Source organism: Oryzias latipes, chromosome 1 (genome assembly GCF_053564925.1).
Source record: "Oryzias latipes strain Hd-rR chromosome 1, Olatipes_Hd-rR_3.1".
Taxonomy (NCBI): Eukaryota; Metazoa; Chordata; class Actinopteri; order Beloniformes; family Adrianichthyidae; genus Oryzias; species Oryzias latipes.
In genome coordinates this window covers 25,724,070-25,796,158 of record NC_136237.1, presented here as the reverse complement: position 1 = coordinate 25,796,158, position 72,089 = coordinate 25,724,070, and the positions used below count along the sequence as shown (strand labels likewise).

At 41.7% G+C, this 72,089-nt stretch overlaps 1 protein-coding gene across 1 annotated transcript; it reads right to left on the bottom strand.

The window, feature by feature from the left end:
* Positions 1-36,725: 36,725 nt before the first annotated feature.
* Positions 36,726-41,085, bottom strand: LOC144992820 (ATP-dependent RNA helicase DHX15-like). The gene is made up of 5 exons (XM_078949450.1): positions 40,571-41,085; positions 39,572-39,620; positions 39,299-39,490; positions 38,256-38,378; positions 36,726-36,748 (listed from the first exon to the last, which is right to left on the bottom strand). The coding sequence occupies exons 1-5, from the start codon at positions 40,697-40,699 to the stop codon at positions 36,726-36,728; spliced, it is 516 nt and encodes a 171-aa protein (XP_078805576.1). The 5' UTR covers positions 40,700-41,085.
* Between the last annotated feature and the right edge of the window lie 31,004 nt (positions 41,086-72,089).

Here is a 72,089-nt window from a genome sequence, read left to right as displayed (position 1 = left end):
TTGGAATTTTCATCAATCGTCTCGTAACTTTTCGGGCATCAACGGCCAGCTACTCTGGACAAAATGTTGGAATTACAAGTTGTAGAATTTAAACGGCGTGCGCGTGGCGAGCTCGCAACCGTTGCCATCTTAGCTAGCTCGCACATTTTTCATCGGAATGTCGTGAAGAGGAAATATGCAATTCCCTGGCCCGCGTTGAACAAAACAATGTCACGCACGACAAGATGGATAAAGGAATGTGGGCGTGGTAAGCAAAAAACCGTCGCAAAAAAATGTGCCGACTCGGCTAAAACGAAAAAATTCGGAACTTTTTTTTTGAGAATCGCCAAACGAAACCAATCTACCCTTGTTCGCGATATCCAAAGGAAGTTTTGAAATCATTACGGGATGGTGACACGACCTACGGTTTGGCGGCCATTTTGTGCCAAAATCTGCAATTTCCCCATTTTCGCGTTTTTACACAATATGAAAAAATGAACTTTTTTTCCAGGGATTTTCACGAAATTTCACTCACATGTTGCTAGAGCAAGTCCACAATTACCTCTGGAGTTTCGTCGACCTTTGACCTCGGGAAAAGGCCGCCATCTTGAATTTTCTATAAAAAACACCTTTACCGCTGGATTCAATCGTAAACTTGTCGTCGGAATTTTCAGCGATCGTCTCGAAACTTTTTCCGGCATCAACGGCAAGCTACTCTGGAAGAAATGTTGCAATCAGAAGTGGTAGATTTTGAACGGCGTCCGCGTGGCGAGCTCGCAAAGTCGCGCACTGCTATTCCTCATTCCTTATTATGGCCCGCAGCAGCAGTCACTGACTGCAAGGACCATATTGTTTTCGCAGTTGGAACGACGACTTCGCCGCCTTTCAGCGAGAATGTGACCCCCGCCGCATGCTCGAAAAGTCACCAAAACGTGCACACACCTGGGATAAATTGCAAATGAATTTTCCACAAAGTCAACGTCACCCCCCCGAAGACGATGACATCACGGCCAGCGATCCCGTCAAAAAAATGAATGGGCCGAAAATCGCGTATGGGGCCCGACAAAATGTACTTCAAAATACAGTCGCGAAACCAAAACACACGTGTCGGGGATATCCCAAAGAAGTTTTGAAATCATTACGGCGCGGCCACACGACCTACGGCTTGGCGGCCATTTTGTGGCGAACTCTGAGAATTGGCGATTTTCGTGTTTTCCCACGATATGGGGAAACGACACTTTTGTTTGAGCGATTTTCACGCAATTGCACACACTTGCTGCCAGCTCCAGCCTACAAACACCACAGAAGTGTCGTTGACCTGTGACCTTGGGAAAAGGCCGCCATCTGTAATTTTCTCAAAAAAGCACCTTTAGCACCAGATACAAACGAAAACTCGTCGTTGGAATTTTCATCAATCGTCTCGTAACTTTTCGGGCATCAACGGCCAGCTACTCTGGACAAAATGTTGGAATTATAAGTTGTAGAATTTGAACGGCGTGCGCGTGGCGAGCTCGCAACCGTTGCCATCTTAGCTAGCTCGCACACTTTTCATCGGAATTTCGTGAAGAGGAAATATGCAATTCCCTGGCCCGCGTTGAACAAAACGATGTCACGCACGACAAGATGGATAAAGGAATGTGGGCGTGGTAAGCAAAAAACCATCGCAAAAAAATCTGCCGACTCGGCTAAAACGAAAAAATTCGGAACTTTTTTTTTGAGAATCGCCAAACGAAACCAATCTACCCTCGTTCGCGATATCCAAAGGAAGTTTTGAAATCATTACGGGATGGTGACACGACCTACGGTTTGGCGGCCATTTTGTGCCAAAATCTGCAATTTCCCCATTTTCGCGTTTTTACACAATATGAAAAAATGAACTTTTTTTCCAGGGATTTTCACGAAATTTCACTCACATGTTGCTAGAGCAAGTCCACAATTACCTCTGGAGTTTCGTCGACCTTTGACCTCGGGAAAAGGCCGCCATCTTGAATTTTCTATAAAAAACACCTTTACCGCTGGATTCAATCGTAAACTTGTCGTCGGAATTTTCAGCGATCGTCTCGAAACTTTTTCCGGCATCAACGGCAAGCTACTCTGGAAGAAATGTTGCAATCAGAAGTTGTAGATATTGAACGGCGTCCGCGTGGCGAGCTCGCAAAGTCGCGCACTGCTATTCCTCATTCCTTATTATGGCCCGCAGCAGCAGTCACTGACTGCAAGGACCATATTGTTTTCGCAGTTGGAACGACGACTTCGCCGCCTTTCAGCGAGAATGTGACCCCCGCCGCATGCTCGAAGAGTCACCAAAACGTGCACACACCTGGGATAAATTGCAAATGAATTTTCCACAAAGTCAACGTACCCCCCCCAAGAAGATGATGACATCACGGCCAGCGATCCCGTAAAAAAATTGAATGGGCCGAAAATCGCGTATGGGGCCCGACAAAATGTACTTCAAAATACAGTTGCGAAACCAAAACACACGTGTCGGGGATATCCCAAGGAAGTTTTGAAATCATTACGGCGCGGCCACACGACCTACGGCTTGGCGGCCATTTTGTGGCGAACTCTGAGAATTGGCGATTTTCGTGTTTTCCCACGATATGGGGAAACGACACTTTTGTTTGAGCGATTTTCACGCAATTGCACACACTTGCTGCCAGCTCCAGTATACAAACACCACAGAAGTGTCGTTGACCTGTGACCTTGGGAAAAGGCCGCCATCTGTAATTTTCTCAAAAAAGCACCTTTAGCACCAGATACAAACGAAAACTCGTCGTTGGAATTTTCATCAATCGTCTCGTAACTTTTCGGGCATCAACGGCCAGCTACTCTGGACAAAATGTTGGAATTACAAGTTGTAGAATTTAAACGGCGTGCGCGTGGCGAGCTCGCAACCGTTGCCATCTTAGCTAGCTCGCACATTTTTCATCGGAATGTCGTGAAGAGGAAATATGCAATTCCCTGGCCCGCGTTGAACAAAACAATGTCACGCACGACAAGATGGATAAAGGAATGTGGGCGTGGTAAGCAAAAAACCGTCGCAAAAAAATGTGCCGACTCGGCTAAAACGAAAAAATTCGGAACTTTTTTTTTGAGAATCGCCAAACGAAACCAATCTACCCTCGTTCGCGATATCCAAAGGAAGTTTTGAAATCATTACGGGATGGTGACACGACGTACGGTTTGGCGGCCATTTTGTGCCAAAATCTGCAATTTCCCCATTTTCGCGTTTTTACACAATATGAAAAAATGAACTTTTTTTCCAGGTATTTTCACGAAATTTCACTCACATGTTGCTAGAGCAAGTCCACAATTACCTCTGGAGTTTCGTCGACCTTTGACCTCGGGAAAAGGCCGCCATCTTGAATTTTCTATAAAAAACACCTTTACCGCTGGATTCAATCGTAAACTTGTCGTCGGAATTTTCAGCGATCGTCTCGAAACTTTTTCCGGCATCAACGGCAAGCTACTCTGGAAGAAATGTTGCAATCAGAAGTTGTAGATTTTGAACGGCGTCCGCGTGGCGAGCTCGCAAAGTCGCGCACTGCTATTCTTCATTCCTTATTATGGCCCGCAGCAGCAGTCACTGACTGCAAGGACCATATTGTTTTCGCAGTTGGAACGACGACTTCGCCGCCTTTCAGCGAGAATGTGACCCCCGCCGCATGCTCGAAAAGTCACCAAAACGTGCACACACCTGGGATAAATTGCAAATGAATTTTCCACAAAGTCAACGTCCCCCCCCCGAAGACGATGACATCACGGCCAGCGATCCCGTCAAAAAAATGAATGGGCCGAAAATTGCGTATGGGGCCCGACAAAATGTACTTCAAAATACAGTCGCGAAACCAAAACACACGTGTCGGGGATATCCCAAAGAAGTTTTGAAATCATTACGGCGCGGCCACACGACCTACGGCTTGGCGGCCATTTTGTGGCGAACTCTGAGAATGGGCGATTTTCGTGTTTTCCCAAGATATGGGGAAACGACACTTTTGTTTGAGCGATTTTCACGCAATTGCACACACTTGCTGCCAGCTCCAGCCTACAAACACCACAGAAGTGTCGTTGACCTTGGGAAAAGGCCGCCATCTGTAATTTTCTCAAAAAAGCACCTTTAGCACCAGATACAAACGAAAACTCGTCGTTGGAATTTTCATCAATCGTCTCGTAACTTTTCGGGCATCAACGGCCAGCTACTCTGGACAAAATGTTGGAATTACAAGTTGTAGATTTTGAACGGCGTGCGCGTGGCGAGCTCGCAACCGTTGCCATCTTAGCTAGCTCGCACATTTTTCATCGGAATGTCGTGAAGAGGAAATATGCAATTCCCTGGCCCGCGTTGAACAAAACAATGTCACGCACGACAAGATGGATAAAGGAATGTGGGCGTGGTAAGCAAAAAACCGTCGCAAAAAAATGTGCCGACTCGGCTAAAACGAAAAAATTCGGAACTTTTTTTTTGAGAATCGCCAAACGAAACCAATCTACCCTTGTTCGCGATATCCAAAGGAAGTTTTGAAATCATTACGGGATGGTGACACGACCTACGGTTTGGCGGCCATTTTGTGCCAAAATCTGCAATTTCCCCATTTTCGCGTTTTTACACAATATGAAAAAATGAACTTTTTTTCCAGGGATTTTCACGAAATTTCACTCACATGTTGCTAGAGCAAGTCCACAATTACCTCTGGAGTTTCGTCGACCTTTGACCTCGGGAAAAGGCCGCCATCTTGAATTTTCTATAAAAAACACCTTTACCGCTGGATTCAATCGTAAACTTGTCGTCGGAATTTTCAGCGATCGTCTCGAAACTTTTTCCGGCATCAACGGCAAGCTACTCTGGAAGAAATGTTGCAATCAGAAGTTGTAGATTTTGAACGGCGTCCGCGTGGCGAGCTCGCAAAGTCGCGCACTGCTATTCCTCATTCCTTATTATGGCCCGCAGCAGCAGTCACTGACTGCAAGGACCATATTGTTTTCGCAGTTGTAACAACGACTTCGCCGCCTTTCAGCGAGAATGTGACCCCCGCCGCATGCTCGAAAAGTCACCAAAACGTGCACACACCTGGGATAAATTGCAAATGAATTTTCCACAAAGTCAACGTCACCCCCCCGAAGACGATGACATCACGGCCAGCGATCCCGTCAAAAAAATGAATGGGCCGAAAATCGCGTATGGGGCCCGACAAAATGTACTTCAAAATACAGTCGCGAAACCAAAACACACGTGTCGGGGATATCCCAAAGAAGTTTTGAAATCATTACGGCGCGGCCACACGACCTACGGCTTGGCGGCCATTTTGTGGCGAACTCTGAGAATTGGCGATTTTCGTGTTTTCCCACGATATGGGGAAACGACACTTTTGTTTGAGCGATTTTCACGCAATTGCACACACTTGCTGCCAGCTCCAGCCTACAAACACCACAGAAGTGTCGTTGACCTGTGACCTTGGGAAAAGGCCGCCATCTGTAATTTTCTCAAAAAAGCACCTTTAGCACCAGATACAAACGAAAACTCGTCGTTGGAATTTTCATCAATCGTCTCGTAACTTTTCGGGCATCAACGGCCAGCTACTCTGGACAAAATGTTGGAATTATAAGTTGTAGAATTTGAACGGCGTGCGCGTGGCGAGCTCGCAACCGTTGCCATCTTAGCTAGCTCGCACACTTTTCATCGGAATTTCGTGAAGAGGAAATATGCAATTCCCTGGCCCGCGTTGAACAAAACGATGTCACGCACGACAAGATGGATAAAGGAATGTGGGCGTGGTAAGCAAAAAACCATCGCAAAAAAATCTGCCGACTCGGCTAAAACGAAAAAATTCGGAACTTTTTTTTTGAGAATCGCCAAACGAAACCAATCTACCCTCGTTCGCGATATCCAAAGGAAGTTTTGAAATCATTACGGGATGGTGACACGACCTACGGTTTGGCGGCCATTTTGTGCCAAAATCTGCAATTTCCCCATTTTCGCGTTTTTACACAATATGAAAAAATGAACTTTTTTTCCAGGGATTTTCACGAAATTTCACTCACATGTTGCTAGAGCAAGTCCACAATTACCTCTGGAGTTTCGTCGACCTTTGACCTCGGGAAAAGGCCGCCATCTTGAATTTTCTATAAAAAACACCTTTACCGCTGGATTCAATCGTAAACTTGTCGTCGGAATTTTCAGCGATCGTCTCGAAACTTTTTCCGGCATCAACGGCAAGCTACTCTGGAAGAAATGTTGCAATCAGAAGTTGTAGATATTGAACGGCGTCCGCGTGGCGAGCTCGCAAAGTCGCGCACTGCTATTCCTCATTCCTTATTATGGCCCGCAGCAGCAGTCACTGACTGCAAGGACCATATTGTTTTCGCAGTTGGAACGACGACTTCGCCGCCTTTCAGCGAGAATGTGACCCCCGCCGCATGCTCGAAGAGTCACCAAAACGTGCACACACCTGGGATAAATTGCAAATGAATTTTCCACAAAGTCAACGTACCCCCCCCAAGAAGATGATGACATCACGGCCAGCGATCCCGTCAAAAAAATGAATGGGCCGAAAATCGCGTATGGGGCCCGACAAAATGTACTTCAAAATACAGTCGCGAAACCAAAACACACGTGTCGGGGATATCCCAAAGAAGTTTTGAAATCATTACGGCGCGGCCACACGACCTACGGCTTGGCGGCCATTTTGTGGCGAACTCTGAGAATTGGCGATTTTCGTGTTTTCCCACGATATGGGGAAACGACACTTTTGTTTGAGCGATTTTCACGCAATTGCACACACTTGCTGCCAGCTCCAGCCTACAAACACCACAGAAGTGTCGTTGACCTGTGACCTTGGGAAAAGGCCGCCATCTGTAATTTTCTCAAAAAAGCACCTTTAGCACCAGATACAAACGAAAACTCGTCGTTGGAATTTTCATCAATCGTCTCGTAACTTTTCGGGCATCAACGGCCAGCTACTCTGGACAAAATGTTGGAATTATAAGTTGTAGAATTTGAACGGCGTGCGCGTGGCGAGCTCGCAACCGTTGCCATCTTAGCTAGCTCGCACACTTTTCATCGGAATTTCGTGAAGAGGAAATATGCAATTCCCTGGCCCGCGTTGAACAAAACGATGTCACGCACGACAAGATGGATAAAGGAATGTGGGCGTGGTAAGCAAAAAACCATCGCAAAAAAATCTGCCGACTCGGCTAAAACGAAAAAATTCGGAACTTTTTTTTTGAGAATCGCCAAACGAAACCAATCTACCCTCGTTCGCGATATCCAAAGGAAGTTTTGAAATCATTACGGGATGGTGACACGACCTACGGTTTGGCGGCCATTTTGTGCCAAAATCTGCAATTTCCCCATTTTCGCGTTTTTACACAATATGAAAAAATGAACTTTTTTTCCAGGGATTTTCACGAAATTTCACTCACATGTTGCTAGAGCAAGTCCACAATTACCTCTGGAGTTTCGTCGACCTTTGACCTCGGGAAAAGGCCGCCATCTTGAATTTTCTATAAAAAACACCTTTACCGCTGGATTCAATCGTAAACTTGTCGTCGGAATTTTCAGCGATCGTCTCGAAACTTTTTCCGGCATCAACGGCAAGCTACTCTGGAAGAAATGTTGCAATCAGAAGTTGTAGATATTGAACGGCGTCCGCGTGGCGAGCTCGCAAAGTCGCGCACTGCTATTCCTCATTCCTTATTATGGCCCGCAGCAGCAGTCACTGACTGCAAGGACCATATTGTTTTCGCAGTTGGAACGACGACTTCGCCGCCTTTCAGCGAGAATGTGACCCCCGCCGCATGCTCGAAGAGTCACCAAAACGTGCACACACCTGGGATAAATTGCAAATGAATTTTCCACAAAGTCAACGTACCCCCCCCAAGAAGATGATGACATCACGGCCAGCGATCCCGTAAAAAAATTGAATGGGCCGAAAATCGCGTATGGGGCCCGACAAAATGTACTTCAAAATACAGTTGCGAAACCAAAACACACGTGTCGGGGATATCCCAAGGAAGTTTTGAAATCATTACGGCGCGGCCACACGACCTACGGCTTGGCGGCCATTTTGTGGCGAACTCTGAGAATTGGCGATTTTCGTGTTTTCCCACGATATGGGGAAACGACACTTTTGTTTGAGCGATTTTCACGCAATTGCACACACTTGCTGCCAGCTCCAGTATACAAACACCACAGAAGTGTCGTTGACCTGTGACCTTGGGAAAAGGCCGCCATCTGTAATTTTCTCAAAAAAGCACCTTTAGCACCAGATACAAACGAAAACTCGTCGTTGGAATTTTCATCAATCGTCTCGTAACTTTTCGGGCATCAACGGCCAGCTACTCTGGACAAAATGTTGGAATTACAAGTTGTAGAATTTAAACGGCGTGCGCGTGGCGAGCTCGCAACCGTTGCCATCTTAGCTAGCTCGCACATTTTTCATCGGAATGTCGTGAAGAGGAAATATGCAATTCCCTGGCCCGCGTTGAACAAAACAATGTCACGCACGACAAGATGGATAAAGGAATGTGGGCGTGGTAAGCAAAAAACCGTCGCAAAAAAATGTGCCGACTCGGCTAAAACGAAAAAATTCGGAACTTTTTTTTTGAGAATCGCCAAACGAAACCAATCTACCCTCGTTCGCGATATCCAAAGGAAGTTTTGAAATCATTACGGGATGGTGACACGACGTACGGTTTGGCGGCCATTTTGTGCCAAAATCTGCAATTTCCCCATTTTCGCGTTTTTACACAATATGAAAAAATGAACTTTTTTTCCAGGTATTTTCACGAAATTTCACTCACATGTTGCTAGAGCAAGTCCACAATTACCTCTGGAGTTTCGTCGACCTTTGACCTCGGGAAAAGGCCGCCATCTTGAATTTTCTATAAAAAACACCTTTACCGCTGGATTCAATCGTAAACTTGTCGTCGGAATTTTCAGCGATCGTCTCGAAACTTTTTCCGGCATCAACGGCAAGCTACTCTGGAAGAAATGTTGCAATCAGAAGTTGTAGATTTTGAACGGCGTCCGCGTGGCGAGCTCGCAAAGTCGCGCACTGCTATTCTTCATTCCTTATTATGGCCCGCAGCAGCAGTCACTGACTGCAAGGACCATATTGTTTTCGCAGTTGGAACGACGACTTCGCCGCCTTTCAGCGAGAATGTGACCCCCGCCGCATGCTCGAAAAGTCACCAAAACGTGCACACACCTGGGATAAATTGCAAATGAATTTTCCACAAAGTCAACGTCCCCCCCCCGAAGACGATGACATCACGGCCAGCGATCCCGTCAAAAAAATGAATGGGCCGAAAATTGCGTATGGGGCCCGACAAAATGTACTTCAAAATACAGTCGCGAAACCAAAACACACGTGTCGGGGATATCCCAAAGAAGTTTTGAAATCATTACGGCGCGGCCACACGACCTACGGCTTGGCGGCCATTTTGTGGCGAACTCTGAGAATGGGCGATTTTCGTGTTTTCCCAAGATATGGGGAAACGACACTTTTGTTTGAGCGATTTTCACGCAATTGCACACACTTGCTGCCAGCTCCAGCCTACAAACACCACAGAAGTGTCGTTGACCTTGGGAAAAGGCCGCCATCTGTAATTTTCTCAAAAAAGCACCTTTAGCACCAGATACAAACGAAAACTCGTCGTTGGAATTTTCATCAATCGTCTCGTAACTTTTCGGGCATCAACGGCCAGCTACTCTGGACAAAATGTTGGAATTACAAGTTGTAGATTTTGAACGGCGTGCGCGTGGCGAGCTCGCAACCGTTGCCATCTTAGCTAGCTCGCACATTTTTCATCGGAATTTCGTGAAGAGGAAATATGCAATTCCCTGGCCCGCGTTGAACAAAACGATGTCACGCACGACAAGATGGATAAAGGAATGTGGGCGTGGTAAGCAAAAAACCGTCGCAAAAAAATGTGCCGACTCGGCTAAAACGAAAAAATTCGGAACTTTTTTTTTGAGAATCGCCAAACGAAACCAATCTACCCTCGTTCGCGATATCCAAAGGAAGTTTTGAAATCATTACGGGATGGTGACACGACGTACGGTTTGGCGGCCATTTTGTGCCAAAATCTGCAATTTCCCCATTTTCGCGTTTTTACACAATATGAAAAAATGAACTTTTTTTCCAGGGATTTTCACGAAATTTCACTCACATGTTGCTAGAGCAAGTCCACAATTACCTCTGGAGTTTCGTCGACCTTTGACCTCGGGAAAAGGCCGCCATCTTGAATTTTCTATAAAAAACACCTTTACCGCTGGATTCAATCGTAAACTTGTCGTCGGAATTTTCAGCGATCGTCTCGAAACTTTTTCCGGCATCAACGGCAAGCTTCTCTGGAAGAAATGTTGCAACCAGAAGTTGTAGATTTTGAACGGCGTCCGCGTGGCGAGCTCGCAAAGTCGCGCACTGCTATTCCTCATTCCTTATTATGGCCCGCAGCAGCAGTCACTGACTGCAAGGACCATATTGTTTTCGCAGTTGGAACGACGACTTCGCCGCCTTTCAGCGAGAATGTGACCCCCGCCGCATGCTCGAAAAGTCACCAAAACGTGCACACACCTGGGATAAATTGCAAATGAATTTTCCACAAAGTCAACGTCACCCCCCCGAAGACGATGACATCACGGCCAGCGATCCCGTCAAAAAAATGAATGGGCCGAAAATCGCGTATGGGGCCCGACAAAATGTACTTCAAAATACAGTCGCGAAACCAAAACACACGTGTCGGGGATATCCCAAAGAAGTTTTGAAATCATTACGGCGCGGCCACACGACCTACGGCTTGGCGGCCATTTTGTGGCGAACTCTGAGAATGGGCGATTTTCGTGTTTTCCCACGATATGGGGAAACGACACTTTTGTTTGAGCGATTTTCACGCAATTGCACACACTTGCTGCCAGCTCCAGCCTACAAACACCACAGAAGTGTCGTTGACCTGTGACCTTGGGAAAAGGCCGCCATCTGTAATTTTCTCAAAAAAGCACCTTTAGCACCAGATACAAACGAAAACTCGTCGTTGGAATTTTCATCAATCGTCTCGTAACTTTTCGGGCATCAACGGCCAGCTACTCTGGACAAAATGTTGGAATTAGAAGTTGTAGAATTTGAACGGCGTGCGCGTGGCGAGCTCGCAACCGTTGCCATCTTAGCTAGCTCGCACATTTTTCATCGGAATGTCGTGAAGAGGAAATATGCAATTCCCTGGCCCGCGTTGAACAAAACAATGTCACGCACGACAAGATGGATAAAGGAATGTGGGCGTGGTAAGCAAAAAACCGTCGCAAAAAAATGTGCCGACTCGGCTAAAACGAAAAAATTCGGAACTTTTTTTTTGAGAATCGCCAAACGAAACCAATCTACCCTTGTTCGCGATATCCAAAGGAAGTTTTGAAATCATTACGGGATGGTGACACGACCTACGGTTTGGCGGCCATTTTGTGCCAAAATCTGCAATTTCCCCATTTTCGCGTTTTTACACAATATGAAAAAATGAACTTTTTTTCCAGGGATTTTCACGAAATTTCACTCACATGTTGCTAGAGCAAGTCCACAATTACCTCTGGAGTTTCGTCGACCTTTGACCTCGGGAAAAGGCCGCCATCTTGAATTTTCTATAAAAAACACCTTTACCGCTGGATTCAATCGTAAACTTGTCGTCGGAATTTTCAGCGATCGTCTCGAAACTTTTTCCGGCATCAACGGCAAGCTACTCTGGAAGAAATGTTGCAATCAGAAGTTGTAGATTTTGAACGGCGTCCGCGTGGCGAGCTCGCAAAGTCGCGCACTGCTATTCCTCATTCCTTATTATGGCCCGCAGCAGCAGTCACTGACTGCAAGGACCATATTGTTTTCGCAGTTGTAACAACGACTTCGCCGCCTTTCAGCGAGAATGTGACCCCCGCCGCATGCTCGAAAAGTCACCAAAACGTGCACACACCTGGGATAAATTGCAAATGAATTTTCCACAAAGTCAACGTCACCCCCCCGAAGACGATGACATCACGGCCAGCGATCCCGTCAAAAAAATGAATGGGCCGAAAATCGCGTATGGGGCCCGACAAAATGTACTTCAAAATACAGTCGCGAAACCAAAACACACGTGTCGGGGATATCCCAAAGAAGTTTTGAAATCATTACGGCGCGGCCACACGACCTACGGCTTGGCGGCCATTTTGTGGCGAACTCTGAGAATTGGCGATTTTCGTGTTTTCCCACGATATGGGGAAACGACACTTTTGTTTGAGCGATTTTCACGCAATTGCACACACTTGCTGCCAGCTCCAGCCTACAAACACCACAGAAGTGTCGTTGACCTGTGACCTTGGGAAAAGGCCGCCATCTGTAATTTTCTCAAAAAAGCACCTTTAGCACCAGATACAAACGAAAACTCGTCGTTGGAATTTTCATCAATCGTCTCGTAACTTTTCGGGCATCAACGGCCAGCTACTCTGGACAAAATGTTGGAATTATAAGTTGTAGAATTTGAACGGCGTGCGCGTGGCGAGCTCGCAACCGTTGCCATCTTAGCTAGCTCGCACACTTTTCATCGGAATTTCGTGAAGAGGAAATATGCAATTCCCTGGCCCGCGTTGAACAAAACGATGTCACGCACGACAAGATGGATAAAGGAATGTGGGCGTGGTAAGCAAAAAACCATCGCAAAAAAATCTGCCGACTCGGCTAAAACGAAAAAATTCGGAACTTTTTTTTTGAGAATCGCCAAACGAAACCAATCTACCCTCGTTCGCGATATCCAAAGGAAGTTTTGAAATCATTACGGGATGGTGACACGACCTACGGTTTGGCGGCCATTTTGTGCCAAAATCTGCAATTTCCCCATTTTCGCGTTTTTACACAATATGAAAAAATGAACTTTTTTTCCAGGGATTTTCACGAAATTTCACTCACATGTTGCTAGAGCAAGTCCACAATTACCTCTGGAGTTTCGTCGACCTTTGACCTCGGGAAAAGGCCGCCATCTTGAATTTTCTATAAAAAACACCTTTACCGCTGGATTCAATCGTAAACTTGTCGTCGGAATTTTCAGCGATCGTCTCGAAACTTTTTCCGGCATCAACGGCAAGCTACTCTGGAAGAAATGTTGCAATCAGAAGTTGTAGATATTGAACGGCGTCCGCGTGGCGAGCTCGCAAAGTCGCGCACTGCTATTCCTCATTCCTTATTATGGCCCGCAGCAGCAGTCACTGACTGCAAGGACCATATTGTTTTCGCAGTTGGAACGACGACTTCGCCGCCTTTCAGCGAGAATGTGACCCCCGCCGCATGCTCGAAGAGTCACCAAAACGTGCACACACCTGGGATAAATTGCAAATGAATTTTCCACAAAGTCAACGTACCCCCCCCAAGAAGATGATGACATCACGGCCAGCGATCCCGTCAAAAAAATGAATGGGCCGAAAATCGCGTATGGGGCCCGACAAAATGTACTTCAAAATACAGTCGCGAAACCAAAACACACGTGTCGGGGATATCCCAAAGAAGTTTTGAAATCATTACGGCGCGGCCACACGACCTACGGCTTGGCGGCCATTTTGTGGCGAACTCTGAGAATTGGCGATTTTCGTGTTTTCCCACGATATGGGGAAACGACACTTTTGTTTGAGCGATTTTCACGCAATTGCACACACTTGCTGCCAGCTCCAGCCTACAAACACCACAGAAGTGTCGTTGACCTGTGACCTTGGGAAAAGGCCGCCATCTGTAATTTTCTCAAAAAAGCACCTTTAGCACCAGATACAAACGAAAACTCGTCGTTGGAATTTTCATCAATCGTCTCGTAACTTTTCGGGCATCAACGGCCAGCTACTCTGGACAAAATGTTGGAATTATAAGTTGTAGAATTTGAACGGCGTGCGCGTGGCGAGCTCGCAACCGTTGCCATCTTAGCTAGCTCGCACACTTTTCATCGGAATTTCGTGAAGAGGAAATATGCAATTCCCTGGCCCGCGTTGAACAAAACGATGTCACGCACGACAAGATGGATAAAGGAATGTGGGCGTGGTAAGCAAAAAACCATCGCAAAAAAATCTGCCGACTCGGCTAAAACGAAAAAATTCGGAACTTTTTTTTTGAGAATCGCCAAACGAAACCAATCTACCCTCGTTCGCGATATCCAAAGGAAGTTTTGAAATCATTACGGGATGGTGACACGACCTACGGTTTGGCGGCCATTTTGTGCCAAAATCTGCAATTTCCCCATTTTCGCGTTTTTACACAATATGAAAAAATGAACTTTTTTTCCAGGGATTTTCACGAAATTTCACTCACATGTTGCTAGAGCAAGTCCACAATTACCTCTGGAGTTTCGTCGACCTTTGACCTCGGGAAAAGGCCGCCATCTTGAATTTTCTATAAAAAACACCTTTACCGCTGGATTCAATCGTAAACTTGTCGTCGGAATTTTCAGCGATCGTCTCGAAACTTTTTCCGGCATCAACGGCAAGCTACTCTGGAAGAAATGTTGCAATCAGAAGTTGTAGATATTGAACGGCGTCCGCGTGGCGAGCTCGCAAAGTCGCGCACTGCTATTCCTCATTCCTTATTATGGCCCGCAGCAGCAGTCACTGACTGCAAGGACCATATTGTTTTCGCAGTTGGAACGACGACTTCGCCGCCTTTCAGCGAGAATGTGACCCCCGCCGCATGCTCGAAGAGTCACCAAAACGTGCACACACCTGGGATAAATTGCAAATGAATTTTCCACAAAGTCAACGTACCCCCCCCAAGAAGATGATGACATCACGGCCAGCGATCCCGTAAAAAAATTGAATGGGCCGAAAATCGCGTATGGGGCCCGACAAAATGTACTTCAAAATACAGTTGCGAAACCAAAACACACGTGTCGGGGATATCCCAAGGAAGTTTTGAAATCATTACGGCGCGGCCACACGACCTACGGCTTGGCGGCCATTTTGTGGCGAACTCTGAGAATTGGCGATTTTCGTGTTTTCCCACGATATGGGGAAACGACACTTTTGTTTGAGCGATTTTCACGCAATTGCACACACTTGCTGCCAGCTCCAGTATACAAACACCACAGAAGTGTCGTTGACCTGTGACCTTGGGAAAAGGCCGCCATCTGTAATTTTCTCAAAAAAGCACCTTTAGCACCAGATACAAACGAAAACTCGTCGTTGGAATTTTCATCAATCGTCTCGTAACTTTTCGGGCATCAACGGCCAGCTACTCTGGACAAAATGTTGGAATTACAAGTTGTAGAATTTAAACGGCGTGCGCGTGGCGAGCTCGCAACCGTTGCCATCTTAGCTAGCTCGCACATTTTTCATCGGAATGTCGTGAAGAGGAAATATGCAATTCCCTGGCCCGCGTTGAACAAAACAATGTCACGCACGACAAGATGGATAAAGGAATGTGGGCGTGGTAAGCAAAAAACCGTCGCAAAAAAATGTGCCGACTCGGCTAAAACGAAAAAATTCGGAACTTTTTTTTTGAGAATCGCCAAACGAAACCAATCTACCCTCGTTCGCGATATCCAAAGGAAGTTTTGAAATCATTACGGGATGGTGACACGACGTACGGTTTGGCGGCCATTTTGTGCCAAAATCTGCAATTTCCCCATTTTCGCGTTTTTACACAATATGAAAAAATGAACTTTTTTTCCAGGTATTTTCACGAAATTTCACTCACATGTTGCTAGAGCAAGTCCACAATTACCTCTGGAGTTTCGTCGACCTTTGACCTCGGGAAAAGGCCGCCATCTTGAATTTTCTATAAAAAACACCTTTACCGCTGGATTCAATCGTAAACTTGTCGTCGGAATTTTCAGCGATCGTCTCGAAACTTTTTCCGGCATCAACGGCAAGCTACTCTGGAAGAAATGTTGCAATCAGAAGTTGTAGATTTTGAACGGCGTCCGCGTGGCGAGCTCGCAAAGTCGCGCACTGCTATTCTTCATTCCTTATTATGGCCCGCAGCAGCAGTCACTGACTGCAAGGACCATATTGTTTTCGCAGTTGGAACGACGACTTCGCCGCCTTTCAGCGAGAATGTGACCCCCGCCGCATGCTCGAAAAGTCACCAAAACGTGCACACACCTGGGATAAATTGCAAATGAATTTTCCACAAAGTCAACGTCCCCCCCCCGAAGACGATGACATCACGGCCAGCGATCCCGTCAAAAAAATGAATGGGCCGAAAATTGCGTATGGGGCCCGACAAAATGTACTTCAAAATACAGTCGCGAAACCAAAACACACGTGTCGGGGATATCCCAAAGAAGTTTTGAAATCATTACGGCGCGGCCACACGACCTACGGCTTGGCGGCCATTTTGTGGCGAACTCTGAGAATGGGCGATTTTCGTGTTTTCCCAAGATATGGGGAAACGACACTTTTGTTTGAGCGATTTTCACGCAATTGCACACACTTGCTGCCAGCTCCAGCCTACAAACACCACAGAAGTGTCGTTGACCTTGGGAAAAGGCCGCCATCTGTAATTTTCTCAAAAAAGCACCTTTAGCACCAGATACAAACGAAAACTCGTCGTTGGAATTTTCATCAATCGTCTCGTAACTTTTCGGGCATCAACGGCCAGCTACTCTGGACAAAATGTTGGAATTACAAGTTGTAGATTTTGAACGGCGTGCGCGTGGCGAGCTCGCAACCGTTGCCATCTTAGCTAGCTCGCACATTTTTCATCGGAATTTCGTGAAGAGGAAATATGCAATTCCCTGGCCCGCGTTGAACAAAACGATGTCACGCACGACAAGATGGATAAAGGAATGTGGGCGTGGTAAGCAAAAAACCGTCGCAAAAAAATGTGCCGACTCGGCTAAAACGAAAAAATTCGGAACTTTTTTTTTGAGAATCGCCAAACGAAACCAATCTACCCTCGTTCGCGATATCCAAAGGAAGTTTTGAAATCATTACGGGATGGTGACACGACGTACGGTTTGGCGGCCATTTTGTGCCAAAATCTGCAATTTCCCCATTTTCGCGTTTTTACACAATATGAAAAAATGAACTTTTTTTCCAGGGATTTTCACGAAATTTCACTCACATGTTGCTAGAGCAAGTCCACAATTACCTCTGGAGTTTCGTCGACCTTTGACCTCGGGAAAAGGCCGCCATCTTGAATTTTCTATAAAAAACACCTTTACCGCTGGATTCAATCGTAAACTTGTCGTCGGAATTTTCAGCGATCGTCTCGAAACTTTTTCCGGCATCAACGGCAAGCTTCTCTGGAAGAAATGTTGCAACCAGAAGTTGTAGATTTTGAACGGCGTCCGCGTGGCGAGCTCGCAAAGTCGCGCACTGCTATTCCTCATTCCTTATTATGGCCCGCAGCAGCAGTCACTGACTGCAAGGACCATATTGTTTTCGCAGTTGGAACGACGACTTCGCCGCCTTTCAGCGAGAATGTGACCCCCGCCGCATGCTCGAAAAGTCACCAAAACGTGCACACACCTGGGATAAATTGCAAATGAATTTTCCACAAAGTCAACGTCACCCCCCCGAAGACGATGACATCACGGCCAGCGATCCCGTCAAAAAAATGAATGGGCCGAAAATCGCGTATGGGGCCCGACAAAATGTACTTCAAAATACAGTCGCGAAACCAAAACACACGTGTCGGGGATATCCCAAAGAAGTTTTGAAATCATTACGGCGCGGCCACACGACCTACGGCTTGGCGGCCATTTTGTGGCGAACTCTGAGAATGGGCGATTTTCGTGTTTTCCCACGATATGGGGAAACGACACTTTTGTTTGAGCGATTTTCACGCAATTGCACACACTTGCTGCCAGCTCCAGCCTACAAACACCACAGAAGTGTCGTTGACCTGTGACCTTGGGAAAAGGCCGCCATCTGTAATTTTCTCAAAAAAGCACCTTTAGCACCAGATACAAACGAAAACTCGTCGTTGGAATTTTCATCAATCGTCTCGTAACTTTTCGGGCATCAACGGCCAGCTACTCTGGACAAAATGTTGGAATTAGAAGTTGTAGAATTTGAACGGCGTGCGCGTGGCGAGCTCGCAACCGTTGCCATCTTAGCTAGCTCGCACATTTTTCATCGGAATGTCGTGAAGAGGAAATATGCAATTCCCTGGCCCGCGTTGAACAAAACAATGTCACGCACGACAAGATGGATAAAGGAATGTGGGCGTGGTAAGCAAAAAACCGTCGCAAAAAAATGTGCCGACTCGGCTAAAACGAAAAAATTCGGAACTTTTTTTTTGAGAATCGCCAAACGAAACCAATCTACCCTTGTTCGCGATATCCAAAGGAAGTTTTGAAATCATTACGGGATGGTGACACGACCTACGGTTTGGCGGCCATTTTGTGCCAAAATCTGCAATTTCCCCATTTTCGCGTTTTTACACAATATGAAAAAATGAACTTTTTTTCCAGGGATTTTCACGAAATTTCACTCACATGTTGCTAGAGCAAGTCCACAATTACCTCTGGAGTTTCGTCGACCTTTGACCTCGGGAAAAGGCCGCCATCTTGAATTTTCTATAAAAAACACCTTTACCGCTGGATTCAATCGTAAACTTGTCGTCGGAATTTTCAGCGATCGTCTCGAAACTTTTTCCGGCATCAACGGCAAGCTACTCTGGAAGAAATGTTGCAATCAGAAGTTGTAGATTTTGAACGGCGTCCGCGTGGCGAGCTCGCAAAGTCGCGCACTGCTATTCCTCATTCCTTATTATGGCCCGCAGCAGCAGTCACTGACTGCAAGGACCATATTGTTTTCGCAGTTGTAACGACGACTTCGCCGCCTTTCAGCGAGAATGTGACCCCCGCCGCATGCTCGAAAAGTCACCAAAACGTGCACACACCTGGGATAAATTGCAAATGAATTTTCCACAAAGTCAACGTCACCCCCCCGAAGACGATGACATCACGGCCAGCGATCCCGTCAAAAAAATGAATGGGCCGAAAATCGCGTATGGGGCCCGACAAAATGTACTTCAAAATACAGTCGCGAAACCAAAACACACGTGTCGGGGATATCCCAAAGAAGTTTTGAAATCATTACGGCGCGGCCACACGACCTACGGCTTGGCGGCCATTTTGTGGCGAACTCTGAGAATTGGCGATTTTCGTGTTTTCCCACGATATGGGGAAACGACACTTTTGTTTGAGCGATTTTCACGCAATTGCACACACTTGCTGCCAGCTCCAGCCTACAAACACCACAGAAGTGTCGTTGACCTGTGACCTTGGGAAAAGGCCGCCATCTGTAATTTTCTCAAAAAAGCACCTTTAGCACCAGATACAAACGAAAACTCGTCGTTGGAATTTTCATCAATCGTCTCGTAACTTTTCGGGCATCAACGGCCAGCTACTCTGGACAAAATGTTGGAATTATAAGTTGTAGAATTTGAACGGCGTGCGCGTGGCGAGCTCGCAACCGTTGCCATCTTAGCTAGCTCGCACACTTTTCATCGGAATTTCGTGAAGAGGAAATATGCAATTCCCTGGCCCGCGTTGAACAAAACGATGTCACGCACGACAAGATGGATAAAGGAATGTGGGCGTGGTAAGCAAAAAACCATCGCAAAAAAATCTGCCGACTCGGCTAAAACGAAAAAATTCGGAACTTTTTTTTTGAGAATCGCCAAACGAAACCAATCTACCCTCGTTCGCGATATCCAAAGGAAGTTTTGAAATCATTACGGGATGGTGACACGACCTACGGTTTGGCGGCCATTTTGTGCCAAAATCTGCAATTTCCCCATTTTCGCGTTTTTACACAATATGAAAAAATGAACTTTTTTTCCAGGGATTTTCACGAAATTTCACTCACATGTTGCTAGAGCAAGTCCACAATTACCTCTGGAGTTTCGTCGACCTTTGACCTCGGGAAAAGGCCGCCATCTTGAATTTTCTATAAAAAACACCTTTACCGCTGGATTCAATCGTAAACTTGTCGTCGGAATTTTCAGCGATCGTCTCGAAACTTTTTCCGGCATCAACGGCAAGCTACTCTGGAAGAAATGTTGCAATCAGAAGTTGTAGATATTGAACGGCGTCCGCGTGGCGAGCTCGCAAAGTCGCGCACTGCTATTCCTCATTCCTTATTATGGCCCGCAGCAGCAGTCACTGACTGCAAGGACCATATTGTTTTCGCAGTTGGAACGACGACTTCGCCGCCTTTCAGCGAGAATGTGACCCCCGCCGCATGCTCGAAGAGTCACCAAAACGTGCACACACCTGGGATAAATTGCAAATGAATTTTCCACAAAGTCAACGTACCCCCCCCAAGAAGATGATGACATCACGGCCAGCGATCCCGTAAAAAAATTGAATGGGCCGAAAATCGCGTATGGGGCCCGACAAAATGTACTTCAAAATACAGTCGCGAAACCAAAACACACGTGTCGGGGATATCCCAAGGAAGTTTTGAAATCATTACGGCGCGGCCACACGACCTACGGCTTGGCGGCCATTTTGTGGCGAACTCTGAGAATTGGCGATTTTCGTGTTTTCCCACGATATGGGGAAACGACACTTTTGTTTGAGCGATTTTCACGCAATTGCACACACTTGCTGCCAGCTCCAGTATACAAACACCACAGAAGTGTCGTTGACCTGTGACCTTGGGAAAAGGCCGCCATCTGTAATTTTCTCAAAAAAGCACCTTTAGCACCAGATACAAACGAAAACTCGTCGTTGGAATTTTCATCAATCGTCTCGTAACTTTTCGGGCATCAACGGCCAGCTACTCTGGACAAAATGTTGGAATTACAAGTTGTAGAATTTAAACGGCGTGCGCGTGGCGAGCTCGCAACCGTTGCCATCTTAGCTAGCTCGCACATTTTTCATCGGAATGTCGTGAAGAGGAAATATGCAATTCCCGGGCCCGCGTTGAACAAAACAATGTCACGCACGACAAGATGGATAAAGGAATGTGGGCGTGGTAAGCAAAAAACCGTCGCAAAAAAATGTGCCGACTCGGCTAAAACGAAAAAATTCGGAACTTTTTTTTTGAGAATCGCCAAACGAAACCAATCTACCCTCGTTCGCGATATCCAAAGGAAGTTTTGAAATCATTACGGGATGGTGACACGACCTACGGTTTGGCGGCCATTTTGTGCCAAAATCTGCAATTTCCCCATTTTCGCGTTTTTACACAATATGAAAAAATGAACTTTTTTTCCAGGGATTTTCACGAAATTTCACTCACATGTTGCTAGAGCAAGTCCACAATTACCTCTGGAGTTTCGTCGACCTTTGACCTCGGGAAAAGGCCGCCATCTTGAATTTTCTATAAAAAACACCTTTACCGCTGGATTCAATCGTAAACTTGTCGTCGGAATTTTCAGCGATCGTCTCGAAACTTTTTCCGGCATCAACGGCAAGCTACTCTGGAAGAAATGTTGCAATCAGAAGTTGTAGATATTGAACGGCGTCCGCGTGGCGAGCTCGCAAAGTCGCGCACTGCTATTCCTCATTCCTTATTATGGCCCGCAGCAGCAGTCACTGACTGCAAGGACCATATTGTTTTCGCAGTTGGAACGACGACTTCGCCGCCTTTCAGCGAGAATGTGACCCCCGCCGCATGCTCGAAGAGTCACCAAAACGTGCACACACCTGGGATAAATTGCAAATGAATTTTCCACAAAGTCAACGTACCCCCCCCAAGAAGATGATGACATCACGGCCAGCGATCCCGTAAAAAAATTGAATGGGCCGAAAATCGCGTATGGGGCCCGACAAAATGTACTTCAAAATACAGTCGCGAAACCAAAACACACGTGTCGGGGATATCCCAAGGAAGTTTTGAAATCATTACGGCGCGGCCACACGACCTACGGCTTGGCGGCCATTTTGTGGCGAACTCTGAGAATTGGCGATTTTCGTGTTTTCCCACGATATGGGGAAACGACACTTTTGTTTGAGCGATTTTCACGCAATTGCACACACTTGCTGCCAGCTCCAGTATACAAACACCACAGAAGTGTCGTTGACCTGTGACCTTGGGAAAAGGCCGCCATCTGTAATTTTCTCAAAAAAGCACCTTTAGCACCAGATACAAACGAAAACTCGTCGTTGGAATTTTCATCAATCGTCTCGTAACTTTTCGGGCATCAACGGCCAGCTACTCTGGACAAAATGTTGGAATTACAAGTTGTAGAATTTAAACGGCGTGCGCGTGGCGAGCTCGCAACCGTTGCCATCTTAGCTAGCTCGCACATTTTTCATCGGAATGTCGTGAAGAGGAAATATGCAATTCCCTGGCCCGCGTTGAACAAAACAATGTCACGCACGACAAGATGGATAAAGGAATGTGGGCGTGGTAAGCAAAAAACCGTCGCAAAAAAATGTGCCGACTCGGCTAAAACGAAAAAATTCGGAACTTTTTTTTTGAGAATCGCCAAACGAAACCAATCTACCCTCGTTCGCGATATCCAAAGGAAGTTTTGAAATCATTACGGGATGGTGACACGACCTACGGTTTGGCGGCCATTTTGTGCCAAAATCTGCAATTTCCCCATTTTCGCGTTTTTACACAATATGAAAAAATGAACTTTTTTTCCAGGTATTTTCACGAAATTTCACTCACATGTTGCTAGAGCAAGTCCACAATTACCTCTGGAGTTTCGTCGACCTTTGACCTCGGGAAAAGGCCGCCATCTTGAATTTTCTATAAAAAACACCTTTACCGCTGGATTCAATCGTAAACTTGTCGTCGGAATTTTCAGCGATCGTCTCGAAACTTTTTCCGGCATCAACGGCAAGCTACTCTGGAAGAAATGCTGCAATCAGAAGTTGTAGATTTTGAACGGCGTCCGCGTGGCGAGCTCGCAAAGTCGCGCACTGCTATTCCTCATTCCTTATTATGGCCCGCAGCAGCAGTCACTGACTGCAAGGACCATATTGTTTTCGCAGTTGGAACGACGACTTCGCCGCCTTTCAGCGAGAATGTGACCCCCGCCGCATGCTCGAAAAGTCACCAAAACGTGCACACACCTGGGATAAATTGCAAATGAATTTTCCACAAAGTCAACGTCACCCCCCCGAAGACGATGACATCACGGCCAGCGATCCCGTCAAAAAAATGAATGGGCCGAAAATTGCGTATGGGGCCCGACCAAATGTACTTCAAAATACAGTCGCGAAACCAAAACACACGTGTCGGGGATATCCCAAGGAAGTTTTGAAATCATTACGGCGCGGCCACACGACCTACGGCTTGGCGGCCATTTTGTGGCGAACTCTGAGAATTGGCGATTTTCGTGTTTTCCCACGATATGGGGAAACGACACTTTTGTTTGAGCGATTTTCACGCAATTGCACACACTTGCTGCCAGCTCCAGTCTACAAACACCACAGAAGTGTCGTTGACCTGTGACCTTGGGAAAAGGCCGCCATCTGTAATTTTCTCAAAAAAGCACCTTTAGCACCAGATACAAACGAAAACTCGTCGTTGGAATTTTCATCAATCGTCTCGAAACTTTTCGGGCATCAACGGCCAGCTACTCTGGACAAAATGTTGGAATTACAAGTTGTAGATTTTGAACGGCGTGCGCGTGGCGAGCTCGCAACCGTTGCCATCTTAGCTAGCTCGCACATTTTTCATCGGAATGTCGTGAAGAGGAAATATGCAATTCCCGGGCCCGCGTTGAACAAAACAATGTCACGCACGACAAGATGGATAAAGGAATGTGGGCGTGGTAAGCAAAAAACCGTCGCAAAAAAATGTGCCGACTCGGCTATTATTATTATTACTGCTATTCCTCATTCCTTATTATGGCCCGCAGCAGCAGTCACTGACTGCAAGGACCATATTGTTTTCGCAGTTGGAACGACGACTTCGTCGCAATATAACATCGGACATGGGTCTAGTTTGCAAAATCTGAGTTTGGAGTCACATTCTCAAATCTCTAGGGGAAGTTTGTTCTAGTGCGAGGCCTGCAAATGACCAAAATGCAGCAAGAATGACACATTTACATCATTATAGCAGACTTCCTGTGCGACTGACAACTTGGTACCAGGAAACTTTTTTTGGTTTCCATGTGATGAAGAAGCCCTGTTAATATCAAGCTTGTACGTTCAAGCACAATGTGAATCTGAATGGTAAAGATATAAACATATCAGATTTTTGGTATAAAATCGACATATCCTACCTTAAATCTTAATATTGGACAACTGCCATCAAGTAAAGGAATCTGGATTATCAATTTCTACCTGTCACTTAAAATAATCGGCAAGCAAATTAGATAAAGATCAAATATTTTCATAGAACTGGGCGCAGCGCTGCTGCCATCTGCTGGCCAAAAGTGAAATAGCTTTCTTAGACTTGTGTCTCATCTTCCCATAGTAATGGTTTATCTTCTTCAATAACGTTTTATTGAAGGGGCTGCAGGTCAGAATAGATTCGATGACAGGCCAGACTGCAGACATACCTGGTTTACACAATATTAAGTTGTTAGATGATTGTGTGAACTAAGCGTAAGGTAAACAGATAAAAACAAAAGAAGACAACTCCGTGCAGAAGCTATTCTGACACTTACTTTGTTTGAAGGCATGGTAGACATTGAGCATCGTCAAGTGGTCTCCATCAATGTGAGCAAACCTCATCTTGGACTCGTCAGCTGCCTTCTTAGCCTCCGTAGGACGGACAAAGCACTGTGGGACTAAACAAGGTTGGTATGGGCCCCAACAGAGCCGCCCATACGGATGAGTCAAACGTTCACAGAAAAATGGAGCAAAGCCTATGATGCTAGGGCACTCGACACAGCGTTGGGACAGGGCAGGACCACCCTATCAAAAGGGTAGAGGGGGAGCTGCGGTCTTTTCTCATGGTCATTTCCAACAGTAATGGATTTTAGTGCGGAGAGAGGGGAGTCATTAAGCACATCCGTAAAACAAGAGTTTTCACACAACTACAGTGTTAGGAACACCAGCAACGACTGAACTTTGCAAAACTTCAGGATCTGACTTTGGAATTCCATAAAGACTACAATTATGACAGAAAATGTTAATCTCAAGGTACACAAGACAATTGTAAACAACTAACAATATTGAAACTCATAGTTATTGTAAGTAAAGATTAATACTGGAACTGTGACATAAACCCAAGTGGTGCCTGCCCTATCCACATGTATAAATGATTAAAAAAATATAAACTTAGTCCACCCTTAATTAAAATAACAAAATTGAGAATAAATATCTCAACATTTCTGCACCTAGAAAGTAAATTCTCTAAATGTTTAAAGTGAAAGGTAACAAGCTGGCCAAAAGGACAGGGTTTGTGTTTATTCTCAAAAACTAAGGAAAGATTTTTATAAACGATTTGTTTCAAAACGTTAATCAGAATGTTAAGCTTTTTTTTCTTTTTTTATGTAATCAAGAAGGAACCGAAAAGTCATTTTAAATAGTGCTACACTCATTTCCTCCTCCTGTTAAATGTACAGTTTTTGGCTGATTTAGTAGCCAAGATCATTTTTCATCAGAAAAGAAACCGTGTTGCAGACGTCTTTACTGACACGTTATCAACCAGATCAGACTTGGCCTACAGCAGGCAAGAAGACGTCAGCCCAGTCCTGGGCATTACCTGACAGCATGGCGGTGATGGAAAGAATTTCGTTGGAGCAGTTAAACTCGCAGCTCGCAATGACCATCTTTGCTAGCTGAGGATCCAGTGGAAACTCCGCCATCATGGAGCCCAGCTCGGTGAGGTCTCCGTCATCGTTGAGAGCGGCCAGATAGTTCAGCAGTTCAAGAGCTCTCATGAGGGTCTCTGGAGCTGCAGGTGGAGGGAGACAGGTGGAGCATTTAGGTAGAGAAATGGAAGTTGGAACGGTCCAAATTCAGCAAAATGACTCACCTGGTGGATCCATGAAATTGGACCGAAGAATCTCGGGGTATGTGTTATCCTGGAGAAAAGAGAATAGAACTGAACATTTATTAATGACATTTTTATTATCAGAATACAGGTTGTTGCTCAGTTTGTAAATAAGGTTGTTGTCAAGGCAAAGTGTTAAAGCGTGTTTGCAAAATATGCTTCTAGAGATGGTTTGACCCTTTAACACTTGAGATGCAACACCTAAATAACACACATTCGTTTTGACATAACACAACTCCTCCACCGTTCACGCCATCGACGTTAATCAGCTGATTGTGACGTGGAGGTTTGCACGGCTAATGTAAGTGGATGCATAATTGGTGCAAAGCCGATGTTCTCCGTGACAAAATCAGTTGATGTGTGTTGATTACAAAAGCTCTTCACTATTGTAAAGTTTTACATATCAGTGCAAAACTGCTTTTCCCCGCTTCTGCTGGACTTGTGTTAATTGCGTAAACGTTTTGGAAGTCAAAAGTATGTAAACACTCTGGTATAAGAGGATTAAAATGATATGTTTTTCCTTAAGGTTTCACATTTGTCCAGTTTGTATCCTTAGATCTGTAAAAAACTGCTTTTTATAAACTAACTGAATTGGTTAAATGTACTAAAGTATGAATCAAAATGAACTATAAAGCCAAACAAAATTGAAAAAGGTTTGGATCTAAAAACATTTTTCAATTTACAGGAATTTTCTTTTAACCACTGCAAGGTGATTCATTTCTCTACATTTATTTATTACAAATGGTTTGTCCTTCAGTTTGCTGAGCATCTATGGGTTTGCGAAAGATGCAGTTTTACTTGTTAGAAGGATTTCTTAAATAGTCCAACAGTTTTCATTCATGTGAAGCCAGACCCAGAGACTGCTTCCAATACAAAGTATATTATTTCATGCTTTATTATAGAACTATGAAAGACAGTGGGACAGTTTTTTTTATTCAAAGAGAAAATGGTTTTGATTTCTGCAGAAAAAGTCACTTGCCTGCATCTCAGTTTTGTAGGCTTTCTCCGTGTAGAGACGGAAGCATTTCCCTGGTCGTGTTCTGCCGGCGCGACCCGCCCTCTGCTGGGCAGAAGCTTTACTGATGGCTGTGACCAGCAAAGACTCCATTCTGATCTGAGGATTGTGCACCTGACAGCAACTTCTGGCTCGTACAGGGCAGTCAATGAAAATATTGTCTGACCTTAAACCAGTGTGTGGCCTAAATCAGGTAGAGATGCACTTTGACATCATCAGATATGACATCATTACAGTCTGATTAGACTGAATCAAATTGATGTCCAAATGAGTCACAACAATGTCATTAGACACATCATTGATGTCACATCTAATATTGTGACATCATTACATGTAATCCAGTGTCAGAATTTGACAGAATGACATCATCAGATATGACATCATTACAGTCTGATTAGACTGAATCAAATTGATGTCAAAATGAGTCACAACGATGTCATTAGACACATCATTGATGTCACATTTAATATTGTGACATCATTACATGTAATCCAGTGTCAGAATTTGTCAGAATGACATCATCAGATAATAGTTAAAAGTCTACATATAGACCTCTTGGAAATCAATGAAAACATTTTTTGATAGGTGCACGCGGAATCCCTCACACGAACAAAGAAAAAACATGGAGTCAACAAATGCACATCACTACAAAGACATACATGGCAATGTCCTGTTACATATATGTCGCAAAAATGAAGAAACACATTATACAACAAGACGAGTAGCACCTGGGGCAGCAGAGAAACTCGATGACACCAAGACAAAAAGAGACAGCGGTGTCATGAAAGGGGAAACGGAAAAGACAAAAGAACCCTTTCAGCTAAACGAGTGGACCCATAGGGACCCGTATCAACTGCCTTCCGTTCAGTACGGAAATCCAGCCCGCACTTCCTATAACCATAGAAAGAGCTTGCCACCCAGCAAACCTGATCAGTGCCTTCAAAATGATGTCCAGCACGAGCTCACACATCCTCAAACCAGCTCCACTGGCAAAGACCCAAAAGTCTCTGTAAAAGGAATGAGTCAGGACACGTCACCTCTGGTGTGTGTAGGGAAAAGAATGACTCTGGCGGACCCTGCTACAAAACCACCCAACCGGCTTTCTATCTTGGCATCCATGAAGCCGGCAGGGAACCTTAAAAAATTTGCCAAATAAATGTACAGTTTTTAGTTGTAGGCCAGTTAGTATAGTAACTTTAGATATTAGGATTAGAAAAGTCAAAAAAGGGAGAGAAAATATAGGCTCGGGGTTAGAGCATAAAAAGTAGGAAAGATTAAAATGAATGAAATCATGAAATTGGTTTCTGGACAGATGCCATTATGTAAATAAGTCATTTCTGTATTGATTGTAGGTTTAGTTTTCAATGCAAAATAATGTGTGATCAAAAAGTAGAAAGGGGTAGAATTACAAAAAGAGGACTCTAGTTGCTGAAAGTTTTTCATTCTTTTTTTAAGTTTATTAGTATTATTTGAATAACTTGTCATGTCCAACAGCTGAGAACAAAATAGGAGCTGAATGCTTGAAACATGTAAAAGCGTCGCAATATAACATCGGACATGGGTCTAGTTTGCAAAATCTGAGTTTGGAGTCACATTCTCAAATCTCTAGGGGAAGTTTGTTCTAGTGCGAGGCCTGCAAATGACCAAAATGCAGCAAGAATGACACATTTACATCATTATAGCAGACTTCCTGTGCGACTGACAACTTGGTACCAGGAAACTTTTTTTGGTTTCCATGTGATGAAGAAGCCCTGTTAATATCAAGCTTGTACGTTCAAGCACAATGTGAATCTGAATGGTAAAGATATAAACATATCAGATTTTTGGTATAAAATCGACATATCCTACCTTAAATCTTAATATTGGACAACTGCCATCAAGTAAAGGAATCTGGATTATCAATTTCTACCTGTCACTTAAAATAATCGGCAAGCAAATTAGATAAAGATCAAATATTTTCATAGAACTGGGCGCAGCGCTGCTGCCATCTGCTGGCCAAAAGTGAAATAGCTTTCTTAGACTTGTGTCTCATCTTCCCATAGTAATGGTTTATCTTCTTCAATAACGTTTTATTGAAGGGGCTGCAGGTCAGAATAGATTCGATGACAGGCCAGACTGCAGACATACCTGGTTTACACAATATTAAGTTGTTAGATGATTGTGTGAACTAAGCGTAAGGTAAACAGATAAAAACAAAAGAAGACAACTCCGTGCAGAAGCTATTCTGACACTTACTTTGTTTGAAGGCATGGTAGACATTGAGCATCGTCAAGTGGTCTCCATCAATGTGAGCAAACCTCATCTTGGACTCGTCAGCTGCCTTCTTAGCCTCCGTAGGACGGACAAAGCACTGTGGGACTAAACAAGGTTGGTATGGGCCCCAACAGAGCCGCCCATACGGATGAGTCAAACGTTCACAGAAAAATGGAGCAAAGCCTATGATGCTAGGGCACTCGACACAGCGTTGGGACAGGGCAGGACCACCCTATCAAAAGGGTAGAGGGGGAGCTGCGGTCTTTTCTCATGGTCATTTCCAACAGTAATGGATTTTAGTGCGGAGAGAGGGGAGTCATTAAGCACATCCGTAAAACAAGAGTTTTCACACAACTACAGTGTTAGGAACACCAGCAACGACTGAACTTTGCAAAACTTCAGGATCTGACTTTGGAATTCCATAAAGACTACAATTATGACAGAAAATGTTAATCTCAAGGTACACAAGACAATTGTAAACAACTAACAATATTGAAACTCATAGTTATTGTAAGTAAAGATTAATACTGGAACTGTGACATAAACCCAAGTGTTGCCTGCCCTATCCACATGTATAAATGATTAAAAAAATATAAACTTAGTCCACCCTTAATTAAAATAACAAAATTGAGAATAAATATCTCAACATTTCTGCACCTAGAAAGTAAATTCTCTAAATGTTTAAAGTGAAAGGTAACAAGCTGGCCAAAAGGACAGGGTTTGTGTTTATTCTCAAAAACTAAGGAAAGATTTTTATAAACGATTTGTTTCAAAACGTTAATCAGAATGTTAAGCTTTTTTTTCTTTTTTTATGTAATCAAGAAGGAACCGAAAAGTCATTTTAAATAGTGCTGCACTCATTTCCTCCTCCTGTTAAATGTACAGTTTTTGGCTGATTTAGTAGCCAAGATCATTTTTCATCAGAAAAGAAACCGTGTTGCAGACGTCTTTACTGACACGTTATCAACCAGATCAGACTTGGCCTACAGCAGGCAAGAAGACGTCAGCCCAGTCCTGGGCATTACCTGACAGCATGGCGGTGATGGAAAGAATTTCGTTGGAGCAGTTAAACTCGCAGCTCGCAATGACCATCTTTGCTAGCTGAGGATCCAGTGGAAACTCCGCCATCATGGAGCCCAGCTCGGTGAGGTCTCCGTCATCGTTGAGAGCGGCCAGATAGTTCAGCAGTTCAAGAGCTCTCATGAGGGTCTCTGGAGCTGCAGGTGGAGGGAGACAGGTGGAGCATTTAGGTAGAGAAATGGAAGTTGGAACGGTCCAAATTCAGCAAAATGACTCACCTGGTGGATCCATGAAATTGGACCGAAGAATCTCGGGGTATGTGTTATCCTGGAGAAAAGAGAATAGAACTGAACATTTATTAATGACATTTTTATTATCAGAATACAGGTTGTTGCTCAGTTTGTAAATAAGGTTGTTGTCAAGGCAAAGTGTTAAAGCGTGTTTGCAAAATATGCTTCTAGAGATGGTTTGACCCTTTAACACTTAAGATGCAACACCTAAATAACACACATTCGTTTTGACATAACACAACTCCTCCACCGTTCACGCCATCGACGTTAATCAGCTGATTGTGACGTGGAGGTTTGCACGGCTAATGTAAGTGGATGCATAATTGGTGCAAAGCCGATGTTCTCCGTGACAAAATCAGTTGATGTGTGTTGATTACAAAAGCTCTTCACTATTGTAAAGTTTTACATATCAGTGCAAAACTGCTTTTCCCCGCTTCTGCTGGACTTGTGTTAATTGCGTAAACGTTTTGGAAGTCAAAAGTATGTAAACACTCTGGTATAAGAGGATTAAAATATGTTTTTCCTTAAGGTTTCACATTTGTCCAGTTTGTATCCTTAGATCTGTAAAAAACTGCTTTTTATAAACTAACTGAATTGGTTAAATGTACTAAAGTATGAATCAAAATGAACTATAAAGCCAAACAAAATTGAAAAAGGTTTGGATCTAAAAACATTTTTCAATTTACAGGAATTTTCTTTTAACCACTGCAAGGTGATTCATTTCTCTACATTTATTTATTACAAATGGTTTGTCCTTCAGTTTGCTGAGCATCTATGGGTTTGCAAAAGATGCAGTTTTACTTGTTAGAAGGATTTCTTAAATAGTCCAACAGTTTTCATTCATGTGAAGCCAGACCCAGAGACTGCTTCCAATACAAAGTATATTATTTCATGCTTTATTATAGAACTATGAAAGACAGTGGGACAGTTTTTTTTATTCAAAGAGAAAATGGTTTTGATTTCTGCAGAAAAAGTCACTTGCCTGCATCTCAGTTTTGTAGGCTTTCTCCGTGTAGAGACGGAAGCATTTCCCTGGTCGTGTTCTGCCGGCGCGACCCGCCCTCTGCTGGGCAGAAGCTTTACTGATGGCTGTGACCAGCAAAGACTCCATTCTGATCTGAGGATTGTGCACCTGACAGCAACTTCTGGCTCGTACAGGGCAGTCAATGAAAATATTGTCTGACCTTAAACCAGTGTGTGGCCTAAATCAGGTAGAGATGCACTTTGACATCATCAGATATGACATCATTACAGTCTGATTAGACTGAATCAAATTGATGTCCAAATGAGTCACAACAATGTCATTAGACACATCATTGATGTCACATCTAATATTGTGACATCATTACATGTAATCCAGTGTCAGAATTTGACAGAATGACATCATCAGATATGACATCATTACAGTCTGATTAGACTGAATCAAATTGATGTCAAAATGAGTCACAACGATGTCATTAGACACATCATTGATGTCACATTTAATATTGTGACATCATTACATGTAATCCAGTGTCAGAATTTGTCAGAATGACATCATCAGATAATAGTTAAAAGTCTACATATAGACCTCTTGGAAATCAATGAAAACATTTTTTGATAGGTGCACGCGGAATCCCTCACACGAACAAAGAAAAAACATGGAGTCAACAAATGCACATCACTACAAAGACATACATGGCAATGTCCTGTTACATATATGTCGCAAAAATGAAGAAACACATTATACAACAAGACGAGTAGCACCTGGGGCAGCAGAGAAACTCGATGACACCAAGACAAAAAGAGACAGCGGTGTCATGAAAGGGGAAACGGAAAAGACAAAAGAACCCTTTCAGCTAAACGAGTGGACCCATAGGGACCCGTATCAACTGCCTTCCGTTCAGTACGGAAATCCAGCCCGCACTTCCTATAACCATAGAAAGAGCTTGCCACCCAGCAAACCTGATCAGTGCCTTCAAAATGATGTCCAGCACGAGCTCACACATCCTCAAACCAGCTCCACTGGCAAAGACCCAAAAGTCTCTGTAAAAGGAATGAGTCAGGACACGTCACCTCTGGTGTGTGTAGGGAAAAGAATGACTCTGGCGGACCCTGCTACAAAACCACCCAACCGGCTTTCTATCTTGGCATCCATGAAGCCGGCAGGGAACCTTAAAAAATTTGCCAAATAAATGTACAGTTTTTAGTTGTAGGCCAGTTAGTATAGTAACTTTAGATATTAGGATTAGAAAAGTCAAAAAAGGGAGAGAAAATATAGGCTCGGGGTTAGAGCATAAAAAGTAGGAAAGATTAAAATGAATGAAATCATGAAATTGGTTTCTGGACAGATGCCATTATGTAAATAAGTCATTTCTGTATTGATTGTAGGTTTAGTTTTCAATTTCAAAATAATGTGTGATCAAAAAGTAGAAAGGGGTAGAATTACAAAAAGAGGACTCTAGTTGCTGAAAGTTTTTCATTCTTTTTTTAAGTTTATTAGTATTATTTGAATAACTTGTCATGTCCAACAGCTGAGAACAAAACAGGAGCTGAATGCTTGAAACATGTAAAAGCGTCGCAATATAACATCGGACATGGGTCTAGTTTGCAAAATCTGAGTTTGGAGTCACATTCTCAAATCTCTAGGGGAAGTTTGTTCTAGTGCGAGGCCTGCAAATGACCAAAATGCAGCAAGAATGACACATTTACATCATTATAGCAGACTTCCTGTGCGACTGACAACTTGGTACCAGGAAACTTTTTTTGGTTTCCATGTGATGAAGAAGCCCTGTTAATATCAAGCTTGTACGTTCAAGCACAATGTGAATCTGAATGGTAAAGATATAAACATATCAGATTTTTGGTATAAAATCGACATATCCTACCTTAAATCTTAATATTGGACAACTGCCATCAAGTAAAGGAATCTGGATTATCAATTTCTACCTGTCACTTAAAATAATCGGCAAGCAAATTAGATAAAGATCAAATATTTTCATAGAACTGGGCGCAGCGCTGCTGCCATCTGCTGGCCAAATGTGAAATAGCTTTCTTAGACTTGTGTCTCATCTTCCCATAGTAATGGTTTATCTTCTTCAATAACGTTTTATTGAAGGGGCTGCAGGTCAGAATAGATTCGATGACAGGCCAGACTGCAGACATACCTGGTTTACACAATATTAAGTTGTTAGATGATTGTGTGAACTAAGCGTAAGGTAAACAGATAAAAACAAAAGAAGACAACTCCGTGCAGAAGCTATTCTGACACTTACTTTGTTTGAAGGCATGGTAGACATTGAGCATCGTCAAGTGGTCTCCATCAATGTGAGCAAACCTCATCTTGGACTCGTCAGCTGCCTTCTTAGCCTCCGTAGGACGGACAAAGCACTGTGGGACTAAACAAGGTTGGTATGGGCCCCAACAGAGCCGCCCATACGGATGAGTCAAACGTTCACAGAAAAATGGAGCAAAGCCTATGATGCTAGGGCACTCGACACAGCGTTGGGACAGGGCAGGACCACCCTATCAAAAGGGTAGAGGGGGAGCTGCGGTCTTTTCTCATGGTCATTTCCAACAGTAATGGATTTTAGTGCGGAGAGAGGGGAGTCATTAAGCACATCCGTAAAACAAGAGTTTTCACACAACTACAGTGTTAGGAACACCAGCAACGACTGAACTTTGCAAAACTTCAGGATCTGACTTTGGAATTCCATAAAGACTACAATTATGACAGAAAATGTTAATCTCAAGGTACACAAGACAATTGTAAACAACTAACAATATTGAAACTCATAGTTATTGTAAGTAAAGATTAATACTGGAACTGTGACATAAACCCAAGTGTTGCCTGCCCTATCCACATGTATAAATGATTAAAAAAATATAAACTTAGTCCACCCTTAATTAAAATAACAAAATTGAGAATAAATATCTCAACATTTCTGCACCTAGAAAGTAAATTCTCTAAATGTTTAAAGTGAAAGGTAACAAGCTGGCCAAAAGGACAGGGTTTGTGTTTATTCTCAAAAACTAAGGAAAGATTTTTATAAACGATTTGTTTCAAAACGTTAATCAGAATGTTAAGCTTTTTTTTCTTTTTTTATGTAATCAAGAAGGAACCGAAAAGTCATTTTAAATAGTGCTGCACTCATTTCCTCCTCCTGTTAAATGTACAGTTTTTGGCTGATTTAGTAGCCAAGATCATTTTTCATCAGAAAAGAAACCGTGTTGCAGACGTCTTTACTGACACGTTATCAACCAGATCAGACTTGGCCTACAGCAGGCAAGAAGACGTCAGCCCAGTCCTGGGCATTACCTGACAGCATGGCGGTGATGGAAAGAATTTCGTTGGAGCAGTTAAACTCGCAGCTCGCAATGACCATCTTTGCTAGCTGAGGATCCAGTGGAAACTCCGCCATCATGGAGCCCAGCTCGGTGAGGTCTCCGTCATCGTTGAGAGCGGCCAGATAGTTCAGCAGTTCAAGAGCTCTCATGAGGGTCTCTGGAGCTGCAGGTGGAGGGAGACAGGTGGAGCATTTAGGTAGAGAAATGGAAGTTGGAACGGTCCAAATTCAGCAAAATGACTCACCTGGTGGATCCATGAAATTGGACCGAAGAATCTCGGGGTATGTGTTATCCTGGAGAAAAGAGAATAGAACTGAACATTTATTAATGACATTTTTATTATCAGAATACAGGTTGTTGCTCAGTTTGTAAATAAGGTTGTTGTCAAGGCAAAGTGTTAAAGCGTGTTTGCAAAATATGCTTCTAGAGATGGTTTGACCCTTTAACACTTGAGATGCAACACCTAAATAACACACATTCGTTTTGACATAACAACTCCTCCACCGTTCACGCCATCCACGTTAATCAGCTGATTGTGACGTGGAGGTTTGCACGGCTAATGTAAGTGGATGCATAATTGGTGCAAAGCCGATGTTCTCCGTGACAAAATCAGTTGATGTGTGTTGATTACAAAAGCTCTTCACTATTGTAAAGTTTTACATATCAGTGCAAAACTGCTTTTCCCCGCTTCTGCTGGACTTGTGTTAATTGCGTAAACGTTTTGGAAGTCAAAAGTATGTAAACACTCTGGTATAAGAGGATTAAAATGATATGTTTTTCCTTAAGGTTTCACATTTGTCCAGTTTGTATCCTTAGATCTGTAAAAAACTGCTTTTTATAAACTAACTGAATTGGTTAAATGTACTAAAGTATGAATCAAAATGAACTATAAAGCCAAACAAAATTGAAAAAGGTTTGGATCTAAAAACATTTTTCAATTTACAGGAATTTTCTTTTAACCACTGCAAGGTGATTCATTTCTCTACATTTATTTATTACAAATGGTTTGTCCTTCAGTTTGCTGAGCATCTATGGGTTTGCGAAAGATGCAGTTTTACTTGTTAGAAGGATTTCTTAAATAGTCCAACAGTTTTCATTCATGTGAAGCCAGACCCAGAGACTGCTTCCAATACAAAGTATATTATTTCATGCTTTATTATAGAACTATGAAAGACAGTGGGACAGTTTTTTTTCATTCAAAGAGAAAATGGTTTTGATTTCTGCAGAAAAAGTCACTTGCCTGCATCTCAGTTTTGTAGGCTTTCTCCGTGAAGAGACGGAAGCATTTCCCTGGTCGTGTTCTGCCGGCGCGACCCGCCCTCTGCTGGGCAGAAGCTTTACTGATGGCTGTGACCAGCAAAGACTCCATTCTGATCTGAGGATTGTGCACCTGACAGCAACTTCTGGCTCGTACAGGGCAGTCAATGAAAATATTGTCTGACCTTAAACCAGTGTGTGGCCTAAATCAGGTAGAGATGCACTTTGACATCATCAGATATGACATCATTACAGTCTGATTAGACTGAATCAAATTGATGTCCAAATGAGTCACAACAATGTCATTAGACACATCATTGATGTCACATCTAATATTGTGACATCATTACATGTAATCCAGTGTCAGAATTTGACAGAATGACATCATCAGATATGACATCATTACAGTCTGATTAGACTGAATCAAATTGATGTCAAAATGAGTCACAACGATGTCATTAGACACATCATTGATGTCACATTTAATATTGTGACATCATTACATGTAATCCAGTGTCAGAATTTGTCAGAATGACATCATCAGATAATAGTTAAAAGTCTACATATAGACCTCTTGGAAATCAATGAAAACATTTTTTGATAGGTGCACGCGGAATCCCTCACACGAACAAAGAAAAAACATGGAGTCAACAAATGCACATCACTACAAAGACATACATGGCAATGTCCTGTTACATATATGTCGCAAAAATGAAGAAACACATTATACAACAAGACGAGTAGCACCTGGGGCAGCAGAGAAACTCGATGACACCAAGACAAAAAGAGACAGCGGTGTCATGAAAGGGGAAACGGAAAAGACAAAAGAACCCTTTCAGCTAAACGAGTGGACCCATAGGGACCCGTATCAACTGCCTTCCGTTCAGTACGGAAATCCAGCCCGCACTTCCTATAACCATAGAAAGAGCTTGCCACCCAGCAAACCTGATCAGTGCCTTCAAAATGATGTCCAGCACGAGCTCACACATCCTCAAACCAGCTCCACTGGCAAAGACCCAAAAGTCTCTGTAAAAGGAATGAGTCAGGACACGTCACCTCTGGTGTGTGTAGGGAAAAGAATGACTCTGGCGGACCCTGCTACAAAACCACCCAACCGGCTTTCTATCTTGGCATCCATGAAGCCGGCAGGGAACCTTAAAAAATTTGCCAAATAAATGTACAGTTTTTAGTTGTAGGCCAGTTAGTATAGTAACTTTAGACATTAGGATTAGAAAAGTCAAAAAAGGGAGAGAAAATATAGGCTCGGGGTTAGAGCATAAAAAGTAGGAAAGATTAAAATGAATGAAATCATGAAATTGGTTTCTGGACAGATGCCATTATGTAAATAAGTCATTTCTGTATTGATTGTAGGTTTAGTTTTCAATGCAAAATAATGTGTGATCAAAAAGTAGAAAGGGGTAGAATTACAAAAAGAGGACTCTAGTTGCTGAAAGTTTTTCATTCTTTTTTTAAGTTTATTAGTATTATTTGAATAACTTGTCATGTCCAACAGCTGAGAACAAAATAGGAGCTGAATGCTTGAAACATGTAAAAGCGTCGCAATATAACATCGGACATGGGTCTAGTTTGCAAAATCTGAGTTTGGAGTCACATTCTCAAATCTCTAGGGGAAGTTTGTTCTAGTGCGAGGCCTGCAAATGACCAAAATGCAGCAAGAATGGCACATTTACATCATTATAGCAGACTTCCTGTGCGACTGACAACTTGGTACCAGGAAACTTTTTTTGGTTTCCATGTGATGAAGAAGCCCTGTTAATATCAAGCTTGTACGTTCAAGCACAATGTGAATCTGAATGGTAAAGATATAAACATATCAGATTTTTGGTATAAAATCGACATATCCTACCTTAAATCTTAATATTGGACAACTGCCATCAAGTAAAGGAATCTGGATTATCAATTTCTACCTGTCACTTAAAATAATCGGCAAGCAAATTAGATAAAGATCAAATATTTTCATAGAACTGGGCGCAGCGCTGCTGCCATCTGCTGGCCAAATGTGAAATAGCTTTCTTAGACTTGTGTCTCATCTTCCCATAGTAATGGTTTATCTTCTTCAATAACGTTTTATTGAAGGGGCTGCAGGTCAGAATAGATTCGATGACAGGCCAGACTGCAGACATACCTGGTTTACACAATATTAAGTTGTTAGATGATTGTGTGAACTAAGCGTAAGGTAAACAGATAAAAACAAAAGAAGACAACTCCGTGCAGAAGCTATTCTGACACTTACTTTGTTTGAAGGCATGGTAGACATTGAGCATCGTCAAGTGGTCTCCATCAATGTGAGCAAACCTCATCTTGGACTCGTCAGCTGCCTTCTTAGCCTCCGTAGGACGGACAAAGCACTGTGGGACTAAACAAGGTTGGTATGGGCCCCAACAGAGCCGCCCATACGGATGAGTCAAACGTTCACAGAAAAATGGAGCAAAGCCTATGATGCTAGGGCACTCGACACAGCGTTGGGACAGGGCAGGACCACCCTATCAAAAGGGTAGAGGGGGAGCTGCGGTCTTTTCTCATGGTCATTTCCAACAGTAATGGATTTTAGTGCGGAGAGAGGGGAGTCATTAAGCACATCCGTAAAACAAGAGTTTTCACACAACTACAGTGTTAGGAACACCAGCAACGACTGAACTTTGCAAAACTTCAGGATCTGACTTTGGAATTCCATAAAGACTACAATTATGACAGAAAATGTTAATCTCAAGGTACACAAGACAATTGTAAACAACTAACAATATTGAAACTCATAGTTATTGTAAGTAAAGATTAATACTGGAACTGTGACATAAACCCAAGTGGTGCCTGCCCTATCCACATGTATAAATGATTAAAAAAATATAAACTTAGTCCACCCTTAATTAAAATAACAAAATTGAGAATAAATATCTCAACATTTCTGCACCTAGAAAGTAAATTCTCTAAATGTTTAAAGTGAAAGGTAACAAGCTGGCCAAAAGGACAGGGTTTGTGTTTATTCTCAAAAACTAAGGAAAGATTTTTATAAACGATTTGTTTCAAAACGTTAATCAGAATGTTAAGCTTTTTTTTCTTTTTTTATGTAATCAAGAAGGAACCGAAAAGTCATTTTAAATAGTGCTGCACTCATTTCCTCCTCCTGTTAAATGTACAGTTTTTGGCTGATTTAGTAGCCAAGATCATTTTTCATCAGAAAAGAAACCGTGTTGCAGACGTCTTTACTGACACGTTATCAACCAGATCAGACTTGGCCTACAGCAGGCAAGAAGACGTCAGCCCAGTCCTGGGCATTACCTGACAGCATGGCGGTGATGGAAAGAATTTCGTTGGAGCAGTTAAACTCGCAGCTCGCAATGACCATCTTTGCTAGCTGAGGATCCAGTGGAAACTCCGCCATCATGGAGCCCAGCTCGGTGAGGTCTCCGTCATCGTTGAGAGCGGCCAGATAGTTCAGCAGTTCAAGAGCTCTCATGAGGGTCTCTGGAGCTGCAGGTGGAGGGAGACAGGTGGAGCATTTAGGTAGAGAAATGGAAGTTGGAACGGTCCAAATTCAGCAAAATGACTCACCTGGTGGATCCATGAAATTGGACCGAAGAATCTCGGGGTATGTGTTATCCTGGAGAAAAGAGAATAGAACTGAACATTTATTAATGACATTTTTATTATCAGAATACAGGTTGTTGCTCAGTTTGTAAATAAGGTTGTTGTCAAGGCAAAGTGTTAAAGCGTGTTTGCAAAATATGCTTCTAGAGATGGTTTGACCCTTTAACACTTGAGATGCAACACCTAAATAACACACATTCGTTTTGACATAACACAACTCCTCCACCGTTCACGCCATCCACGTTAATCAGCTGATTGTGACGTGGAGGTTTGCACGGCTAATGTAAGTGGATGCATAATTGGTGCAAAGCCGATGTTCTCCGTGACAAAATCAGTTGATGTGTGTTGATTACAAAAGCTCTTCACTATTGTAAAGTTTTACATATCAGTGCAAAACTGCTTTTCCCCGCTTCTGCTGGACTTGTGTTAATTGCGTAAACGTTTTGGAAGTCAAAAGTATGTAAACACTCTGGTATAAGAGGATTAAAATGATATGTTTTTCCTTAAGGTTTCACATTTGTCCAGTTTGTATCCTTAGATCTGTAAAAAACTGCTTTTTATAAACTAACTGAATTGGTTAAATGTACTAAAGTATGAATCAAAATGAACTATAAAGCCAAACAAAATTGAAAAAGGTTTGGATCTAAAAACATTTTTCAATTTACAGGAATTTTCTTTTAACCACTGCAAGGTGATTCATTTCTCTACATTTATTTATTACAAATGGTTTGTCCTTCAGTTTGCTGAGCATCTATGGGTTTGCGAAAGATGCAGTTTTACTTGTTAGAAGGATTTCTTAAATAGTCCAACAGTTTTCATTCATGTGAAGCCAGACCCAGAGACTGCTTCCAATACAAAGTATATTATTTCATGCTTTATTATAGAACTATGAAAGACAGTGGGACAGTTTTTTTTTCATTCAAAGAGAAAATGGTTTTGATTTCTGCAGAAAAAGTCACTTGCCTGCATCTCAGTTTTGTAGGCTTTCTCCGTGAAGAGACGGAAGCATTTCCCTGGTCGTGTTCTGCCGGCGCGACCCGCCCTCTGCTGGGCAGAAGCTTTACTGATGGCTGTGACCAGCAAAGACTCCATTCTGATCTGAGGATTGTGCACCTGACAGCAACTTCTGGCTCGTACAGGGCAGTCAATGAAAATATTGTCTGACCTTAAACCAGTGTGTGGCCTAAATCAGGTAGAGATGCACTTTGACATCATCAGATATGACATCATTACAGTCTGATTAGACTGAATCAAATTGATGTCCAAATGAGTCACAACAATGTCATTAGACACATCATTGATGTCACATCTAATATTGTGACATCATTGCATGTAATCCAGTGTCAGAATTTGACAGAATGACATCATCAGATATGACATCATTACAGTCTGATTAGTCTGAATCAAATTGATGTCAAAATGAGTCACAACGATGTCATTAGACACATCATTGATGTCACATTTAATATTGTGACATCATTACATGTAATCCAGTGTCAGAATTTGTCAGAATGACATCATCAGATAATAGTTAAAAGTCTACATATAGACCTCTTGGAAATCAATGAAAACATTTTTTGATAGGTGCACGCGGAATCCCTCACACGAACAAAGAAAAAACATGGAGTCAACAAATGCACATCACTACAAAGACATACATGGCAATGTCCTGTTACATATATGTCGCAAAAATGAAGAAACACATTATACAACAAGACGAGTAGCACCTGGGGCAGCAGAGAAACTCGATGACACCAAGACAAAAAGAGACAGCGGTGTCATGAAAGGGGAAACGGAAAAGACAAAAGAACCCTTTCAGCTAAACGAGTGGACCCATAGGGACCCGTATCAACTGCCTTCCGTTCAGTACGGAAATCCAGCCCGCACTTCCTATAACCATAGAAAGAGCTTGCCACCCAGCAAACCTGATCAGTGCCTTCAAAATGATGTCCAGCACGAGCTCACACATCCTCAAACCAGCTCCACTGGCAAAGACCCAAAAGTCTCTGTAAAAGGAATGAGTCAGGACACGTCACCTCTGGTGTGTGTAGGGAAAAGAATGACTCTGGCGGACCCTGCTACAAAACCACCCAACCGGCTTTCTATCTTGGCATCCATGAAGCCGGCAGGGAACCTTAAAAAATTTGCCAAATAAATGTACAGTTTTTAGTTGTAGGCCAGTTAGTATAGTAACTTTAGATATTAGGATTAGAAAAGTCAAAAAAGGGAGAGAAAATATAGGCTCGGGGTTAGAGCATAAAAAGTAGGAAAGATTAAAATGAATGAAATCATGAAATTGGTTTCTGGACAGATGCCATTATGTAAATAAGTCATTTCTGTATTGATTGTAGGTTTAGTTTTCAATGCAAAATAATGTGTGATCAAAAAGTAGAAAGGGGTAGAATTACAAAAAGAGGACTCTAGTTGCTGAAAGTTTTTCATTCTTTTTTTAAGTTTATTAGTATTATTTGAATAACTTGTCATGTCCAACAGCTGAGAACAAAATAGGAGCTGAATGCTTGAAACATGTAAAAGCGTCGCAATATAACATCGGACATGGGTCTAGTTTGCAAAATCTGAGTTTGGAGTCACATTCTCAAATCTCTAGGGGAAGTTTGTTCTAGTGCGAGGCCTGCAAATGACCAAAATGCAGCAAGAATGACACATTTACATCATTATAGCAGACTTCCTGTGCGACTGACAACTTGGTACCAGGAAACTTTTTTTGGTTTCCATGTGATGAAGAAGCCCTGTTAATATCAAGCTTGTACGTTCAAGCACAATGTGAATCTGAATGGTAAAGATATAAACATATCAGATTTTTGGTATAAAATCGACATATCCTACCTTAAATCTTAATATTGGACAACTGCCATCAAGTAAAGGAATCTGGATTATCAATTTCTACCTGTCACTTAAAATAATCGGCAAGCAAATTAGATAAAGATCAAATATTTTCATAGAACTGGGCGCAGCGCTGCTGCCATCTGCTGGCCAAATGTGAAATGGCTTTCTTAGACTTGTGTCTCATCTTCCCATAGTAATGGTTTATCTTCTTCAATAACGTTTTATTGAAGGGGCTGCAGGTCAGAATAGATTCGATGACAGGCCAGACTGCAGACATACCTGGTTTACACAATATTAAGTTGTTAGATGATTGTGTGAACTAAGCGTAAGGTAAACAGATAAAAACAAAAGAAGACAACTCCGTGCAGAAGCTATTCTGACACTTACTTTGTTTGAAGGCATGGTAGACATTGAGCATCGTCAAGTGGTCTCCATCAATGTGAGCAAACCTCATCTTGGACTCGTCAGCTGCCTTCTTAGCCTCCGTAGGACGGACAAAGCACTGTGGGACTAAACAAGGTTGGTATGGGCCCCAACAGAGCCGCCCATACGGATGAGTCAAACGTTCACAGAAAAATGGAGCAAAGCCTATGATGCTAGGGCACTCGACACAGCGTTGGGACAGGGCAGGACCACCCTATCAAAAGGGTAGAGGGGGAGCTGCGGTCTTTTCTCATGGTCATTTCCAACAGTAATGGATTTTAGTGCGGAGAGAGGTGAGTCATTAAGCACATCCGTAAAACAAGAGTTTTCACACAACTACAGTGTTAGGAACACCAGCAACGACTGAACTTTGCAAAACTTCAGGATCTGACTTTGGAATTCCATAAAGACTACAATTATGACAGAAAATGTTAATCTCAAGGTACACAAGACAATTGTAAACAACTAACAATATTGAAACTCATAGTTATTGTAAGTAAAGATTAATACTGGAACTGTGACATAAACCCAAGTGGTGCCTGCCCTATCCACATGTATAAATGATTAAAAAAATATAAACTTAGTCCACCCTTAATTAAAATAACAAAATTGAGAATAAATATCTCAACATTTCTGCACCTAGAAAGTAAATTCTCTAAATGTTTAAAGTGAAAGGTAACAAGCTGGCCAAAAGGACAGGGTTTGTGTTTATTCTCAAAAACTAAGGAAAGATTTTTATAAACGATTTGTTTCAAAACGTTAATCAGAATGTTAAGCTTTTTTTTCTTTTTTTATGTAATCAAGAAGGAACCGAAAAGTCATTTTAAATAGTGCTGCACTCATTTCCTCCTCCTGTTAAATGTACAGTTTTTGGCTGATTTAGTAGCCAAGATCATTTTTCATCAGAAAAGAAACCGTGTTGCAGACGTCTTTACTGACACGTTATCAACCAGATCAGACTTGGCCTACAGCAGGCAAGAAGACGTCAGCCCAGTCCTGGGCATTACCTGACAGCATGGCGGTGATGGAAAGAATTTCGTTGGAGCAGTTAAACTCGCAGCTCGCAATGACCATCTTTGCTAGCTGAGGATCCAGTGGAAACTCCGCCATCATGGAGCCCAGCTCGGTGAGGTCTCCGTCATCGTTGAGAGCGGCCAGATAGTTCAGCAGTTCAAGAGCTCTCATGAGGGTCTCTGGAGCTGCAGGTGGAGGGAGACAGGTGGAGCATTTAGGTAGAGAAATGGAAGTTGGAACGGTCCAAATTCAGCAAAATGACTCACCTGGTGGATCCATGAAATTGGACCGAAGAATCTCGGGGTATGTGTTATCCTGGAGAAAAGAGAATAGAACTGAACATTTATTAATGACATTTTTATTATCAGAATACAGGTTGTTGCTCAGTTTGTAAATAAGGTTGTTGTCAAGGCAAAGTGTTAAAGCGTGTTTGCAAAATATGCTTCTAGAGATGGTTTGACCCTTTAACACTTGAGATGCAACACCTAAATAACACACATTCGTTTTGACATAACACAACTCCTCCACCGTTCACGCCATCCACGTTAATCAGCTGATTGTGACGTGGAGGTTTGCACGGCTAATGTAAGTGGATGCATAATTGGTGCAAAGCCGATGTTCTCCGTGACAAAATCAGTTGATGTGTGTTGATTACAAAAGCTCTTCACTATTGTAAAGTTTTACATATCAGTGCAAAACTGCTTTTCCCCGCTTCTGCTGGACTTGTGTTAATTGCGTAAACGTTTTGGAAGTCAAAAGTATGTAAACACTCTGGTATAAGAGGATTAAAATGATATGTTTTTCCTTAAGGTTTCACATTTGTCCAGTTTGTATCCTTAGATCTGTAAAAAACTGCTTTTTATAAACTAACTGAATTGGTTAAATGTACTAAAGTATGAATCAAAATGAACTATAAAGCCAAACAAAATTGAAAAAGGTTTGGATCTAAAAACATTTTTCAATTTACAGGAATTTTCTTTTAACCACTGCAAGGTGATTCATTTCTCTACATTTATTTATTACAAATGGTTTGTCCTTCAGTTTGCTGAGCATCTATGGGTTTGCGAAAGATGCAGTTTTACTTGTTAGAAGGATTTCTTAAATAGTCCAACAGTTTTCATTCATGTGAAGCCAGACCCAGAGACTGCTTCCAATACAAAGTATATTATTTCATGCTTTATTATAGAACTATGAAAGACAGTGGGACAGTTTTTTTTTCATTCAAAGAGAAAATGGTTTTGATTTCTGCAGAAAAAGTCACTTGCCTGCATCTCAGTTTTGTAGGCTTTCTCCGTGAAGAGACGGAAGCATTTCCCTGGTCGTGTTCTGCCGGCGCGACCCGCCCTCTGCTGGGCAGAAGCTTTACTGATGGCTGTGACCAGCAAAGACTCCATTCTGATCTGAGGATTGTGCACCTGACAGCAACTTCTGGCTCGTACAGGGCAGTCAATGAAAATATTGTCTGACCTTAAACCAGTGTGTGGCCTAAATCAGGTAGAGATGCACTTTGACATCATCAGATATGACATCATTACAGTCTGATTAGACTGAATCAAATTGATGTCCAAATGAGTCACAACAATGTCATTAGACACATCATTGATGTCACATCTAATATTGTGACATCATTGCATGTAATCCAGTGTCAGAATTTGACAGAATGACATCATCAGATATGACATCATTACAGTCTGATTAGTCTGAATCAAATTGATGTCAAAATGAGTCACAACGATGTCATTAGACACATCATTGATGTCACATTTAATATTGTGACATCATTACATGTAATCCAGTGTCAGAATTTGTCAGAATGACATCATCAGATAATAGTTAAAAGTCTACATATAGACCTCTTGGAAATCAATGAAAACATTTTTTGATAGGTGCACGCGGAATCCCTCACACGAACAAAGAAAAAACATGGAGTCAACAAATGCACATCACTACAAAGACATACATGGCAATGTCCTGTTACATATATGTCGCAAAAATGAAGAAACACATTATACAACAAGACGAGTAGCACCTGGGGCAGCAGAGAAACTCGATGACACCAAGACAAAAAGAGACAGCGGTGTCATGAAAGGGGAAACGGAAAAGACAAAAGAACCCTTTCAGCTAAACGAGTGGACCCATAGGGACCCGTATCAACTGCCTTCCGTTCAGTACGGAAATCCAGCCCGCACTTCCTATAACCATAGAAAGAGCTTGCCACCCAGCAAACCTGATCAGTGCCTTCAAAATGATGTCCAGCACGAGCTCACACATCCTCAAACCAGCTCCACTGGCAAAGACCCAAAAGTCTCTGTAAAAGGAATGAGTCAGGACACGTCACCTCTGGTGTGTGTAGGGAAAAGAATGACTCTGGCGGACCCTGCTACAAAACCACCCAACCGGCTTTCTATCTTGGCATCCATGAAGCCGGCAGGGAACCTTAAAAAATTTGCCAAATAAATGTACAGTTTTTAGTTGTAGGCCAGTTAGTATAGTAACTTTAGACATTAGGATTAGAAAAGTCAAAAAAGGGAGAGAAAATATAGGCTCGGGGTTAGAGCATAAAAAGTAGGAAAGATTAAAATGAATGAAATCATGAAATTGGTTTCTGGACAGATGCCATTATGTAAATAAGTCATTTCTGTATTGATTGTAGGTTTAGTTTTCAATGCAAAATAATGTGTGATCAAAAAGTAGAAAGGGGTAGAATTACAAAAAGAGGACTCTAGTTGCTGAAAGTTTTTCATTCTTTTTTTAAGTTTATTAGTATTATTTGAATAACTTGTCATGTCCAACAGCTGAGAACAAAATAGGAGCTGAATGCTTGAAACATGTAAAAGCGTCGCAATATAACATCGGACATGGGTCTAGTTTGCAAAATCTGAGTTTGGAGTCACATTCTCAAATCTCTAGGGGAAGTTTGTTCTAGTGCGAGGCCTGCAAATGACCAAAATGCAGCAAGAATGACACATTTACATCATTATAGCAGACTTCCTGTGCGACTGACAACTTGGTACCAGGAAACTTTTTTTGGTTTCCATGTGATGAAGAAGCCCTGTTAATATCAAGCTTGTACGTTCAAGCACAATGTGAATCTGAATGGTAAAGATATAAACATATCAGATTTTTGGTATAAAATCGACATATCCTACCTTAAATCTTAATATTGGACAACTGCCATCAAGTAAAGGAATCTGGATTATCAATTTCTACCTGTCACTTAAAATAATCGGCAAGCAAATTAGATAAAGATCAAATATTTTCATAGAACTGGGCGCAGCGCTGCTGCCATCTGCTGGCCAAATGTGAAATGGCTTTCTTAGACTTGTGTCTCATCTTCCCATAGTAATGGTTTATCTTCTTCAATAACGTTTTATTGAAGGGGCTGCAGGTCAGAATAGATTCGATGACAGGCCAGACTGCAGACATACCTGGTTTACACAATATTAAGTTGTTAGATGATTGTGTGAACTAAGCGTAAGGTAAACAGATAAAAACAAAAGAAGACAACTCCGTGCAGAAGCTATTCTGACACTTACTTTGTTTGAAGGCATGGTAGACATTGAGCATCGTCAAGTGGTCTCCATCAATGTGAGCAAACCTCATCTTGGACTCGTCAGCTGCCTTCTTAGCCTCCGTAGGACGGACAAAGCACTGTGGGACTAAACAAGGTTGGTATGGGCCCCAACAGAGCCGCCCATACGGATGAGTCAAACGTTCACAGAAAAATGGAGCAAAGCCTATGATGCTAGGGCACTCGACACAGCGTTGGGACAGGGCAGGACCACCCTATCAAAAGGGTAGAGGGGGAGCTGCGGTCTTTTCTCATGGTCATTTCCAACAGTAATGGATTTTAGTGCGGAGAGAGGTGAGTCATTAAGCACATCCGTAAAACAAGAGTTTTCACACAACTACAGTGTTAGGAACACCAGCAACGACTGAACTTTGCAAAACTTCAGGATCTGACTTTGGAATTCCATAAAGACTACAATTATGACAGAAAATGTTAATCTCAAGGTACACAAGACAATTGTAAACAACTAACAATATTGAAACTCATAGTTATTGTAAGTAAAGATTAATACTGGAACTGTGACATAAACCCAAGTGGTGCCTGCCCTATCCACATGTATAAATGATTAAAAAAATATAAACTTAGTCCACCCTTAATTAAAATAACAAAATTGAGAATAAATATCTCAACATTTCTGCACCTAGAAAGTAAATTCTCTAAATGTTTAAAGTGAAAGGTAACAAGCTGGCCAAAAGGACAGGGTTTGTGTTTATTCTCAAAAACTAAGGAAAGATTTTTATAAACGATTTGTTTCAAAACGTTAATCAGAATGTTAAGCTTTTTTTTCTTTTTTTATGTAATCAAGAAGGAACCGAAAAGTCATTTTAAATAGTGCTGCACTCATTTCCTCCTCCTGTTAAATGTACAGTTTTTGGCTGATTTAGTAGCCAAGATCATTTTTCATCAGAAAAGAAACCGTGTTGCAGACGTCTTTACTGACACGTTATCAACCAGATCAGACTTGGCCTACAGCAGGCAAGAAGACGTCAGCCCAGTCCTGGGCATTACCTGACAGCATGGCGGTGATGGAAAGAATTTCGTTGGAGCAGTTAAACTCGCAGCTCGCAATGACCATCTTTGCTAGCTGAGGATCCAGTGGAAACTCCGCCATCATGGAGCCCAGCTCGGTGAGGTCTCCGTCATCGTTGAGAGCGGCCAGATAGTTCAGCAGTTCAAGAGCTCTCATGAGGGTCTCTGGAGCTGCAGGTGGAGGGAGACAGGTGGAGCATTTAGGTAGAGAAATGGAAGTTGGAACGGTCCAAATTCAGCAAAATGACTCACCTGGTGGATCCATGAAATTGGACCGAAGAATCTCGGGGTATGTGTTATCCTGGAGAAAAGAGAATAGAACTGAACATTTATTAATGACATTTTTATTATCAGAATACAGGTTGTTGCTCAGTTTGTAAATAAGGTTGTTGTCAAGGCAAAGTGTTAAAGCGTGTTTGCAAAATATGCTTCTAGAGATGGTTTGACCCTTTAACACTTGAGATGCAACACCTAAATAACACACATTCGTTTTGACATAACACAACTCCTCCACCGTTCACGCCATCCACGTTAATCAGCTGATTGTGACGTGGAGGTTTGCACGGCTAATGTAAGTGGATGCATAATTGGTGCAAAGCCGATGTTCTCCGTGACAAAATCAGTTGTGTGTTGATTACAAAAGCTCTTCACTATTGTAAAGTTTTACATATCAGTGCAAAACTGCTTTTCCCCGCTTCTGCTGGACTTGTGTTAATTGCGTAAACGTTTTGGAAGTCAAAAGTATGTAAACACTCTGGTATAAGAGGATTAAAATGATATGTTTTTCCTTAAGGTTTCACATTTGTCCAGTTTGTATCCTTAGATCTGTAAAAAACTGCTTTTTATAAACTAACTGAATTGGTTAAATGTACTAAAGTATGAATCAAAATGAACTATAAAGCCAAACAAAATTGAAAAAGGTTTGGATCTAAAAACATTTTTCAATTTACAGGAATTTTCTTTTAACCACTGCAAGGTGATTCATTTCTCTACATTTATTTATTACAAATGGTTTGTCCTTCAGTTTGCTGAGCATCTATGGGTTTGCGAAAGATGCAGTTTTACTTGTTAGAAGGATTTCTTAAATAGTCCAACAGTTTTCATTCATGTGAAGCCAGACCCAGAGACTGCTTCCAATACAAAGTATATTATTTCATGCTTTATTATAGAACTATGAAAGACAGTGGGACAGTTTTTTTTTCATTCAAAGAGAAAATGGTTTTGATTTCTGCAGAAAAAGTCACTTGCCTGCATCTCAGTTTTGTAGGCTTTCTCCGTGAAGAGACGGAAGCATTTCCCTGGTCGTGTTCTGCCGGCGCGACCCGCCCTCTGCTGGGCAGAAGCTTTACTGATGGCTGTGACCAGCAAAGACTCCATTCTGATCTGAGGATTGTGCACCTGACAGCAACTTCTGGCTCGTACAGGGCAGTCAATGAAAATATTGTCTGACCTTAAACCAGTGTGTGGCCTAAATCAGGTAGAGATGCACTTTGACATCATCAGATATGACATCATTACAGTCTGATTAGACTGAATCAAATTGATGTCCAAATGAGTCACAACAATGTCATTAGACACATCATTGATGTCACATCTAATATTGTGACATCATTGCATGTAATCCAGTGTCAGAATTTGACAGAATGACATCATCAGATATGACATCATTACAGTCTGATTAGTCTGAATCAAATTGATGTCCAAATGAGTCACAACAATGTCATTAGACACATCATTGATGTCACATTTAATATTGTGACATCATTACATGTAATCCAGTGTCAGAATTTGTCAGAATGACATCATCAGATAATAGTTAAAAGTCTACATATAGACCTCTTGGAAATCAATGAAAACATTTTTTGATAGGTGCACGCGGAATCCCTCACACGAACAAAGAAAAAACATGGAGTCAACAAATGCACATCACTACAAAGACATACATGGCAATGTCCTGTTACATATATGTCGCAAAAATGAAGAAACACATTATACAACAAGACGAGTAGCACCTGGGGCAGCAGAGAAACTCGATGACACCAAGACAAAAAGAGACAGCGGTGTCATGAAAGGGGAAACGGAAAAGACAAAAGAACCCTTTCAGCTAAACGAGTGGACCCATAGGGACCCGTATCAACTGCCTTCCGTTCAGTACGGAAATCCAGCCCGCACTTCCTATAACCATAGAAAGAGCTTGCCACCCAGCAAACCTGATCAGTGCCTTCAAAATGATGTCCAGCACGAGCTCACACATCCTCAAACCAGCTCCACTGGCAAAGACCCAAAAGTCTCTGTAAAAGGAATGAGTCAGGACACGTCACCTCTGGTGTGTGTAGGGAAAAGAATGACTCTGGCGGACCCTGCTACAAAACCACCCAACCGGCTTTCTATCTTGGCATCCATGAAGCCGGCAGGGAACCTTAAAAAATTTGCCAAATAAATGTACAGTTTTTAGTTGTAGGCCAGTTAGTATAGTAACTTTAGACATTAGGATTAGAAAAGTCAAAAAAGGGAGAGAAAATATAGGCTCGGGGTTAGAGCATAAAAAGTAGGAAAGATTAAAATGAATGAATTCATGAAATTGGTTTCTGGACAGATGCCATTATGTAAATAAGTCATTTCTGTATTGATTGTAGGTTTAGTTTTCAATGCAAAATAATGTGTGATCAAAAAGTAGAAAGGGGTAGAATTACAAAAAGAGGACTCTAGTTGCTGAAAGTTTTTCATTCTTTTTTTAAGTTTATTAGTATTATTTGAATAACTTGTCATGTCCAACAGCTGAGAACAAAATAGGAGCTGAATGCTTGAAACATGTAAAAGCGTCGCAATATAACATCGGACATGGGTCTAGTTTGCAAAATCTGAGTTTGGAGTCACATTCTCAAATCTCTAGGGGAAGTTTGTTCTAGTGCGAGGCCTGCAAATGACCAAAATGCAGCAAGAATGACACATTTACATCATTATAGCAGACTTCCTGTGCGACTGACAACTTGGTACCAGGAAACTTTTTTTGGTTTCCATGTGATGAAGAAGCCCTGTTAATATCAAGCTTGTACGTTCAAGCACAATGTGAATCTGAATGGTAAAGATATAAACATATCAGATTTTTGGTATAAAATCGACATATCCTACCTTAAATCTTAATATTGGACAACTGCCATCAAGTAAAGGAATCTGGATTATCAATTTCTACCTGTCACTTAAAATAATCGGCAAGCAAATTAGATAAAGATCAAATATTTTCATAGAACTGGGCGCAGCGCTGCTGCCATCTGCTGGCCAAATGTGAAATGGCTTTCTTAGACTTGTGTCTCATCTTCCCATAGTAATGGTTTATCTTCTTCAATAACGTTTTATTGAAGGGGCTGCAGGTCAGAATAGATTCGATGACAGGCCAGACTGCAGACATACCTGGTTTACACAATATTAAGTTGTTAGATGATTGTGTGAACTAAGCGTAAGGTAAACAGATAAAAACAAAAGAAGACAACTCCGTGCAGAAGCTATTCTGACACTTACTTTGTTTGAAGGCATGGTAGACATTGAGCATCGTCAAGTGGTCTCCATCAATGTGAGCAAACCTCATCTTGGACTCGTCAGCTGCCTTCTTAGCCTCCGTAGGACGGACAAAGCACTGTGGGACTAAACAAGGTTGGTATGGGCCCCAACAGAGCCGCCCATACGGATGAGTCAAACGTTCACAGAAAAATGGAGCAAAGCCTATGATGCTAGGGCACTCGACACAGCGTTGGGACAGGGCAGGACCACCCTATCAAAAGGGTAGAGGGGGAGCTGCGGTCTTTTCTCATGGTCATTTCCAACAGTAATGGATTTTAGTGCGGAGAGAGGGGAGTCATTAAGCACATCCGTAAAACAAGAGTTTTCACACAACTACAGTGTTAGGAACACCAGCAACGACTGAACTTTGCAAAACTTCAGGATCTGACTTTGGAATTCCATAAAGACTACAATTATGACAGAAAATGTTAATCTCAAGGTACACAAGACAATTGTAAACAACTAACAATATTGAAACTCATAGTTATTGTAAGTAAAGATTAATACTGGAACTGTGACATAAACCCAAGTGGTGCCTGCCCTATCCACATGTATAAATGATTAAAAAAATATAAACTTAGTCCACCCTTAATTAAAATAACAAAATTGAGAATAAATATCTCAACATTTCTGCACCTAGAAAGTAAATTCTCTAAATGTTTAAAGTGAAAGGTAACAAGCTGGCCAAAAGGACAGGGTTTGTGTTTATTCTCAAAAACTAAGGAAAGATTTTTATAAACGATTTGTTTCAAAACGTTAATCAGAATGTTAAGCTTTTTTTTCTTTTTTTATGTAATCAAGAAGGAACCGAAAAGTCATTTTAAATAGTGCTGCACTCATTTCCTCCTCCTGTTAAATGTACAGTTTTTGGCTGATTTAGTAGCCAAGATCATTTTTCATCAGAAAAGAAACCGTGTTGCAGACGTCTTTACTGACACGTTATCAACCAGATCAGACTTGGCCTACAGCAGGCAAGAAGACGTCAGCCCAGTCCTGGGCATTACCTGACAGCATGGCGGTGATGGAAAGAATTTCGTTGGAGCAGTTAAACTCGCAGCTCGCAATGACCATCTTTGCTAGCTGAGGATCCAGTGGAAACTCCGCCATCATGGAGCCCAGCTCGGTGAGGTCTCCGTCATCGTTGAGAGCGGCCAGATAGTTCAGCAGTTCAAGAGCTCTCATGAGGGTCTCTGGAGCTGCAGGTGGAGGGAGACAGGTGGAGCATTTAGGTAGAGAAATGGAAGTTGGAACGGTCCAAATTCAGCAAAATGACTCACCTGGTGGATCCATGAAATTGGACCGAAGAATCTCGGGGTATGTGTTATCCTGGAGAAAAGAGAATAGAACTGAACATTTATTAATGACATTTTTATTATCAGAATACAGGTTGTTGCTCAGTTTGTAAATAAGGTTGTTGTCAAGGCAAAGTGTTAAAGCGTGTTTGCAAAATATGCTTCTAGAGATGGTTTGACCCTTTAACACTTGAGATGCAACACCTAAATAACACACATTCGTTTTGACATAACACAACTCCTCCACCGTTCACGCCATCCACGTTAATCAGCTGATTGTGACGTGGAGGTTTGCACGGCTAATGTAAGTGGATGCATAATTGGTGCAAAGCCGATGTTCTCCGTGACAAAATCAGTTGATGTGTGTTGATTACAAAAGCTCTTCACTATTGTAAAGTTTTACATATCAGTGCAAAACTGCTTTTCCCCGCTTCTGCTGGACTTGTGTTAATTGCGTAAACGTTTTGGAAGTCAAAAGTATGTAAACACTCTGGTATAAGAGGATTAAAATGATATGTTTTTCCTTAAGGTTTCACATTTGTCCAGTTTGTATCCTTAGATCTGTAAAAAACTGCTTTTTATAAACTAACTGAATTGGTTAAATGTACTAAAGTATGAATCAAAATGAACTATAAAGCCAAACAAAATTGAAAAAGGTTTGGATCTAAAAACATTTTTCAATTTACAGGAATTTTCTTTTAACCACTGCAAGGTGATTCATTTCTCTACATTTATTTATTACAAATGGTTTGTCCTTCAGTTTGCTGAGCATCTATGGGTTTGCGAAAGATGCAGTTTTACTTGTTAGAAGGATTTCTTAAATAGTCCAACAGTTTTCATTCATGTGAAGCCAGACCCAGAGACTGCTTCCAATACAAAGTATATTATTTCATGCTTTATTATAGAACTATGAAAGACAGTGGGACAGTTTTTTTTCATTCAAAGAGAAAATGGTTTTGATTTCTGCAGAAAAAGTCACTTGCCTGCATCTCAGTTTTGTAGGCTTTCTCCGTGAAGAGACGGAAGCATTTCCCTGGTCGTGTTCTGCCGGCGCGACCCGCCCTCTGCTGGGCAGAAGCTTTACTGATGGCTGTGACCAGCAAAGACTCCATTCTGATCTGAGGATTGTGCACCTGACAGCAACTTCTGGCTCGTACAGGGCAGTCAATGAAAATATTGTCTGACCTTAAACCAGTGTGTGGCCTAAATCAGGTAGAGATGCACTTTGACATCATCAGATATGACATCATTACAGTCTGATTAGACTGAATCAAATTGATGTCCAAATGAGTCACAACAATGTCATTAGACACATCATTGATGTCACATCTAATATTGTGACATCATTACATGTAATCCAGTGTCAGAATTTGACAGAATGACATCATCAGATATGACATCATTACAGTCTGATTAGACTGAATCAAATTGATGTCAAAATGAGTCACAACGATGTCATTAGACACATCATTGATGTCACATTTAATATTGTGACATCATTACATGTAATCCAGTGTCAGAATTTGTCAGAATGACATCATCAGATAATAGTTAAAAGTCTACATATAGACCTCTTGGAAATCAATGAAAACATTTTTTGATAGGTGCACGCGGAATCCCTCACACGAACAAAGAAAAAACATGGAGTCAACAAATGCACATCACTACAAAGACATACATGGCAATGTCCTGTTACATATATGTCGCAAAAATGAAGAAACACATTATACAACAAGACGAGTAGCACCTGGGGCAGAAGAGAAACTCGATGACACCAAGACAAAAAGAGACAGCGGTGTCATGAAAGGGGAAACGGAAAAGACAAAAGAACCCTTTCAGCTAAACGAGTGGACCCATAGGGACCCGTATCAACTGCCTTCCGTTCAGTACGGAAATCCAGCCCGCACTTCCTATAACCATAGAAAGAGCTTGCCACCCAACAAACCTGATCAGTGCCTTCAAAATGATGTCCAGCACGAGCTCACACATCCTCAAACCAGCTCCACTGGCAAAGACCCAAAAGTCTCTGTAAAAGGAACGAGTCAGGACACGTCACCTCTGGTGTGTGTAGGGAAAAGAATGACTCTGGCGGACCCTGCTACAAAACCACCCAACCGGCTTTCTATCTTGGCATCCATGAAGCCGGCAGGGAACCTTAAACAATTTGCCAAATAAATGTACAGTTTTTAGTTGTAGGCCAGTTAGTATAGTAACTTTAGACATTAGGATTAGAAAAGTCAAAAAAGGGAGAAAAAATATAGGGTCGGGGTTAGAGCATAAAAAGTAGGAAAGATTAAAATGAATGAAATCATGAAATTGGTTTCTGGACAGATGCCATTATGTAAATAAGTCATTTTTGTATTGATTGTAGGTTTAGTTTTCAATGCAAAATAATGTGTGATCAAAAAGTAGAAAGGGGTAGAATTACAAAAAGAGGACTCTAGTTGCTGAAAGTTTTTCATTCTTTTTTTTAGTTTATTAGTATTATTTGAATAACTTGTCATGTCCAACAGCTGAGAACAAAATAGGAGCTGAATGCTTGAAAAATGTAAAAGCGGCGCAATATAACATCGGACATGGGTCTAGTTTGCAAAATCTGAGTTTGGAGTCACATTCTCAAATCTCTAGGGGAAGTTTGTTCTAGTGCGAGGCCTGCAAATGACCAAAATACAGCAAGAATGACACATTTACATCATTATAGCAGACTTCCTGTGCGACTGACAACTTGGTACCAGGAAACTTTTTTTGGTTTCCATGTGATGAAGAAGCCCTGTTAATATCAAGCTTGTACGTTCAAGCACAATGTGAATCTGAATGGTAAAGATATAAACATATCAGATTTTTGGTATAAAATCGACATATCCTACCTTAAATCTTAATATTGGACAACTGCCATCAAGTAAAGGAATCTGGATTATCAATTTCTACCTGTCACTTTAAATAATCGGCAAGCAAATTAGATAAAGATCAAATATTTTCATAGAACTGGGCGCAGCGCTGCTGCCATCTGCTGGCCAAATGTGAAATAGCTTTCTTAGACTTGTGTCTCATCTTCCCATAGTAATGGTTTATCTTCTTCAATAACGTTTTATTGAAGGGGCTGCAGGTCAGAATAGATTCGATGACAGGCCAGACTGCAGACATACCTGGTTTACACAATATTAAGTTGTTAGATGATTGTGTGAACTAAGCGTAAGGTAAACAGATAAAAACAAAAGAAGACAACTCCGTGCAGAAGCTATTCTGACACTTACTTTGTTTGAAGGCATGGTAGACATTGAGCATCGTCAAGTGGTCTCCATCAATGTGAGCAAACCTCATCTTGGACTCGTCAGCTGCCTTCTTAGCCTCCGTAGGACGGACAAAGCACTGTGGGACTAAACAAGGTTGGTATGGGCCCCAACAAAGCCGCCCATACGGATGAGTCAAACGTTCACAGAAAAATGGAGCAAAGCCTATGATGCTAGGGCACTCGACACAGCGTTGGGACAGGGCAGGACCACCCTATCAAAAGGGTAGAGGGGGAGCTGCGGTCTTTTCTCATGGTCATTTCCAACAGTAATGGATTTTAGTGCGGAGAGAGGGGAGTCATTAAGCACATCCGTAAAACAAGAGTTTTCACACAACTACAGTGTTAGGAACACCAGCAACGACTGAACTTTGCAAAACTTCAGGATCTGACTTTGGAATTCCATAAAGACTACAATTATGACAGAAAATGTTAATCTCAAGGTACACAAGACAATTGTAAACAACTAACAATATTGAAACTCATAGTTATTGTAAGTAAAGATTAATACTGGAACTGTGACATAAACCCAAGTGGTGCCTGCCCTATCCACATGTATAAATGATTAAAAAAATATAAACTTAGTCCACCCTTAATTAAAATAACAAAATTGAGAATAAATATCTCAACATTTCTGCACCTAGAAAGTAAATTCTCTAAATGTTTAAAGTGAAAGGTAACAAGCTGGCCAAAAGGACAGGGTTTGTGTTTATTCTCAAAAACTAAGGAAAGATTTTTATGAACGATTTGTTTCAAAACGTTAATCAGAATGTTAAGCTTTTTTTTCTTTTTTTATGTAATCAAGAAGGAACCGAAAAGTCATTTTAAATAGTGCTGCACTCATTTCCTCCTCCTGTTAAATGTACAGTTTTTGGCTGATTTAGTAGCCAAGATCATTTTTCATCAGAAAAGAAACCGTGTTGCAGACGTCTTTACTGACACGTTATCAACCAGATCAGACTTGGCCTACAGCAGGCCAGAAGACGTCAGCCCAGTCCTGGGCATTACCTGACAGCATGGCGGTGATGGAAAGAATTTCGTTGGAGCAGTTAAACTCGCAGCTCGCAATGACCATCTTTGCTAGCTGAGGATCCAGTGGAAACTCCGCCATCATGGAGCCCAGCTCGGTGAGGTCTCCGTCATCGTTGAGAGCGGCCAGATAGTTCAGCAGTTCAAGAGCTCTCATGAGGGTCTCTGGAGCTGCAGGTGGAGGGAGACAGGTGGAGCATTTAGGTAGAGAAATGGAAGTTGGAACGGTCCAAATTCAGCAAAATGACTCACCTGGTGGATCCATGAAATTGGACCGAAGAATCTCGGGGTATGTGTTATCCTGGAGAAAAGAGAATAGAACTGAACATTTATTAATGACATTTTTATTATCAGAATACAGGTTGTTGCTCAGTTTGTAAATAAAGTTGTTGTCAAGGCAAAGTGTTAAAGCGTGTTTGCAAAATATGCTTCTAGAGATGGTTTGACCCTTTAACACTTGAGATGCAACACCTAAATAACACACATTCGTTTTGACATAACACAACTCCTCCACCGTTCACGCCATCCACGTTAATCAGCTGATTGTGACGTGGAGGTTTGCACGGCTAATGTAAGTGGATGCATAATTGGTGCAAAGCCGATGTTCTCCGTGACAAAATCAGTTGATGTGTGTTGATTACAAAAGCTCTTCACTATTGTAAAGTTTTACATATCAGTGCAAAACTGCTTTTCCCCGCTTCTGCTGGACTTGTGTTAATTGCGTAAACGTTTTGGAAGTCAAAAGTATGTAAACACTCTGGTATAAGAGGATTAAAATGATATGTTTTTCCTTAAGGTTTCACATTTGTCCAGTTTGTATCCTTAGATCTGTAAAAAACTGCTTTTTATAAACTAACTGAATTGGTTAAATGTACTAAAGTATGAATCAAAATGAACTATAAAGCCAAACAAAATTGAAAAAGGTTTGGATCTAAAAACATTTTTCAATTTACAGGAATTTTCTTTTAACCACTGCAAGGTGATTCATTTCTCTACATTTATTTATTACAAATGGTTTGTCCTTCAGTTTGCTGAGCATCTATGGGTTTGCGAAAGATGCAGTTTTACTTGTTAGAAGGATTTCTTAAATAGTCCAACAGTTTTCATTCATGTGAAGCCAGACCCAGAGACTGCTTCCAATACAAAGTATATTATTTCATGCTTTATTATAGAACTATGAAAGACAGTGGGACAGTTTTTTTTCATTCAAAGAGAAAATGGTTTTGATTTCTGCAGAAAAAGTCACTTGCCTGCATCTCAGTTTTGTAGGCTTTCTCCGTGTAGAGACGGAAGCATTTCCCTGGTCGTGTTCTGCCGGCGCGACCCGCCCTCTGCTGGGCAGAAGCTTTACTGATGGCTGTGACCAGCAAAGACTCCATTCTGATCTGAGGATTGTACACCTGACAGCAACTTCTGGCTCGTACAGGGCAGTCAATGAAAATATTGTCTGACCTTAAACCAGTGTGTGGCCTAAATCAGGTAGAGATGCACTTTGACATCATCAGATATGACATCATTACAGTCTGATTAGACTGAATCAAATTGATGTCCAAATGAGTCACAACAATGTCATTAGACACATCATTGATGTCACATCTAATATTGTGACATCATTACATGTAATCCAGTGTCATATATTTGACAGAATGACATCATCAGATATGACATCATTACAGTCTGATTAGACTGAATCAAATTGATGTCAAACTGAGTCACAACGATGTCATTAGACACATCATTGATGTCACATTTAATATTGTGACATCATTACATGTAATCCAGTGTCAGAATTTGTCAGAATGACATCATCAGATAATAGTTAAAAGTCTACATATAGACCTCTTGGAAATCAATGAAAACATTTTTTGATAGGTGCACGCGGAATCCCTCACACGAACAAAGAAAAAACATGGAGTCAACAAATGCACATCACTACAAAGACATACATGGCAATGTCCTGTTACATATATGTCGCAAAAATGAAGAAACACATTATACAACAAGACGAGTAGCACCTGGGGCAGAAGAGAAACTCGATGACACCAAGACAAAAAGAGACAGCGGTGTCATGAAAGGGGAAACGGAAAAGACAAAAGAACCCTTTCAGCTAAACGAGTGGACCCATAGGGACCCGTATCAACTGCCTTCCGTTCAGTACGGAAATCCAGCCCGCACTTCCTATAACCATAGAAAGAACTTGCCACCCAGCAAACCTGATCAGTGCCTTCAAAATGATGTCCAGCACGAGCTCACACATCCTCAAACCAGCTCCACTGGCAAAGACCCAAAAGTCTCTGTAAAAAGAAACGAGTCAGGACACGTCACCTCTGGTGTGTGTAGGGAAAAGAATGACTCTGGCGGACCCTGCTACAAAACCACCCAACCGGCTTTCTATCTTGGTATCCATGAAGCCGGCAGGGAACCTTAAAAAATTTGCCAAATAAATGTACAGTTTTTAGTTGTAGGCCAGTTAGTATAGTAACTTTAGACATTAGGATTAGAAAAGTCAAAAAAGGGAGAAAAAATATAGGGTCGGGGTTAGAGCATAAAAAGTAGGAAAGATTAAAATGAATGAAATCATGAAATTGGTTTCTGGACAGATGCCATTATGTAAATAAGTCATTTTTGTATTGATTGTAGGTTTAGTTTTCAATGCAAAATAATGTGTGATCAAAAAGTAGAAAGGGGTAGAATTACAAAAAGAGGACTCTAGTTGCTGAAAGTTTTTCATTCTTTTTTTAAGTTTATTAGTATTATTTGAATAACTTGTCATGTCCAACAGCTGAGAACAAAATAGGAGCTGAATGCTTGAAACATGTAAAAGCGTCGCAATATAACATCGGACATGGGTCTAGTTTGCAAAATCTGAGTTTGGAGTCACATTCTCAAATCTCTAGGGGAAGTTTGTTCTAGTGCGAGGCCTGCAAATGACCAAAATGCAGCAAGAATGACACATTTACATCATTATAGCAGACTTCCTGTGCGACTGACAACTTGGTACCAGGAAACTTTTTTTGGTTTCCATGTGATGAAGAAGCCCTGTTAATATCAAGCTTGTACGTTCAAGCACAATGTGAATCTGAATGGTAAAGATATAAACATATCAGATTTTTGGTATAAAATCGACATATCCTACCTTAAATCTTAATATTGGACAACTGCCATCAAGTAAAGGAATCTGGATTATCAATTTCTACCTGTCACTTAAAATAATCGGCAAGCAAATTAGATAAAGATCAAATATTTTCATAGAACTGGGCGCAGCGCTGCTGCCATCTGCTGGCCAAATGTGAAATAGCTTTCTTAGACTTGTGTCTCATCTTCCCATAGTAATGGTTTATCTTCTTCAATAACGTTTTATTGAAGGGGCTGCAGGTCAGAATAGATTCGATGACAGGCCAGACTGCAGACATACCTGGTTTACACAATATTAAGTTGTTAGATGATTGTGTGAACTAAGCGTAAGGTAAACAGATAAAAACAAAAGAAGACAACTCCGTGCAGAAGCTATTCTGACACTTACTTTGTTTGAAGGCATGGTAGACATTGAGCATCGTCAAGTGGTCTCCATCAATGTGAGCAAACCTCATCTTGGACTCGTCAGCTGCCTTCTTAGCCTCCGTAGGACGGACAAAGCACTGTGGGACTAAACAAGGTTGGTATGGGCCCCAACAGAGCCGCCCATACGGATGAGTCAAACGTTCACAGAAAAATGGAGCAAAGCCTATGATGCTAGGGCACTCGACACAGCGTTGGGACAGGGCAGGACCACCCTATCAAAAGGGTAGAGGGGGAGCTGCGGTCTTTTCTCATGGTCATTTCCAACAGTAATGGATTTTAGTGCGGAGAGAGGGGAGTCATTAAGCACATCCGTAAAACAAGAGTTTTCACACAACTACAGTGTTAGGAACACCAGCAACGACTGAACTTTGCAAAACTTCAGGATCTGACTTTGTTTATTAGTATTATTTGAATAACTTGTCATGTCCAACAGCTGAGAACAAAATAGGAGCTGAATGCTTGAAACATGTAAAAGCGTCGCAATATAACATCGGACATGGGTCTAGTTTGCAAAATCTGAGTTTGGAGTCACATTCTCAAATCTCTAGGGGAAGTTTGTTCTAGTGCGAGGCCTGCAAATGACCAAAATGCAGCAAGAATGACACATTTACATCATTATAGCAGACTTCCTGTGCGACTGACAACTTGGTACCAGGAAACTTTTTTTGGTTTCCATGTGATGAAGAAGCCCTGTTAATATCAAGCTTGTACGTTCAAGCACAATGTGAATCTGAATGGTAAAGATATAAACATATCAGATTTTTGGTATAAAATCGACATATCCTACCTTAAATCTTAATATTGGACAACTGCCATCAAGTAAAGGAATCTGGATTATCAATTTCTACCTGTCACTTAAAATAATCGGCAAGCAAATTAGATAAAGATCAAATATTTTCATAGAACTGGGCGCAGCGCTGCTGCCATCTGCTGGCCAAATGTGAAATAGCTTTCTTAGACTTGTGTCTCATCTTCCCATAGTAATGGTTTATCTTCTTCAATAACGTTTTATTGAAGGGGCTGCAGGTCAGAATAGATTCGATGACAGGCCAGACTGCAGACATACCTGGTTTACACAATATTAAGTTGTTAGATGATTGTGTGAACTAAGCGTAAGGTAAACAGATAAAAACAAAAGAAGACAACTCCGTGCAGAAGCTATTCTGACACTTACTTTGTTTGAAGGCATGGTAGACATTGAGCATCGTCAAGTGGTCTCCATCAATGTGAGCAAACCTCATCTTGGACTCGTCAGCTGCCTTCTTAGCCTCCGTAGGACGGACAAAGCACTGTGGGACTAAACAAGGTTGGTATGGGCCCCAACAGAGCCGCCCATACGGATGAGTCAAACGTTCACAGAAAAATGGAGCAAAGCCTATGATGCTAGGGCACTCGACACAGCGTTGGGACAGGGCAGGACCACCCTATCAAAAGGGTAGAGGGGGAGCTGCGGTCTTTTCTCATGGTCATTTCCAACAGTAATGGATTTTAGTGCGGAGAGAGGGGAGTCATTAAGCACATCCGTAAAACAAGAGTTTTCACACAACTACAGTGTTAGGAACACCAGCAACGACTGAACTTTGCAAAACTTCAGGATCTGACTTTGGAATTCCATAAAGACTACAATTATGACAGAAAATGTTAATCTCAAGGTACACAAGACAATTGTAAACAACTAACAATATTGAAACTCATAGTTATTGTAAGTAAAGATTAATACTGGAACTGTGACATAAACCCAAGTGGTGCCTGCCCTATCCACATGTATAAATGATTAAAAAAATATAAACTTAGTCCACCCTTAATTAAAATAACAAAATTGAGAATAAATATCTCAACATTTCTGCACCTAGAAAGTAAATTCTCTAAATGTTTAAAGTGAAAGGTAACAAGCTGGCCAAAAGGACAGGGTTTGTGTTTATTCTCAAAAACTAAGGAAAGATTTTTATAAACGATTTGTTTCAAAACGTTAATCAGAATGTTAAGCTTTTTTTTCTTTTTTTATGTAATCAAGAAGGAACCGAAAAGTCATTTTAAATAGTGCTGAACTCATTTCCTCCTCCTGTTAAATGTACAGTTTTTGGCTGATTTAGTAGCCAAGATCATTTTTCATCAGAAAAGAAACCGTGTTGCAGACGTCTTTACTGACACGTTATCAACCAGATCAGACTTGGCCTACAGCAGGCAAGAAGACGTCAGCCCAGTCCTGGGCATTACCTGACAGCATGGCGGTGATGGAAAGAATTTCGTTGGAGCAGTTAAACTCGCAGCTCGCAATGACCATCTTTGCTAGCTGAGGATCCAGTGGAAACTCCGCCATCATGGAGCCCAGCTCGGTGAGGTCTCCGTCATCGTTGAGAGCGGCCAGATAGTTCAGCAGTTCAAGAGCTCTCATGAGGGTCTCTGGAGCTGCAGGTGGAGGGAGACAGGTGGAGCATTTAGGTAGAGAAATGGAAGTTGGAACGGTCCAAATTCAGCAAAATGACTCACCTGGTGGATCCATGAAATTGGACCGAAGAATCTCGGGGTATGTGTTATCCTGGAGAAAAGAGAATAGAACTGAACATTTATTAATGACATTTTTATTATCAGAATACAGGTTGTTGCTCAGTTTGTAAATAAGGTTGTTGTCAAGGCAAAGTGTTAAAGTGTGTTTGCAAAATATGCTTCTAGAGATGGTTTGACCCTTTAACACTTGAGATGCAACACCTAAATAACACACATTCGTTTTGACATAACACAACTCCTCCACCGTTCACGCCATCCACGTTAATCAGCTGATTGTGACGTGGAGGTTTGCACGGCTAATGTAAGTGGATGCATAATTGGTGCAAAGCCGATGTTCTCCGTGACAAAATCAGTTGATGTGTGTTGATTACAAAAGCTCTTCACTATTGTAAAGTTTTACATATCAGTGCAAAACTGCTTTTCCCCGCTTCTGCTGGACTTGTGTTAATTGCGTAAACGTTTTGGAAGTCAAAAGTATGTAAACACTCTGGTATAAGAGGATTAAAATGATATGTTTTTCCTTAAGGTTTCACATTTGTCCAGTTTGTATCCTTAGATCTGTAAAAACTGCTTTTTATAAACTAACTGAATTGGTTAAATGTACTAAAGTATGAATCAAAATGAACTATAAAGCCAAACAAAATTGAAAAAGGTTTGGATCTAAAAACATTTTTCAATTTACAGGAATTTTCTTTTAACCACTGCAAGGTGATTCATTTCTCTACATTTATTTATTACAAATGGTTTGTCCTTCAGTTTGCTGAGCATCTATGGGTTTGCGAAAGATGCAGTTTTACTTGTTAGAAGGATTTCTTAAATAGTCCAACAGTTTTCATTCATGTGAAGCCAGACCCAGAGACTGCTTCCAATACAAAGTATATTATTTCATGCTTTATTATAGAACTATGAAAGACAGTGGGACAGTTTTTTTTCATTCAAAGAGAAAATGGTTTTGATTTCTGCAGAAAAAGTCACTTGCCTGCATCTCAGTTTTGTAGGCTTTCTCCGTGTAGAGACGGAAGCATTTCCCTGGTCGTGTTCTGCCGGCGCGACCCGCCCTCAGCTGGGCAGAAGCTTTACTTATGGCTGTGACCAGCAAAGACTCCATTCTGATCTGAGGATTGTACACCTGACAGCAACTTCTGGCTCGTACAGGGCAGTCAATGAAAATATTGTCTGACCTTAAACCAGTGTGTGGCCTAAATCAGGTAGAGATGCACTTTGACATCATCAGATATGACATCATTACAGTCTGATTAGACTGAATCAAATTGATGTCCAAATGAGTCACAACAATGTCATTAGACACATCATTGATGTCACATCTAATATTGTGACATCATTACATGTAATCCAGTGTCATATATTTGACAGAATGACATCATCAGATATGACATCATTACAGTCTGATTAGACTGAATCAAATTGATGTCAAACTGAGTCACAACGATGTCATTAGACACATCATTGATGTCACATTTAATATTGTGACATCATTACATGTAATCCAGTGTCAGAATTTGTCAGAATGACATCATCAGATAATAGTTAAAAGTCTACATATAGACCTCTTGGAAATCAATGAAAACATTTTTTGATAGGTGCACGCGGAATCCCTCACACGAACAAAGAAAAAACATGGAGTCAACAAATGCACATCACTACAAAGACATACATGGCAATGTCCTGTTACATATATGTCGCAAAAATGAAGAAACACATTATACAACAAGACGAGTAGCACCTGGGGCAGAAGAGAAACTCGATGACACCAAGACAAAAAGAGACAGCGGTGTCATGAAAGGGGAAACGGAAAAGACAAAAGAACCCTTTCAGCTAAACGAGTGGACCCATAGGGACCCGTATCAACTGCCTTCCGTTCAGTACGGAAATCCAGCCCGCACTTCCTATAACCATAGAAAGAGCTTGCCACCCAGCAAACCTGATCAGTGCCTTCAAAATGATGTCCAGCACGAGCTCACACATCCTCAAACCAGCTCCACTGGCAAAGACCCAAAAGTCTCTGTAAAAGGAATGAGTCAGGACACGTCACCTCTGGTGTGTGTAGGGAAAAGAATGACTCTGGCGGACCCTGCTACAAAACCACCCAACCGGCTTTCTATCTTGGCATCCATGAAGCCGGCAGGGAACCTTAAAAAATTTGCCAAATAAATGTACAGTTTTTAGTTGTAGGCCAGTTAGTATAGTAACTTTAGACATTAGGATTAGAAAAGTCAAAAAAGGGAGAAAAAATATAGGGTCGGGGTTAGAGCATAAAAAGTAGGAAAGATTAAAATGAATGAAATCATGAAATTGGTTTCTGGACAGATGCCATTATGTAAATAAGTCATTTTTGTATTGATTGTAGGTTTAGTTTTCAATGCAAAATAATGTGTGATCAAAAAGTAGAAAGGGGTAGAATTACAAAAAGAGGACTCTAGTTGCTGAAAGTTTTTCATTCTTTTTTTAAGTTTATTAGTATTATTTGAATAACTTGTCATGTCCAACAGCTGAGAACAAAATAGGAGCTGAATGCTTGAAAAATGTAAAAGCGTCGCAATATAACATCGGACATGGGTCTAGTTTGCAAAATCTGAGTTTGGAGTCACATTCTCAAATCTCTAGGGGAAGTTTGTCCTAGTGCGAGGCCTGCAAATGACCAAAATACAGCAAGAATGACACATTTACATCATTATAGCAGACTTCCTGTGCGACTGACAACTTGGTACCAGGAAACTTTTTTTGGTTTCCATGTGATGAAGAAGCCCTGTTAATATCAAGCTTGTACGTTCAAGCACAATGTGAATCTGAATGGTAAAGATATAAACATATCAGATTTTTGGTATAAAATCGACATATCCTACCTTAAATCTTAATATTGGACAACTGCCATCAAGTAAAGGAATCTGGATTATCAATTTCTACCTGTCACTTAAAATAATCGGCAAGCAAATTAGATAAAGATCAAATATTTTCATAGAACTGGGCGCAGCGCTGCTGCCATCTGCTGGCCAAATGTGAAATAGCTTTCTTAGACTTGTGTCTCATCTTCCCATAGTAATGGTTTATCTTCTTCAATAACGTTTTATTGAAGGGGCTGCAGGTCAGAATAGATTCGATGACAGGCCAGACTGCAGACATACCTGGTTTACACAATATTAAGTTGTTAGATGATTGTGTGAACTAAGCGTAAGGTAAACAGATAAAAACAAAAGAAGACAACTCCGTGCAGAAGCTATTCTGACACTTACTTTGTTTGAAGGCATGGTAGACATTGAGCATCGTCAAGTGGTCTCCATCAATGTGAGCAAACCTCATCTTGGACTCGTCAGCTGCCTTCTTAGCCTCCGTAGGACGGACAAAGCACTGTGGGACTAAACAAGGTTGGTATGGGCCCCAACAAAGCCGCCCATACGGATGAGTCAAACGTTCACAGAAAAATGGAGCAAAGCCTATGATGCTAGGGCACTCGACACAGCGTTGGGACAGGGCAGGACCACCCTATCAAAAGGGTAGAGGGGGAGCTGCGGTCTTTTCTCATGGTCATTTCCAACAGTAATGGATTTTAGTGCGGAGAGAGGGGAGTCATTAAGCACATCCGTAAAACAAGAGTTTTCACACAACTACAGTGTTAGGAACACCAGCAACGACTGAACTTTGCAAAACTTCAGGATCTGACTTTGGAATTCCATAAAGACTACAATTATGACAGAAAATGTTAATCTCAAGGTACACAAGACAATTGTAAACAACTAACAATATTGAAACTCATAGTTATTGTAAGTAAAGATTAATACTGGAACTGTGACATAAACCCAAGTGGTGCCTGCCCTATCCACATGTATAAATGATTAAAAAAATATAAACTTAGTCCACCCTTAATTAAAATAACAAAATTGAGAATAAATATCTCAACATTTCTGCACCTAGAAAGTAAATTCTCTAAATGTTTAAAGTGAAAGGTAACAAGCTGGCCAAAAGGACAGGGTTTGTGTTTATTCTCAAAAACTAAGGAAAGATTTTTATGAACGATTTGTTTCAAAACGTTAATCAGAATGTTAAGCTTTTTTTTCTTTTTTTATGTAATCAAGAAGGAACCGAAAAGTCATTTTAAATAGTGCTGCACTCATTTCCTCCTCCTGTTAAATGTACAGTTTTTGGCTGATTTAGTAGCCAAGATCATTTTTCATCAGAAAAGAAACCGTGTTGCAGACGTCTTTACTGACACGTTATCAACCAGATCAGACTTGGCCTACAGCAGGCCAGAAGACGTCAGCCCAGTCCTGGGCATTACCTGACAGCATGGCGGTGATGGAAAGAATTTCGTTGGAGCAGTTAAACTCGCAGCTCGCAATGACCATCTTTGCTAGCTGAGGATCCAGTGGAAACTCCGCCATCATGGAGCCCAGCTCGGTGAGGTCTCCGTCATCGTTGAGAGCGGCCAGATAGTTCAGCAGTTCAAGAGCTCTCATGAGGGTCTCTGGAGCTGCAGGTGGAGGGAGACAGGTGGAGCATTTAGGTAGAGAAATGGAAGTTGGAACGGTCCAAATTCAGCAAAATGACTCACCTGGTGGATCCATGAAATTGGACCGAAGAATCTCGGGGTATGTGTTATCCTGGAGAAAAGAGAATAGAACTGAACATTTATTAATGACATTTTTATTATCAGAATACAGGTTGTTGCTCAGTTTGTAAATAAGGTTGTTGTCAAGGCAAAGTGTTAAAGCGTGTTTGCAAAATATGCTTCTAGAGATGGTTTGACCCTTTAACACTTGAGATGCAACACCTAAATAACACACATTCGTTTTGACATAACACAACTCCTCCACCGTTCACGCCATCCACGTTAATCAGCTGATTGTGACGTGGAGGTTTGCACGGCTAATGTAAGTGGATGCATAATTGGTGCAAAGCCGATGTTCTCCGTGACAAAATCAGTTGATGTGTGTTGATTACAAAAGCTCTTCACTATTGTAAAGTTTTACATATCAGTGCAAAACTGCTTTTCCCCGCTTCTGCTGGACTTGTGTTAATTGCGTAAACGTTTTGGAAGTCAAAAGTATGTAAACACTCTGGTATAAGAGGATTAAAATGATATGTTTTTCCTTAAGGTTTCACATTTGTCCAGTTTGTATCCTTAGATCTGTAAAAAACTGCTTTTTATAAACTAACTGAATTGGTTAAATGTACTAAAGTATGAATCAAAATGAACTATAAAGCCAAACAAAATTGAAAAAGGTTTGGATCTAAAAACATTTTTCAATTTACAGGAATTTTCTTTTAACCACTGCAAGGTGATTCATTTCTCTACATTTATTTATTACAAATGGTTTGTCCTTCAGTTTGCTGAGCATCTATGGGTTTGCGAAAGATGCAGTTTTACTTGTTAGAAGGATTTCTTAAATAGTCCAACAGTTTTCATTCATGTGAAGCCAGACCCAGAGACTGCTTCCAATACAAAGTATATTATTTCATGCTTTATTATAGAACTATGAAAGACAGTGGGACAGTTTTTTTTCATTCAAAGAGAAAATGGTTTTGATTTCTGCAGAAAAAGTCACTTGCCTGCATCTCAGTTTTGTAGGCTTTCTCCGTGTAGAGACGGAAGCATTTCCCTGGTCGTGTTCTGCCGGCGCGACCCGCCCTCAGCTGGGCAGAAGCTTTACTGATGGCTGTGACCAGCAAAGACTCCATTCTGATCTGAGGATTGTACACCTGACAGCAACTTCTGGCTCGTACAGGGCAGTCAATGAAAATATTGTCTGACCTTAAACCAGTGTGTGGCCTAAATCAGGTAGAGATGCACTTTGACATCATCAGATATGACATCATTACAGTCTGATTAGACTGAATCAAATTGATGTCCAAATGAGTCACAACAATGTCATTAGACACATCATTGATGTCACATCTAATATTGTGACATCATTACATGTAATCCAGTGTCATATATTTGACAGAATGACATCATCAGATATGACATCATTACAGTCTGATTAGACTGAATCAAATTGATGTCAAACTGAGTCACAACGATGTCATTAGACACATCATTGATGTCACATTTAATATTGTGACATCATTACATGTAATCCAGTGTCAGAATTTGTCAGAATGACATCATCAGATAATAGTTAAAAGTCTACATATAGACCTCTTGGAAATCAATGAAAACATTTTTTGATAGGTGCACGCGGAATCCCTCACACGACCAAAGAAAAAACATGGAGTCAACAAATGCACATCACTACAAAGACATACATGGCAATGTCCTGTTACATATATGTCGCAAAAATGAAGAAACACATTATACAACAAGACGAGTAGCACCTGGGGCAGAAGAGAAACTCGATGACACCAAGACAAAAAGAGACAGCGGTGTCATGAAAGGGGAAACGGAAAAGACAAAAGAACCCTTTCAGCTAAACGAGTGGACCCATAGGGACCCGTATCAACTGCCTTCCGTTCAGTACGGAAATCCAGCCCGCACTTCCTATAACCATAGAAAGAGCTTGCCACCCAGCAAACCTGATCAGTGCCTTCAAAATGATGTCCAGCACGAGCTCACACATCCTCAAACCAGCTCCACTGGCAAAGACCCAAAAGTCTCTGTAAAAGGAACGAGTCAGGACACGTCACCTCTGGTGTGTGTAGGGAAAAGAATGACTCTGGCGGACCCTGCTACAAAACCCCCCAACCGGCTTTCTATCTTGGCATCCATGAAGCCGGCAGGGAACCTTAAAAAATTTGCCAAATAAATGTACAGTTTTTAGTTGTAGGCCAGTTAGTATAGTAACTTTAGACATTAGGATTAGAAAAGTCAAAAAAGGGAGAAAAAATATAGGGTCGGGGTTAGAGCATAAAAAGTAGGAAAGATTAAAATGAATGAAATCATGAAATTGGTTTCTGGACAGATGCCATTATGTAAATAAGTCATTTTTGTATTGATTGTAGGTTTAGTTTTCAATGCAAAATAATGTGTGATCAAAAAGTAGAAAGGGGTAGAATTACAAAAAGAGGACTCTAGTTGCTGAAAGTTTTTCATTCTTTTTTTAAGTTTATTAGTATTATTTGAATAACTTGTCATGTCCAACAGCTGAGAACAAAATAGGAGCTGAATGCTTGAAAAATGTAAAAGCGTCGCAATATAACATCGGACATGGGTCTAGTTTGCAAAATCTGAGTTTGGAGTCACATTCTCAAATCTCTAGGGGAAGTTTGTCCTAGTGCGAGGCCTGCAAATGACCAAAATACAGCAAGAATGACACATTTACATCATTATAGCAGACTTCCTGTGCGACTGACAACTTGGTACCAGGAAACTTTTTTTGGTTTCCATGTGATGAAGAAGCCCTGTTAATATCAAGCTTGTACGTTCAAGCACAATGTGAATCTGAATGGTAAAGATATAAACATATCAGATTTTTGGTATAAAATCGACATATCCTACCTTAAATCTTAATATTGGACAACTGCCATCAAGTAAAGGAATCTGGATTATCAATTTCTACCTGTCACTTAAAATAATCGGCAAGCAAATTAGATAAAGATCAAATATTTTCATAGAACTGGGCGCAGCGCTGCTGCCATCTGCTGGCCAAATGTGAAATAGCTTTCTTAGACTTGTGTCTCATCTTCCCATAGTAATGGTTTATCTTCTTCAATAACGTTTTATTGAAGGGGCTGCAGGTCAGAATAGATTCGATGACAGGCCAGACTGCAGACATACCTGGTTTACACAATATTAAGTTGTTAGATGATTGTGTGAACTAAGCGTAAGGTAAACAGATAAAAACAAAAGAAGACAACTCCGTGCAGAAGCTATTCTGACACTTACTTTGTTTGAAGGCATGGTAGACATTGAGCATCGTCAAGTGGTCTCCATCAATGTGAGCAAACCTCATCTTGGACTCGTCAGCTGCCTTCTTAGCCTCCGTAGGACGGACAAAGCACTGTGGGACTAAACAAGGTTGGTATGGGCCCCAACAAAGCCGCCCATACGGATGAGTCAAACGTTCACAGAAAAATGGAGCAAAGCCTATGATGCTAGGGCACTCGACACAGCGTTGGGACAGGGCAGGACCACCCTATCAAAAGGGTAGAGGGGGAGCTGCGGTCTTTTCTCATGGTCATTTCCAACAGTAATGGATTTTAGTGCGGAGAGAGGGGAGTCATTAAGCACATCCGTAAAACAAGAGTTTTCACACAACTACAGTGTTAGGAACACCAGCAACGACTGAACTTTGCAAAACTTCAGGATCTGACTTTGGAATTCCATAAAGACTACAATTATGACAGAAAATGTTAATCTCAAGGTACACAAGACAATTGTAAACAACTAACAATATTGAAACTCATAGT

Coding starts and splice junctions, on each gene's coding strand:
- LOC144992820 (XM_078949450.1), bottom strand. CDS start 40,699: ATGGAGTCTTTGCTGGTCACAGCCATCAGTAAAGCTTCTGCCCAGCAG. Junction 39,491..39,571: donor CAATTTCATGGATCCACCAG/GTGAGTCATTTT, acceptor CTCCACCTGCAG/CTCCAGAGACCCTCATGAGA. Junction 38,379..39,298: donor CATCACCGCCATGCTGTCAG/GTAATGCCCAGG, acceptor AACCTTGTTTAG/TCCCACAGTGCTTTGTCCGT.